Source organism: Protopterus annectens, chromosome 8.part0 (genome assembly GCF_019279795.1).
Source record: "Protopterus annectens isolate FY-2018-M chromosome 8.part0, PAN1.0, whole genome shotgun sequence".
Taxonomy (NCBI): Eukaryota; Metazoa; Chordata; order Ceratodontiformes; family Protopteridae; genus Protopterus; species Protopterus annectens.
The window spans coordinates 1,277,576,644-1,277,648,732 of record NC_056741.1 but is presented as its reverse complement, the minus strand read 5'-3'; positions in this window follow the sequence as shown (position 1 = coordinate 1,277,648,732).

Sequence of the window (72,089 nt, the reverse complement as noted above, 5' to 3'; positions counted from 1 at the left end):
CATTGCTCCATATTGCTTTCTGAAGAAACTTTGATATGAGAGGAGGAGGAGCATAATGGAGACAGAGGGCCAATTGTGGACAACACCTCCCTTTAAAGACTCCCCCTGTTGGGGGATCAGGACAGAGTAATTGCTGCATTAGGGGGAAGACAAATAGTTCACAGCAAGGTTAGTCCTGGCAGTTGAAGATCTGCTCTGCCATTGATGGGTTGAAAGTCAACTCATGAGGTAGAAAAATAGATCTGCTCAACTTGTCTGCCAACAGATGGGTTCCAATAACCTTTTATCAGCTTTGCCTTTGTGAGGTTGACAGTTATCCTCAACTAGGGACACAGGTGGAGCAAGGAGTCCTTTGCTTTTATAAGGTTATTCCTGGTAGGACTATTTATGAGCCAGTCATCCAAATATGGGAACACCTAGAACCCCTGCAGTATGAGATAAGCTGCAACCACTGCCATATATTTGAATACCCAGAGCTGTAGTGAGACCAATGGGCAAAGCACTGAACCAGAAGTGACCATCTCCTAGCCAAAAGTGAAGAAACCTCCTGGGGTGTCTGTCCATTTTTATATGGTATTGTGTGTCCTGGAAGTCTATCAAGCACATACAGTCACCCTTCCTCAACAATTTATTTTTATTTATTTGTTTGTTTGACATTTGTTAACCAGGTTAGTCCAACTGAGCCAGAGGCCCATTTTCAGTGAGACCCGAGGAGAAAAACTCCAATACAAATATTTATGAAGTCCAAAAGTAGAGGATGCAACCGGCTGTAAATAGATTTCCACCAGATATTCCAAAAAACTTTCATTTAATGAAGAAAACACGAACATACAAAAAATGCTAAAAGGTAAGCGCTTTCACGTCAATATAACGCTTCATCAGACCTTAAAAAACAAAATAGTGCATCTCATTATATACCATAATACATTGCTGCTTAATTGAAATTCATTATAGTATAATTAATACAATTGCTATAAAGGTATAGTTGAGAACACTTGTAGTGTTGATGCGCTGTCTATTTGGGAACGCTTCAAACCAAAATAATCATGAAAAAACATTTTTTATAAGAACACGATGTAAATAAAAATACTAAAAATATAAAATGTATATATATATATATATATATATATATATATATATATATGAAAATCAATGTATACTGATAAAATTTAAAAATATCTACACACGTAAGAAGTACATAAAGACCGGCATGACCCCCCTCTGAGACCTATTGTCTCAAGCAAGGGGTGGCTCACTGAACCCCTTTCAATCTACTTGGACAAGATGTTCAAACCAATTGTGGCTAATGTTAAGCAAATTCTAAGGGATACCCAACAGTTTTTGGAAAAATTATCTAGTCTAAATAAATCTTTGTTGATTTCTAATGATTATGTCTTTGTGACGCTTGATGTGACATCACTGTTTACTTCTATACCGAACCATATCGGTATTGATTATGTGCGCCAGTTTTTACTAGCACATGGTGTAACTAATGTAGATACCATGAAATGGATGGGATTATTAGAACTAATTCTTGAGAATAATGTTTTGCTCTATGGTGATAATTACTACTTGCAAGAAAAGGGGGTAGCTATGGGGACCCCCTGTGCCAACACCTACGCTAATTTGGTGTTGGTTCAATGGGAGCAAACTTATGTACTTATGTACTTAACAATGCTGTTTTTTTCCAAATATCTTAAACACTATAGTAGGTTTGTTGACGATGTGTTTATTGTGTGGTGGGGATCAGAAACAGAATTGACAGATTTTGTCAGTTATCTTAATGCTACTACTGATTTTCTAACTTTTGACTGTACTTACTCTCTATTTGAGATTGTATTTTTAGATGTTAAATTAAGCAAAGGACTTAATGGTATAGACACAGAGTTACACAGGAAGTCATGTTGGAGAAACAACTTATTACACCGTAGCAGCATGCACCCCAAACACATACACACCAACATTGTCAAAAATCAAACGTTACGGGCCTCGAGATTAACTACACAGGAGAAAACATATAAGCAGCAAAAAAACACGTTAAAAAAGAATTTTTTAGCAAGGGGATATAAGGAGACAGAAATACGGGATGCCCTTGTTCACGGGGATATACATAGAACAGGTAAAGGAACTCCATTTATAATTAGAGACGTTGTGAACGAAGGTTTGAATACTGATACTATACATTCGACAGTAAATAGACTTATTATTCCATATACTAATAAAAACAATCACATTAGACGAGTTATAGGAGATAATTGGAAACTATTATTGATGGATGAAAAGATAAGAGATTTAGTTGATGATAGACCAAATATATCTTACAGAAATATGAAGTCTTTGGATAGAATGTTATGTTATGAAAATACAAGTAAGAACAAGATTCAGTCACAAAGGACAGGTACTTTTGCATGTTATGCATGTAAGCAATGCAAATACATAGCTGCCAATGACACATTCACACATCCATACACAGGACGTAAATACATCTTTAAGGGTTATGCCAGCTGTAAAACCAGAGACGTTATATATCTCGCCCAGTGTCAAAATTGTAATCTCTTCTATATTGGCAAAACAAATAGAACGCTACGTGAGCGTATAAGAGAACATGTATATGCGATAGAGAAACAGAACACGACCAATGCATTGGCACGACATGTGCTAGATAAAGGATCTTCACATAATTTCAAGTTTATGGTCCTTGAATTAGTAATAAGATCTAGTAGATTAGGGAACATCAAAAGTCATACGGAAGAGATAGAGAGTAAATGGATTTTAAGACTACAAGCCCATAAATATGGGCTTAATGACAAAATATCTCAAGCCCTTTTTGGCTAGTAGACCATTAAATCATTGATGAACACGCTTATATCCCTGTATGTGTATATATATTTACAGATAAATTCTTACGTGTGTAGATATTTTTAAATTTTATCAGTATACATTGATTTTCATATATATATATATATATATATATATATACATTTTATATTTTTAGTATATATTTTTTATTTTTTATTTACATCGTGTTCTTATAACAAATGTTTTTTCATGATTATTTTGGTTTGAAGCGTTCTCAAATAGACAGCGCATCAACACTACAAGTGTTCTCAACTATACCTTTATATCAATTGTATTAATTATACTATAATGAATTTCAATTAAGCAGCAATGTATTATGGTATATAATGAGATGCACTATTTTGTTTTTTAAGGTCTGATGAAGCGTTATATTGACGTGAAAGCGCTTACCTTTTAACATTTTTTTGTATGTTCGTGTTTTCTTCATTAAATGAAAGTTTTTTGGAATATCTGGTGGAAATCTATTTACAGCCGGTTGCATCCTCTACTTTTGGACTTCATATTTACTTGTTTTGGTACTGAGGGTGCTTTACTTGGCAGGCATCATTTTCAGTTTATACAAATATTTATGAAACTTATATTTGAGTTAAACATCAAGAATAAGTAATAGAAGGACAAATAAAAATGTTAACAAGTCTAGATCAAAAGTTAAATACAAGTGATGATTCCATTAGAATTGGATACAAAATTTATATACAAATAATGATACAGGCTATGTAAAAAAAATTTAAGATATTTATGTAAACTGTAGATTGAACAACAGATGATCTACATAAAGATACAATGTAGGGTCCTGGCAAGGACTGGACCATGAGTTGGAAAGGTAGGATGGACAAAATTTAGTCTTGCATACTGATTCAAGTGACTGAGGTCCCAGTTTTTCTTTTGGGCCAAAAAGAAACCAGAGTAGACTTCAGACCTGTGCTGGTCTCATGGGATCCCCTCAATGACTGTACAGTTTAGCAGCTTTTTTATTTCTTGTGCTGCTGCCTTCCTTTGAGTGGGTGGGACATTGGGAAGTTTTCTTGAGTGGAGGGATGGTCAAAAAGGGAATACTAGATCCTCTCTGGTTATGATTCACTGCACTCATACTTCTTGGGTGATGGACATCCAGGCCACATGAGGCAGAGAGACAAGCACCCTCTGACTGCCTCCAGAGTAAAACAGTTGGGAATCCATTCAGCAGTACTGAAAAAGCCTTTGGGAAAAGGGAGCCTTGATTCTGTGGTCAACCCCCCAGAGGCAGAGGGGTAAAACAGTTGCTAGAAGCATCCAAAGAAAAACCTTAGGACTTGCAGAACCACAGTTCTTACCTCGTTTTTGGTTTTGGTTTCTAGAGAAGTTTGGTTGAGGAGTTAAAAGCCTATTCCAGTGGCAGGTAAGGTCTTGCCCTCTTGCTCACTTTTAGACAGTCTCTTTCTCACTTTGGGCCCAAAGACTATGGACCCATCATAAGGGGTATTAATGAAGGACATCTTAAGTGTTATGTGAAGTTGCAAAGATGCATCCAAGCATGCCAGTGAACAGCTCTTCCAGTGCCTGCTGATCTCAATGTGCCACTGTCTGCATTACAAATAGGCATGTTTGACAGGGACTGGGGGGTGGCCAACTGCATGTTGACTGCTTTTCTATCTTCCACAGACAAGGAGCCAGAGAGGGATTTGGATAGCTCTTTCATCAAGTCCCTCTGAAAATGTGTAAAATCTGCCAAGTAGTTCAGTGCCGTAACGCCAAAGGTTCCTAAAGCATAAACCTGATCGCCAAGCCTGTCCAACACCCTGGACTCCCTGTTAGGATAATGGACAGTAGGACTCTCCCCAGAAAGTTCTTGGTGGCTGCCACTACCACCATCGAACCGACTGTGGGACCCTTGCTCCAGAATGGCCAGTCTTTAGGAGAAACTAAAATTTTGTCAGGTTTCTGGGGGATCAGTTCAGTCATGTCCAGTTTCTTCGATGCCTGCCTCAAAACCAGGTCAACCAGTTCACCAGTAGGGAGAACAACCCAAGAGGTAGCAATACCAGCTCCAAAACCCTCAAAGAATACTAATTGCTCCTAGGAGGGGGCATCAATGGACATCCCCTTCTGTCTGAGTAGTTCAGAGGATCTCACCAAAGGAAACATCTTCAAGGAGGAACCTGGAGGACCCCCCCCCACTTCATGAAAATCAGAAACTTTGATGAGGGACTCCTGAGGGGAGTCCATGAATGATTTTGGTGTCGGTCTCCTGTGGGATGCTGTGGGAAAGACTCTGAAGCAGATGGGGAGTTCTACAATGTGAAGTGCCTCAAGACTCCAAGGGCCTAACTGCCCCTACATGTCAGGAAGCAAGGATAAAGGATTCAAATAGTTCTATGGAGGCATATAGAAATCTGAGCAGGAAAGGGAACCCTGCTCCCTTGATTGCAAGTGCACTTTGATGAAGGCCTTGAAAGCAGATGCCAAGACAGATCCTGGCACCTCCCTTGTTGGATCCAAGAATCCTAACAAAGACAAGCTCTGCAAACCCATCAGGCTCACCTCCAGAATCAACATCGGGGCAGAGCTGTTGAGGATCAATGTGCAGAGAGGAAGGGATGGCTCCAAAAGTTTCAGAATCAGTCCTGACACACCAGCTCTAAACCCTTGGCACAGGGACCCATCGAGATCGGAGATGTTCGGAGTTGACAGGGTCAGAGAAATGGCCAACTACAAAGTCCCATCCTTCAGATCTAACACAGGCAATCCCCAGGTTTTGCTCAGATTCTGGTGCCCAAAGACTGAAGGTCAGATTGGAAAAGGAGTAATAAAAGCATGGGGAAGGAGGAGCAAGTCCCAAGCTTCTGACAGAGGTTGGAGCCAGGAGAATCCCCACTCCTCTGATCCCAGGGCCCAGATTCTCTCCAGAACCTGTTGTTCCTCAGCTCAGATCACCCTTTCTGCAGGAAAGGTCTTTCCACAGGGTGTCAAGACCCTCTTCTATCACATCATCCTGAGATCAGTGCGATTCTCCAGGAGTCTTTCTAAAGCAGACATTGACAGAATGATGAAGTTCTTGACAGTAAATCAGCTATATGACAGCCAAAGCCCTAACAACTATTCTAAGAGGAGTGAAAGGAGAGAACCTACCCTAAGTAATTGCTAAGAACAGAGAATTTCTTTCTTTTTTTTTGTTAGTAGGGGAAATAGAGTGGTAGAGTAAAGAAGTACATAAACTATCCCACAGGAATAGAAGAATTTTATTAAGGTCACTTGTATGACATAATTAGAAAAAGAAACGACACCTAAAGCAGTGAGCAAATAGATCTGGAGTTATTAACAATCAAGCAGTAAATGAGATCTGAGGTAATTTAGTGCAAGGAGATGATTATGGGTAAGCGACCGAGCCTTGGATCCAATGTCTGTGAATGTTAGAAGTTTGATTTGATCAGATCTGAAGCACCCACGCATTGAGAACAGATGTGCAATTTCATCCATAGGCAGAATCACTTAAGAGGTAGAACAGATTGAGCAAAAGGCCCCCTCCAGGATGCACTCCAAATTAGGAATGGGGTTATGACCAGTCTGTTTTAACCCTGATGAACTCAGCTCCTTGAATCTGGAGTTACTGGGGCAAGGTTGGGAATCAAGTTTCCTCTTGCATATAGCCTTCCAGCATTAACAAATGGGAACAGTCCACTAATGTGGAAGACTATGAACCTGACATGTGGAAGACATTCTTAACAGGTATTCTAGCCTGTCTGTTCGGGGGGGATGGATGCAAATGCTGACCCAGCAGCAGGTGGATCCGAAAGGGACATCAAGTGAATCACAGGGCATAGCCTCATGCAAGGATGCTTGCTCCCTTGACTGCAAGACCAGTTGACTGAAGTCAGCATTACTTTCAAGCTAAGGCTGCTGAGGACACCCATGACACTGAGGCTGAGAAAGATGAAGTCAAGGCCAAAGCCAACTCAACAGACCTGAACTCAAGGTCAAGATAGCCAGTGATACAGCAGTCAGGGTTGAAGGACCCACCTGGAATGCTGAAAGGCTGAGCTCAGGCACAAAGTACTTGCCCCTGGGCCTGAAGGGATCCTGGAGCATCACCCCATAACCAGGTGGAGATAAATCCTGAAAAGGTCGATGTCAAGGCTGCAGATCCTGACAGCTGAGTCAGCACTGAAGCCTTCAAATTTGAGGGCATGAACTCTTAAGATAGTCATCAATATTGATGCTGAGGCTGGGGGGGATCAAAGGGATGGGCTTGAACTAGGATCTGAAAATATTGATCTGCAGCCAAATCTAAAAAAAAATTCATCCACAATGGTGCTTGAAATGTCCCAAGTGCTAATTGTGGGGGGGGGGGGCTGCATGTGCTAGACTTAGAAAAAGGCCTGAAACACCTTCTTTCAATCTGCAAAGGAAGAATGGGGGGTGTTGAGTCTACCAGAGAAGGAAGGGCGGGAACGGGGGTGGGGGTCCTGAGCTCTGGTTCAGAGACCACTGAAATGATGCTCTCTTAATAGGTTAGCTGTGGAGGAAAAGGCTTAGGAATTTGTGATTTCTCAGCCATGTCAGATAGTGTATCCATAACCTGAAGAGAACTGGAGCTAAGCAAAATATTCTGATTTGCATACACCTCTCTAGCCTGTAATCTAGGTTCATAGGTTGGTACTAGGCTATCGGCCCTAGGGCCTATACAAGCCTAGCCATAACAATTCCCTGTCTATTTCTTCCCAGAATATTTACTTCCCTGGACCCCTGTCTAGCAGGGCGACTGACGTGATCCCCAGGGTGAATTTCCCATCTCCCATCCAATTGTCAAGGTTGTTTTGAACCACTTTTTAAGACATAGGTTCATAGGTAAGTACTAGGCTAGCTGTCCTTGAGGGCCAGTTTCCCTTTTTGTGCTCAAAATAACCTACCCATTTGGTTAGATATTGGTGTTAACCATCCCATGGTCGATAATTATATATTACCCCTAATGAGAATAACTAGGATCATACTCATACCATAGGTAATTTGAGGAGGCACAAGCATGGGGTAAAGCTGTTTGGGAGCTGCCTCTGTCTATTAGTAGTACAGGGGCAGTCCTGGGGTAAATTTTATATTTCCCATCCATTGATCCAAGTTGCGTTGGAATATGGACAAGGACGAACTTTGCTTTATGTGGATGGGGAGTCTGTCCCAGAGCAGCGGTATCCACTGCAATATATACCTGTCCATCCAAAGTGTTCTGTTGATGTTGCAGAAGAGGACTTCTTTGTCTTGCTGCTTTTTTCTGTTAGGGGATGATCTAGAGGTAGAGGAAGAAGCTCACAGATATGTCCCTGTGGCAGACTTGACTTTCTCAAGTTTTAACCTGTTTTTTCTTTCTTTCTTAGTGGCCATCTTGAAAGATGCAAATATACTGGTCTTGGAAGTGTGCTTCCCAGAGGCACTTTAAAACACTTACTTGCTTTTGATTTATTTATTTTGGGGGGAGGGGATTTTGGTCCCTCATGATCACTTTCTGAAAGAATTCTTAGATATCTCTGTACGATAAGTAGAACATTTGATTTTTAGACACAGTGGGCAGGATTCAGGAAGCCTCCGTGTAAGAGTTATAACTCTTACACGGAGGCTGCAGTTAAACGGTGTGATGTCAGCATGTCATGCATATGCATGAGGTGCATGAGGCATGCTGAATCACACTGTAACTCTTACACGGTCCGTGTAAGAGAGTAGGGGGCGTGTCCGTAGACACGCCCCCAGAAGTCTAGAATGGCTGAAAGTAAACAGCCACGAGGGAAGCCATGGAAATGTTAATAACCACACTACACAACACATGCCCCCACAGACCAGCAATGTAAAAAGTGAACAGATGTTGTAAAATGAAAATAAAAAATGTTTTATTTTTTTTAAACCCCGTAAATGTGTGCTACCTTGTGCGCGGGTGTGCTACTAGCGCAACTGCAGTTAGCAATCAGTGGAAAGGGATATAAGAACTAAATATGCAAAGTAAGCCAAGAAGTAATAGCATAGCGGTAGAGTTGTCGGCTTGAGAGCAGGTAGGCAAGGTTCGAGCCCACACAACAACCTTTTTTTTTTTTTTTAAATAAGCACTAAAAAGGCCCCTGACAGTATTGTACAAATGTAAAAGTATTCCCTTTTGTAAAATGGAATGAAATGGAGCATATGTTGTCAAGTAATACAATAATAAAAATATTTAGAAATGTACTGATAGCTAAACTGCAGTGAGACAGAGTGCCCGTAGCTAAGTAGTGTTTCACAAACTGCAAACTGCTTGCCCATAGCTAAGGACTGGTTTAACAGGCTCAAACTGTGTGCAACTAGCTGTGCTATGTTTAACATGTGTGTTACTAGCCAATTAAGGTGTAATCCAGCGCACACCGTTTGCACGACGCTCCCACAAGCTAACCGGCGGTGCGCATGCGTGAGCTCCGTGCAAACGAGCGCAGACCTGGTTTTAAAGTGTTTAAAAGTGCTTTTGGCATGAATGATTGACAGGTCCTGAAATCATTTCCAGACAGTCATAAAATTTAAAAGTCAGTGGTCAGATTCGAACCCAGGATACCATGCACTAGAGTCAAGGTACTAAACCACTAAGCCATGACAGCAGTACTTAGAAATGCAGAAATAGCATATAAATAGGATATAAGCCAAAATGGAGTATGATAAAGCAGTTTCTGTGAAGTAGATACAATTCCAAACTGGCCAATCATAGAAATGTGCGGGAAAATCGGCATATATAAGCCCCATAGGCAGGAATACACAGCATAAACGATTGTAGAATAGACCTGTAGGCAGAATGAGTGGAGTAGGGGAGGGACGTTGCTTTCGAGCACAGCGGTGGGGCGTTGAGGAATCCAGATACATGGTCTGGCTCCTAGTTCACCATCATGAGGCCCAACTCATGCAGGGCCAGGTCTCATGGGGAGCGTACAGGGCGGAGGCATGGGACCAGTTGGCTCATGATCTGACCAGTGCTACTGGCATTCCACGCACTGGTGAGCAGGTCCGTCACCGCCATGCGGACCTGAAGTGACGTAAGCAAGACCAGTTGACCCAATGGATCCAGGAGGCCCGGGATATGCCCAACGCCCCACTACTGAGTAAGTTACATTTTACTTATGTATGTAAGGAATTCAACTAGCTGATACCAAGGAGATGTGTATTCCAATATTACTTGTTTTGTATTACAGCTGCAGGTGTCCGCTCTGCGAATCGAATGGCACATGAGTGCAGGCTGGTGCTATGCCACCATGCAGGTTAGTAACCCCACCTAGTACTTGTAAATAAATATTATAGTGTAGCATGTAGCAGAACATTGCAGTGTATTGATTAAAAGTAATAGAATGCAAGCAGCAAGTAAAAGTCTGCAGGTATGGCTGCAACAAGTTCATCAGTATGCAAGTGAAACTGGGAATATAAGTGATAGAAATAAATAGTGCTGTAATACAGATGTCCCACCATCAATTAAATGTAGTATAACCTGCAGTAGTCTCAAGAGTACAGCTTCAGAAGCTGGGGTAATCACAGGTGAGATATATCCCCTGTTGAAATGCTGAATCATGACAGAAGTGAGGCTGCTGGAAAGTGTTGGAATCCCCACAGGTCTAATATGTGAACAAAGCCTAGAAGTACCAACCTGAACTGTGAAATTGCAGGATGTGTGAGAGTGACAGAAAGGGTCATGTATCAATGAATAACATAGTAATAGCACCTGAATATATAAGCTTCAGTGTGGTTCTACAGAAATAAATGCATGTGGGAATTAAAACTTAACATCCCAAACTTATTTCAGTGTGTCTGACTCTTGAATGTTCAGGCCAAACTCTGTATATGGTGATCACAGTCAGTGATTTGCAGATAGAATGAATGATTGCCTGACATACTAAACATCCATAGCTGTCCCCTGCCATCAAAGTGTAGCAGGATGATGTATCTGATCAAATTCAAAATAACCAGGATAGTGATGTATCTGTAACAGGTCTAGCATGACAGTCAAGTAAGAATCAGTGGGAAAGTATCACCCACAAGTTAATTGTGTTTCTATTACAAATGTATATGAATGTATAATTTATGAATGTGTCATCATTTTCTTTCTCCACCCCACCCTATAATTGCAAATAAAAAAAACACTAAATATTGGTATGTGAACATTTCATTAACCATGGACATTTGTCCTGTTTCAAAAATATATGCATGTCTGTTGTTGCATGTGCCCTGGTCATACCTGCAAACCGGCAAACCTGATGGCCTGTTGCCATTAATCAACCCTGCATGTTGTTCAATTGTGTATCTCTGTTCAAATAATGCATGTGATATTGATATGCCCGTTGTTCAATGGTGTTAATATCTGGGTGTTTGTTTAATGGGAATACCAATGCATGCTGTTACAACTAATTTGAATGGAATAATATGCCACTAACCCAAACTAACATAACATACACACAAACCTAGAACGCTTGGGAAGGCAGGTCCCAGTGGACCCACCTCTCCCACCTCAGCTGGCGAGTGCACCTGGCACTAGTGCCCAGGCTGGACCCTCCTCTGGTGGCCCTGTGCCACCTTCGGATGGAAGCGCTGCAGGGGATGGGGCCCGTCCCCCCTCTGCAAGCGTGGCTGGAGGAGCACGTCCACTCACCCTCCAAGGTGTCCGGTCTGTGGGGCGAAGGGAGATCCAAGACTCTGTCCTTGGGCCCCTACGCCAGCTTGAGACCCGGGTGGCACAGTTTACGGGCTTGCCCGTTGTCCCTCCCACACAGCCCCCAGCATAGCCCCGTCCTGGGCTGTGAAGGAACAGTGGCAACTGCCTATGGGTGGGGATATCAGTTCCACTGTTGCCATCTGTGGGCTCATGTGCCATGGATATCCCAACCTCCGTCCCCGTCAATTGTGTAACCCCCCCACGTGTCATACACTGCCCCTGTATGCGTCTTGTCTGTCTTGTCTGTTAACCTACCCAACCTACCTCCCCAGCTATACCGACTACCTCACCTGACATACCACTCTCACCTGATAAAAAAAAAAAGGGCACTCTGTACCCACAAAAAAATTACGCCCCATACATAGCTGTCCATGTTGCACACATGTCCGCTGGACATCGAAACTATTAATTACAATTGGCTATACAACAGGTATTAATGTTGTCCTGACACCTCTCTCAGGGGTGGAAGGTTCCAAATGTCACACCAAATTGCATACAAATGCACAGCTGTTGCTGAGAAAGACACGGGCAGCTATGGGCCTCACCTACATCCTTCCTGCAAATACCAAGCTTGTTTCCCTACTGTCTTACCCTCTTTGTGACCCCTTTTTCACCACTTTCCTGTCACCCCTTTTTCTTTTCTTTCAAAGAAAATAGCGCGGGTGTGCACTTGTGTGCGCGGAGCTCAATGCCAGTGAGCATGCATGAGCTCCGCGCAAACAAGCGCAGACCTGGTTTTAAGTGCTTAAAAGTGCCTTTGGCACTTTTGATTGACAGGTCCTGTACTCATTTCGAAAGAAAAATAAATTCCCACTGTCAGTCTCGAACCCAGGACCCTGGTAACACTAGACTGTATGACCTACCACTAAGCCATGACTCTCATACAAGATCATAGTGCTAAAATAAATATAACATGTAATAGTAGGAATCAATAGAAAGGTAATATAGGATGTGTACTACCCAAAGCATGTCAGGTAGATTTTAATGCCTGAATTACTGGATTCCCACACTAGTTTAGTGTTCACAGAAACAGCCCTGCTAATTGTTAGCTTGTACATAATAATGTGAGGTAATGTTCATATATGAAAGTATTATATGTACACACATATATATATATATATATATATATATATATATATATATATATATATATAAATATATTAATACATGTGAAATATAGTGGTAGGTGTCAGTATTCACACACACTCACTACAGGAAACAGTGAAAATAAATGCAGCAACCACAATCTACAACACAGCCTGACTCCTGTGAGACTTAATAACCCTTTTAACTGCGTAAAGGTGCCTTCAGCACTTTGATTGCCAGGTCCTAAACTCAGTTTGAAAGAAAAAAATTCCTACTGTCAGTTCCAAGCCCCTTGGTAACACTAGTCTGTATGACCTACCACTAAGCCATAACTCTCATACAAGAACATAGTGCTGAAATAAATATTACATGTAGTAGTAGGAATCAATATAAAGGTAATATAGGATGTGTACTACCCAAAGCATGTCAGGTAGATTTGTAATGCCTGAACGACTGTATTCCCATACTAGTTTAGTATTAACAGTAACAGCCCTGCTAATTGTTAGCTTGTACATAATAATGTAAGGTAATGTACATATATGAAAGTATGTATATGTACACATACATATATATATATATATATATATATATATATATATATATATATATATATATATTAATATATATGAAATATAGTGGTAGGTGTCAGTATCCATACACACTCACTACAGGAAACAGTGAAGATAAATGCAGCAACCAGAATCTGCAACACAGCCTGACTCCTGTGAGACCTACTAACCCCTTTAACTGCTTAAAGGTGTCCCCAGGACTCTGATTAATAGGCCCTATACTCAATTTGAAAGAAAAATATAAGCATACTAGTAGGCCCTACCACAAGACCATTGTAACACTAGTCTGTATGACCTACCAGTAAGCCATGACTCTCATACAGGACTATAGTGCTAAATAATGAAGATAAAGGCAATATAGTATGTGTACTACCCAAAGCATGTCAGGCAGACTTTTACTGTCCCAATTACTGGATTCCCATACTAGTGTAGTGTTAACAGAAACAGCCCTGCAAATTGTTAGCTTGTACCCAATATTGTCAGCTAATGTACATATATGAAAGTATGTATATGTACACATATGTATATATAGCAATACATATGAAATATAGTCGTAGGCGTTAGTATGCATACACACTCACTACAGGGAACAGGTGAGAGAAATGCAGCAACCTGAATTCACAACACAGCATGAAGCATGAGAGATGTACTAACCTTCACACTCACAGAACATTGTCAACAGCATACCAGCATGGTCCACGCCCTTACAATCTGAAAGGGCAACGCCTATCTCACATACCCTTTTATAGCACTGTCCTGAAATCACAGTGAGACATGCAATCAGTACACAACTGGCTGTATGCAATTAGCCAATGCTGCCTTACAATTGTTGCAGAGGCCATCACATGGACCTATGCAGATACCTACAAAAGCATCCAGTACCCACACTCCACACATGCAATACAGTCATTGCACAAACCTACTGAGAAAGAGAGAGAGAGACTGAGAGAGAAATAAAAATATATACAGACAGCCAGCAGCAAAACCAGCAGCAGCAAACAGCAAACAGCACCACTGACACAGCAACAGCTGCCACAAACACAGGTAATGCAAAGTAGCAGGTTAATACTGTGTTTACTGTGACACCTCCAAATGTATCATAGTTCACTATCTATAGGTATGTCCATGAGATAGGTTGTGTGTACATAGTCCTGAGATATATACATATGTAATATTGCTGTACATGTTGCCCATACTTAAAACTTCCATAGCTTAGAACACAAGGCCAGTTGTGCATATGATGCAGTAGTTACCAGGGTCAGTAGAGGTTACTCCTCATTGGTGTGGGACCACTGTGTATGTATGGCACTGTTCAGGTACATATCCTGTAGTATGGCCAGGGATTAATATCAGTCTGTCATGTGGTGCTATGTCCTCCAGGGGTGAACGTAGCACACATCCAGGGATACCATTTCGTAACAGTGATGCTATGTGTTCTGCAATGTTGAGGGTGGCCCTCACCTGGACATGTGAGAGGATAGGGAGGTTACAGTCATCTGTGATAACTAATTCCACATGTGTAGGAGAATGGGGGGGGTACCTGCACCTAAACTGTCTGCAACAATGTTGCCAATATCTGTGCATTTGGTGAATGTAAAGCATCTTAACACTGATGACCACAGATGCGTTGCCTTCATGTGAATCTGCCCTGTGCTGCAGTAGCCTCCTGCTATTGTTATACAATGTGCCTGTATCTGTAGTCCACTGGACAGGATAAATAAGTGGTGTGCATACGTTCTGGGTTAGATATATGTGTGCACAGTACATGCACTATGTGGGATGTCTGTGGTAAGCTTTTGCAAAGGGGCCAGCAGTGTGTGTTGTGGCTTCCACTGGCCCAATGGGCTGCATGGATAGCATCACAGTCCTAACTAGTGAATAACTATGTAATTACATGCATACATAGCAAGGTAGTGTACTGTGCTTGTGGTGGTGTTGGGATATGTATATCCAGGCTGAGTAATGTGTGTCCACATCACAGGGTTGGATGGCAACACACATCCAGTACATAGGGATGAACACCCAGAGTGTTTCAGATGTGTCACCTGTGCAGAAATATCTGGCCATTACCTGTGCATCCCCCACAACACACACACATGCAACATATGGCAGAAGTACTATAGCAGTACACATAGGTTCATAGGTTCATACTAGGCTATTTGCCCTAGGGCATTGATAAGCCTAGTAGAATGTGTTTGTCTTTCGCCACCCAATTACAATTTATGCTGCTATGCCCTTGTCCAACGTTAGTATACTGTGCCTCTGTCTAACAGTGACATAGAAGTGATACCCGGGGTACAACTATGATCTCCATCCACTCATCTAGATTCCTATGGAAGAGAGTCAATGAGGGACTCTGCCTAACCTGTAGTGTGAGTTCATTACAGAGTGAAGGGAGCCTCTTGGTTAGGAATATAGGCCTCCAGCATGTCCTATTTATGTCAGTGCTGAGGTTCAGGTCTCCTGAGCATGTGGCTGTATGGGACTCTGATTTCCTGAGGTGCAGCATGTTCATTACTTCTGGGTTGGACATGGCTGTATATGGCAGGCACAGATTGCCTCTGAACAGGCAGTATGCCACTGAGTCCAGCTGGATTTTCTTTAACTGGGCAGCATATGGCATCTGTTTGAGCCCTTTGATCCTCTTGATGAGGTACTGTTGGCCTTTACCAGTTGCTGTAGGTGTCTGGTTAGGTACATCCCAAAAGGTGCATTATGCGCAATTATAGGCCTGATGATGGATGAGTAAAGAGGCACAATGACCTCCCCTGCCGTACATGTGAATCCCTCATGATTAGCTGGGCTATATAACATGTCTTTCAATCCACGTTGGCCATGTGGTTGACAAATGACAGTTTGCTATCATGTTTGTTCCCCAGGTCCCCAATTACGTCTTCTGTACTCAATGGCCTAACACCTATGTGGTACTTTGCCACCAATGTGGAGGTGTGGGAATCTGCGTTGAATATTGATACTCCCCCTCCTTTGTTGTCTGGTCCAAGTGTTGGGGCCGACAAGAATGGTAACAGGTATAACTTGGTAGTGCTGGTGTGCTCCTGGGAAACCTGAAACAGGTTTATGTTACTGCACAGATATCGATGTCCATAATGCTAAGTAGGGTTTTGAGTGCGTATATCCTGAGGTCTAGACTTCTGGTGTTGAGTAGCATCACTCTTACTTCCTCATCCTTTGGGATACGAATGGATGTGGGTTTGCCTTATGAGCCTTGCCTAATACAGGCACTATGGGTGTAGCAAGAGCCTCTGCCAAAATCCAATAGGCCAGGGGTGACAGGTGCAAGCTGTCCCTAGCAAAGCATTGTGGCTTGTACAGCATACCACCCCAAGATGACAGGCATTGGCACACCTGTGAATGACACCAGTACGTCAGTCAATTGTTGGAAGGGATCATCGTGCCTTGATATTGTGGCATCATTCTTGGTGAGGGTAAGATGCTACTCAAGGTCAGGGTCATACTGTCTTGGGCTACATGCTCAGAGAGCTCCTTACTGTCTCATGTCATGTAGTCCAGGGAGGTATGTGTCAGGTCATTCACACCAGCATGGACATTGAGTGAGTCATACCTGTACTTGCCTTGGAGTTACTTGAGTGTTTGTGCTATGTGGTGGGTCGTAGTGCCCGACAGGCTGCACACTGTGACCCTCACCTCATTAAGCCTGGTAAACGTGATGTCAGTGTGCCTGATGATAGAGGCACCTAGTACAGGTGTATGAGGTGTGTTGTTTACTGTTAAGGGCTGTGAGTGTTCAGCACATTGGCTTTGTGAGATATGTGTTGCACGTGTTTGTTTCCGTGGTAGTGGTTGCTTGGGTGTCTGCTTTGGAGGTCTCTGCTGCATAGGCAGACCTGTAGTCTGAGCCTACGAGTATGTTCATGTGTGATCATGTGTTAGTTTTGCTGTCGTGGTAGGTCTATGTGAGACTGGAAGTGTAGTGAGTGTGGTTTCCTTCTCCACCTGACTGGTTATGGCAGTATTGAGTAGAGAGAGCCTAGCCCCCAGTTTGGTATATTGTTGCATCACTCACATGTGTTTGAGTTTGTTGTTAGGAGGAGGGGGTTGTCTGTGTACATGCAGCTGTTATAACATTGCCTCTGGATTACCACACTCACCAGCTGGACTGGGGGGAGACTGACAACTGACCTTTGGACATGCTAGAATACTATTGTGAATTCCGTAATAATTGAAAACAAGGTCCAGTGGGGAGTGAGGGTGTACTGATATTACCTACTACTGCTGACTGATATAATAGCTTCAGTGAGCAAGTGCCAGGTAACCTAAGTGCAATGTGTTACAATTAAGTAAATGCAACAATGACAAGCAGTCATTTGCTGTCATGTGTAACATGGAAATAGGTACAGTAAGCAATGCAGATATCAGTAGCGAGTCACAGAAGTGCTGAGAAGCTGTGTATTATGTGGAAGTAGCGTACCAGTGAAATAACAAGCTAACAAATAACAAGCATATAAACAAAGCTAGATTCAGGAGGCTTGGAAGTAGTGTTTGCTACAGCAAACAAGGTGTACCAATGTCAGTAAGATACAGCTCAAATATGCAGGCACTATAAACCTGAAACCAGAAGTTCCCAGCTATGAATGGCAGAGTACAGCCTATTGTCACACAAGAGTGCAGACCACAAACCTTGTTAATGTTAAATAACTGGCCTGAAGGCCAACTGCCTATACCAGAACTAATACACTTGGACACTGGGCTCTCAATCAGCAGTTCCCAACTTCAAAGGATGAAAGATATGTGTCCTGCCACCACAGTGCTTGCCACAAACCTCCCTAATGTAAAACAACTGGTCTGAAGGCCAAGTGCTTAGTCCAAATGACTTAGAATGATAGCTACACTTTAATCAAGTTACAACCAAGCAGTAATAAGTGCAATTTAATACTCCCTGTATAGAATGTGTACCATGTATTGCTGAGATACTATGCTGATAACCTGTTTGTGTACCTTTCCAGGGAACATGGCTCCGAAAGGAACCCCATATTCTGCTGCAGAGGATGAAGTGATCCACCAGAGCCTGGTGCGTGACTATGCCATCCTGTTCTCACGCACCACCCAGAATCAGCAGGAGAGGTCTGCACTGTGGCAAAATCTTGTTAGCAGGATAAATGATGTTGGCATGCATGATGGGACATATGAGCAGGTGAGACATCACTGCAGTGATTTGATTAGAAATGTCCGCCAGCGTGCTGCAGATATCCGCAGGCAACAGGTTGCCACAGGTGGGGGGGTGGCCACAAATCTCCCCCTCACCAGACAGGAGGGGCTACTGCTAAGTGTTGTGGATCCAGCCCCAGAACAACAACAGCATCAGTCGTGCATCATGATGGAGGTTGGATCCACACAGCAGCAAGACACCGAGCGTGCAGGTAAGATGCCATATTTATTTATTGTTATTAGTTTTACATTTGTTGACCAAGATAGTCTAGCTGGATATATGTCCATTTTCAGTAGAGGCCTGGGGAGAAAAGCTCCACACATAACATAATAAAGGCAGACAGACAAGTTGTTAATACAGACATCCAAAATAATAGAAATATAAACCAGCTTGTTCATTAAATCAACATACATTTAAGGAACTAAAACAGTTTAAAGTCATACACAATGTACTGTCGGTTTCAAAGCTATTCTACCTAAAACATAACGGATATGCAATAAGGCAAAAGCCATATAGATAATAGTTAAAGCTCAGAAGGGTAGAGAAGTAGGAGGAGTATGAAAGATAAAATAATAGGGAAGAGGCAGGAGTCAAGAAGGGAAGTGAGGAAAAGAAGGAAGACAGTCAAGAGGAGGTGGGAGGGATGGGAGAAGTAGGTCAGAGCATAGAAGGACATCAAGGGAAAAGAAACAGGGTAGAAGCTAGTTTTTATGCACAATGAGGGGTTAAAGGTAAAGAGAGGGTGGGGAGAGGGACGTTAGCCTGGAGTTCTACAAGAACAAAGCCAGTGGTTTTGGAAGTACAGTTTGAGTTGTTGTTTGAAGAGAGGTAAGGGTGAGATTAGAGTTAACTCCTTGTATGTACATATGACTGTTCTGTACACTGTTACTTCATGCACATAAGGTGTGCATGTGGTATGTATCTGTCATCATGATATGTAATTGTGCATGTGTGATACAGACATTATGAGCAGCTGATGTGTATAAGGGAACTAGTGTACTACTGTACTGTATCATGTGCAAAACAAATGGCACACTTGTGCCCACTGACATTACTCTCTTCATATTTCCAGGTCCCTCCCATCTAGCAACGAGGCAGGCCATACATGCTGGTGAGTGTGTTTAACATTACCTGAAAAACAATTTATAATACTAGTAAGAGTAGTGTAACTCTGTCGTATACATGCTGGTGAGTGTGTTTAATAATACCTGCAATACACAGTTTAACAATAGTAAGAGTAGTGTAACACAGTACTGATGTGTGTGTTTACTGTGGGGTGTGCATGTGTGTGAGTGTGCCTGTGCCCATGTGTGCATGTGTGTTTGTGTCCATGAGTGCATGTGTCCATTTCTGAATGTGTGCATTAGTATTGAAGTGCATCTCTGTCAAATATGTGTTGAGACTGTAATCTGTGTTCCCTGTTTTCCTCCTGTAGGTTCTGGTGCTGCTCTGGTGACCTGCAGCAGGGAACCTGAATCTTGTGCCCCAGGTACTGATGATGATGAAATGTCTGTAATGGTGCAGGAAGGTGTGTCTGGGTCCACCATTGGTCAGCCAATTGACAGTACACAGCTGTCAACCCCTTCAATGCGCACAGTCATCCTGCCGTTACATCCTTTGTCACCATTGTCCCTAGGTGATGGACAGTATGCAGTGGGCATAGATCAGGGTAATGTGGTACCTGTGGTACATGCATCCCCACAAAGCAGCCATGAGCAGGGTCCTCCAATGGTACCACGCAGACAGTCACCCATGGGTTCTCGTGGGGGCATCCGTGGCTGTACTGCCTCTGGCTGACGTGCCCAAGGAGGTATGTCAACCTCCACTATGTTTCAGACTGTTATGCAGGCACAGGCACGTATGGAAAGGTACACCAGACAGGGTCTGAGGGAGCTGAGAGCATGTCGCACAGCCATGACAGACGGCATGCGTGACATTGCGAATGCTATCCGTAACTTCACAGATGTCGTTGACAGACGTTGTGGGGACATACAACAGCTGCTCCACAACCAGATGTCCATGGGCCAGGGCGATGGTGTGCGTTTGCGGCGTCGACGTGGCCGTATGCCGGCCACCGCACCAGCTGGCAGTGGCAGCGGGCGACAACAGGCCCACTCACGCACCTCAAGTGCCAGCACCAGCCCCAGCAATGCTGGGTCTGTGCTGTCATCAGACGCCCAGGAGACCACGTCCACGTGGCCCTGGACAGTCCCAACAGGGAACTGTGTCCAGCCAACACCCCCCCCCCGCTTCCGATGACAGTACCCAGTCTGGGTTAGTACGGATACGACCCGTAGCACCCTGCCAGGCACAGGTACCGTGTCCGTGCCCACAGACACTGATCTGGATGACCTGACAGGTGCAGTCTGTGGCTGTCCACAAAACCCTGTACATGGCAGCCATTATGTGGGACTGTGTGCGTGCTTACACACATGCAGAAATCTAACACCTAGGGCAAACACATACACACACACACTGCACCAACACTCGTCCACCCTGTACTGCTGCCCCTCACAAACACACATACACACACATGTCAATTGGTGTTACCAGTGGCTGGCTTGGGCATACCTAACCCACACCCTGTGCATATGATGACACTGTGCCACCTCCTGCATACTACAACATTGGTGCAGGAAAAGGTAAACACGTTGCTGATGCACAGGGTGACTACATAGATGTGTATAAGTAGTAACATGTTGGTAACTGTTCACTGTTCCACTATGATTGTGTGTATATCCCAGCAGTCCTGCTGCAGTAACTGTATGAATGTCCTCAATTGTTATCTGCACCCATACTACTTACCAAAGTGTACCAGCTGCACACCATCACATGCTACCATTGACTATGGGAATGCGCATCATGTGCTGTTATGTAGATTCAGCTATATGTATCTGTTCTGTCACACATGCATTTACACACACCCTGCTACACCCACACATGCACACGCTCACCTGCCATTCCCATTATTTATTACCCTACATGAGTAGCTGTCAATACATGACAGGTACACATTTGAGAAGTGCACTATGTTGATTACTACCGATTTCCTCCTCTCTACCTGTACTCACAGGGTGCAGGCAACCTCATCAGTTCAAAGGTGTAATGTGCATCAGGTACTGTGGTACCCTGATTGCCACATCAAACATGTTTCCCATATGGAAATGCACACACAGACACATCCCACATCCACACACTTGCCACATTCAGGCTTCAAAACACTATCTAGGTATATTCTGGTACATGTGCGTGTTACAGTAGCATGTAACACTATACTGAGTACTGGCAGTTGTCTGTTGTCATGTTGTTTGTATAGAATAAAAGAATTGTTTGATTATCCTACTTCGTTTTGTGGACATTACTTGAAGAAGTGTTACCTTACATGTGTTATTGGTACCACCACCTTCTCTTTTGTAGTTTTGTTTGTATAGGGTGCTGTCAACATCACTGCTTGTTAAGGGAAATGTGCACCCTGCAGTGCATAGCCCCATTTGGCAAAAGCCACATCCCACCCCCACCATTGTGCACACACACTAACCCCACCCACAGTAAAACACATACTTTCCATTTGCAAGATTCAAACCCCTACCTAACTGTGTTATGACAGTAGAGGCAGACACATTAGCAGAGTGTGCTATTTGCATTAGTGGGAGAAATCCTTTCTAATGCTGTACTTAGAGGGTGCTGACATCATCTGTGTGTAGGAGGAGGGATGTGCACCCTGTAGTGTGTTCTCCCAGTTGGCAAAAGGCACTTATCCCTCCCAGCATTATGCACACACACAAACCCCACTCATACATTCCCTTTGCAGGATTCAAACCCCTACCTAACTATGTTATGACACCGGAGAAAGACGCATTAGCAGAGCGCGCTATACAAATTACTGGAGGACTTTAATTCAGGTAATATAGTTATAGAGTCCTGACATCATCAGTGTTTCAAAAGGGGAATCTGCATCCTGTAGTGTACTGTCACAGTTGCTAATAGGGGCATTTCTCACACACACATCGATGTGTTCAAGGTTTGCATATGTGGGGGATCCAGTACTCCAGTGTGATTAGTATATGGTTCGATTGCAACAATGAGGGATATACTTCCAGTGGTGAGCATTTTGTACTCATGTTTGTGATGATCAGGTCTAGTATATCTGCCCCTCTTGTGGGAAGGTTGATTACCTGTTCCATAGCTAAAGAGTGTCTGATCTATGGGAACCCTAGAGCTTGGGTATTGTGGCTTGTGTAATGTTCACAGTCTATGTTTGGGTAGCTGCCGTCACCCAGTATGATGGTGTTTGCAGAGAAATCTATACTCTCCTGTGTGAGCATGAAGGCTGTGTGGGAGTCCTGAGTTTGAGAGGGTGCTGTAAGAGCTCCTCTGTGTCTCTTTCCATGTGGTCCAGGGAGGTGCGTCTCAGGTTGTTTGCACCAGCATGGACAATGACTGCCTCATACTTGTACTTGCTGTGGAGTGACCTGTGTGCCTGTGTTATGTGGCACATTCTATCACCCGACAGGTAGCTAAATGTGACCCTCACCTTGCTCAGTCTGGAGGGTGGGACGTCAGTCAACAGCTCATGTCAAGCATGTTCACACCCCTCATAAATGATGTGGAAACCTTCAAAGGCCCCAGGCCTGTTGAAAATATGGACCAGACTGCAGATACCTGTATAAAGGCATTCTATGGACACATTCAGGAATGCATGGATCATGCAACCACATATGAAAGCATGACCCAATCCTCCAAAGGCAGTCGTCCTGTGTGCGGACACCAGCCATAAACAAACTATACAATAGAAGGATGAAGCCACTACATGATACAACTAACTCCCAAAATGTGAAGGCATCACTGATGAGTATTAGAAGACAACTACAGGCACTCATACGATTGTCTAAGGCCATCTTTGAGAGAAGATTCCACAAGCCACTGAGGATAATCACAAGGCTTTCTGTAGTTATGTTAGGAACCTGGGTGGTAATACCCAGATATGCTCAGAGGTAATCCAAGATGTCACACGAAATACAAAACACACAGACATTGCCATCATCCTAGTGGACAGGTTCACTGCTACCTTCTCCCCCCCACCACACCAAAAGGGCAAATATGTCTCCCAGCAGAGTGCTGCCCCTGACATCACAGATGCTCAGGTAAGAGCTGCCCTCTCCAAAGCAATAAACACTGCATCAATGGGACCAGACAGTGTCCCAGGCTGTGTCCTACATGAACCACAAGAAGAGCTACACCCAGACATAACACTACTGTTCAATCCCAGCCTTACTACACGATATGTGGCCAAAGAGTGGCGTACAGCAACAGTGGTCCCTCTACATTCAGGTGGTGCCTTAACGGATCCTGGACACTATTCGCCCCATATGTCTGAATAGCTTGGTCTGCAAAGCTATGGCAAGGATCATCATGAACCTCACATATATAGATATTGGGGACCTACAGACATGTCACCATACACAGTTTGGCTTTGTTAATGGCAGATCCTGCCTCTCAAACCTGTTTGATTTCTTTGAAACAGTCACCAAGGCCACTGTCAAGGGGAAGGAGGTCTACACAGCCTACCTGGACCTTGCATAAGCCTTTGATACAATACCCCACTTGTGCATTCTAGGGAAGCTCACCAGTGTACATATTAACCCCTATGTCACTATGGATATTGCACAGTGGCTCAAGGGCAGAACACACATGGTTAGAATTGCTGGAGCCATGTCAGCCTCAAACCAGTTACAAGTGGTGTCCCACAAGGCTCAGCCCTGGGAGCTGTCATGTTCATTATATATTTATCATAGGTACAGGCCAACATGGAAGTACTGTGGCTGAGCAAGTCGCAGATGACTGCAAACCGGACGCCATAATCAACTCTCCAGCTAACACATGCATCCTCCAAAAGGGCCTCTTGCAAACACACGACTTGTGCCACAGCCATGGCCTCAAGGTGAATGACAAAAAGCGTATAGTCATCCCCTTTGTCAAACACAAAGTGACCACAAAGTACCACATATGTGTTAATCCATTAAGTGCAGACGAAGGAATTATGGACCTTGGGGTACACAGGTTGATAGCATTCTACCATTTGACAACAACATGGACAAAGTGGTTAGGAAAACATTTTATATGGGCCACATCATCATGATGGGATCCACATGTAGATCGGGGAGGACATTGTGCCCCTTTACTCATCCCTCATCATGCCCATAATTGACTATAATGACCCTGTCGGCATGCACCTTACCAGACACCTGCAGCAACTGGAAAGACCACATGCGTGACACGACAAGAGGATCAAAGGGCTCAAACAGATGCCACATACTGACTGGTTAAAGAAACAGCAGCTCTACTCAGTGGCATACTGCCTCTTCATAGGCAATCTGTGCCTGACATATAAAGCCATGTCAAACCCTCACTTAATGGCCATGCTGCACCTCAGAATATCCAGATCCCATCAGGATACACGCTGGAAAGACTTGAACCTCAGGAGTGATATACATAGGACATGCTGGAGGGGCACATTCATAACTCAGAGGCTCCCTTCATTCTGGAATATTATCCCAATAGAGGTTAGGCAGAGTCACTCAGTGACTATCTTCAAGAGTGATATTAATGACTGGATGTGACATTGTAGGGTTACCCTGGGTATCACTTATGTGTCACTGTTAGACAGAGGCACAGTATACTAACCTTGGAAAAGGGCATAGCAAGATAGATTTACAATGCATGGTGAAAGCCACACACATTCTGGCTAGGTGGATACATGCCCTGGGCAGACATCCCTGTATGAACCTATGGACCTATGTATCTTGTTCACCATTGGCCCTATGTGCTGTTAATCACCAATGCAATCTCAATACTATGGTAGCATGTGCAAAGGTCAGTTGTCAGTCACCTCTATGGTACAGTTGTGGAATATGTGAGTCATGTAGTAATGTCACAGCTGCCACATGTACACAGTCAACCCTATCCCCTACCCATGGATGTACAACACATGTATGAGATGGAAACACATGGCCAAACTGTGGACTAAGCACTCTGAACCCAGTACTGGCATAACCTGTCAGGTGGCATGAAATACTACAGTGACAGCAATACCAGTCTGATGTGGACCTACACTGACAGCAATACAAGCATGGAAACACACCGGGCCATTCGTGGAGCCTAAGGATAGCATCCTGCATGACTGGCAGACACCTCTGCAGCTGGCACACAGGCATACGTTAGGCCTGCACACAGCACGCATAACACATAGCACACAAATCCTGTGTGCCAAACAAGCACAGTCTGTACAGCTATACAACACTACTGCTGCAGTTGTGTTAGGTACTTTTATTGTCCAGTACAGTGAGGACATGCTCACCAGGCTGGACAAGGTGTAGGTCACAGTGATATGCTCATGGGGCACTATGGTCCACCACATAACACAAGCATACAGGTCAGTCAGATGCATGGACACATATGACTCAGTCATTGTCCATGCCACCACAGCTGATGTGGGATGTCCCTCACTGGGATACATGATAGGGAACATGGAAGGGATCACTGAGCAAGTGACACAGGCTGGTAGAACCCTGACCTTGGTTGGCATCAGACCCTCACCAGGGATTCTGACATATTACTGAATGCTAATGAATTACTGTAGCTACAACACCCTAGCTGAATGGTTCTTAGCATGCGGTCACTGCATTGCTATGGAATAACGTCTTACCACTCCCACAACAGGTGAAAACATGCAGCACCTGTTCATCAACAACAGGTAGACTATATGCCCCAGACCAGGTGTGTATCCCTCACTACTAGGCTGATAGCATCTACATCTCACACTGTATATACACATCCCACATGCAGCACCTGCACAGAAGACCACAGTCATAATGTTACCCTGTGCAAATACCATGTATTCACATGTGGCAGGCATCACACATGGTAACTATTGAAGGTCACAGGTACATATGTGTATTTGGCACACACATACATCATGTGTGCATTGCCATAACTGGTTTAATCAATGTCATGCATTATTGTGAGAGACAACCCGCACACATGGGCATTCTGTGTGGGCAAAACACACGTGGCATGTCTGTAATCAAAAGCCATAAATAATTGTGATATCATTTAGAAAGGGGTATGTGCATCCTGTAGTGTGTTTTCCCAGTTGCCAAAAGGGATATTTCTGTCATACACACTTACCCCCCCTTCACACACACTTGCCAGTTGCTGGATTCAAACCCCTACCTAACTATGTTATGACACTAGAGACAGACACATTAGCAGAGCGCTATTCACATTACTGGGAGATTTCCTTTCTCCTGATATACTTATAGGGTGCTGACATCATCAGAGTTTAGAAAGGGGAATGAGCATCCTGTGGTGTGTTTTCACAGTTGCCAAAAGGGATATTCTTTTCATACACACACGCTAACCCCCTTCATAGACCCTTGCCACTTACTGGATTCAAACCCCTATCTAACTATGTTAAAACACTAGAGACAGACACATTAGCAGAGCGCTATTTGCATTACTGGGAGATTTCCTTTCCCCTGATATACTTATAGGGTGCTGACATCATCAGAGTTTAGAAAGTGGAATGAGCATCCTGTGGTGTGTTTACACAGTTGCCAAAAGGGATGTTCCTTTCATACACACATATACCCCTTCACACACACTTGCCACTTGCTGGATTCAAACCCCTACCTAACTATGTTATGACACTAGAGACAGACGCATTAGCAGAGCGCTATTCGCATTACTGGGAGATTTCCTTTCCCCTGATATACTTATAGGGTGCTGACATCATCAGAGTTTAGAAAGTGGAATGAGCATCCTGTGGTGTGTTTACACAGTTGCCAAAAGGGATGTTCCTTTCATACACACACACTTACCCCCTTCACACACACTTGCCACTTGCTGGATTCAAACCCCTACCTAACTATGTTATGACACTAGAGATGGATGCATTAGCAGAGCGCTATTCGGATTACTGGGAGATTCCTTTTCTCCTGATATACTTATAGGGTGCTGACATGATCAGTGTCTAGAAAGGGGAATGAGCATCCTCTGGTGTGTTTTCACAGTTGCTAAGAGTAACATTTGGACTAAGTGTGTGAGCATGCCCAGTTCAGCCTTCCCATGGCATGTTGTGTGAAAGATGTCTCATTTATCTAAGTGTGTGAGCATGCCCAGTGTGAGCTTTCCATATGTTGAACTCTGCAGCCCATCACATTTGTGGATGAGTGTGACCTTCAACAAATACCTCCAGTTTATGGTTGTGTGTTCTGTGCCATGTTGTGTAGTTACTGTCCAAATGCTTTTGTGTGAACACAACAGGGAGTATACTGTGCCTGCAGGTTTTGCATGGGATACTTTGCACACAATTGTCAACATCCGTTCATACTGACCTAACACTGTAGTACTGTATAGTGTAGTGGTTCAGTACTTTCACTGTGGTGGTCAGTATCCTGGGCTTTAGTCCTATCACTGCTTTACATTTCCATAGTGTGCACAACAGCCTGGTTAGGGTCCAGTTGTGCACATCTGCACAAAGCGCTGCCTCTACGGACCCTGGTAATTACCACCCCATAAGCTTAACAAGTCTAGTCTGCAAAGCTATGGAGAGGATCATAATGGAGCTCATAAACAAAGATATAGGGGACATGCGGACATTGGACCCGTCCCAGTTTGGCTTGGTCAAGGGCAGATCATGCCTTTTGAACTTGGTCGACTTCTTCAAAACAGTCACTAAGGCCATTGCTGAGGGAAGGGCAGTCCATACAGCCTACCTTGACCTTGCAAAGGCTTTCGACACAATACCCCACTCGGGTATTGTAGAAGGACCTACCAACCTAAATGTAAACCCATATGTCACAAGATGGGTTGCAAACTGGCTTAAGGACAGGACCCACAGGGTTAGAGTTGCTGGCGCTATGTCAGACTCCAAGCTGGTCACAAGTGGTGTCCCACAGGGCTCAGTCCTTGGCCCCTATTGTTCGTCATCTACTTCTCAGAGGTACAGGCCAACATGGGAGGACTTTGGCTGACAAGGTTTGCAGATGACTGCAAACTGGGCGCCATAGTGGACAGTGCATCAGACACGGATATCCTTCAGAAGGGACTCACGGACACTGATAGCTGGTGCCAGAGCCATGGCCTGACGTTAAATGCCAAAACATGTATAGTCATACCCTGCGGGAAAAGCAAGGTAACCCCAAGCTACCATATAGGTGGCAATCCTGTAAGCACAGAGGAGGTTATCATGGACCTGGGGACCCAGGTTGACAGTGGCCTTTCTCCTGACACTCACGTTGCTAACGTGGCTAGAAAGACCTTCTACATTGCCCACCTGATCAGGAAGGGATTCACATCCAGATCTAGTGGGGTCATTGTTCCCCTGTACTCTTCACTTATCAGACCAATGATCGAGTACAATGCCCCATTCTGGATGTATCTCACCTGACATCTGCAGCAATCAGAGAGACCCCAAAAGTCCCCCACCAAAAGGATAAAGGGTCTCCAACATCTGTCATATGCTGCCAGATTGAAGACACTCCAGAGGTGACATGTGCCTGACATGCAAGGCCATGTCCAACCAGGAAGTAATGGACATGCTCCACCTCAAAATCGCCAAATCCACCAGAACCACTAGGGCAAGTGACTTAAACCTTAGCAGGGATATAAGTAGGACATATTGGAGGGATAGATTTATCACTCAGAGACTCCCTATGCTGTGGAATACAATCCTGGTCCATGTGAGGCAGAGCACCTCACTGGCTCTGTTCAAGGGAATCTTTACCTGTGGATGGGAGATCATAGGTTTACCCCGGGGACCGTCTCTGTGCCACTGCTGGACAGAGGCACGACAAACTAATGGGCACAGTATTGTTTCCATATAAGGGGTGGCGCCACAAAACTCTGGGCTGGGCTTATACCTGCCTTAGGGCAGATAGCCTAGTATAAACCTATGAACCTATCTGACCATGTTGCATTATGTTCGGATATGAACTACTTACAACAGCCTCATCCAACATCAGTAGTGTATTCCACAACATAGGTGTACATTGGCAAACACTACCGATGTGCCCTAGGCCATTTCTAATGCTAGTCTGAGAGTGTGTTTGTCCTGTGACACATTGTAAGTGTAGTTTGCCATGACATATGTCTTGTGTAGTATACTGTGCCTCTGTCTACCTGTGACATAACATTGATACCCAGGGTAAACCTACCGTCTCCCATCCACTCATTAAGATTCCTGTTGAGGAGAATCAATGAGTGACTCTATGGATAACCTGTACTGGTAGTTTACTCATGCGTGGGGTGGCTTCTGTGTTATGGATAATGCAGTACAGCTTGTCCTATGTATGTCAGTGCTGGGGTTCAGGTCCCTCATGTGCATAGCTCACTGCCATTCAGATTGTACAAGGTGCAGCATGTTCATTGATTCCAGCTTGGACATGGCTTTCTACATCAGGCACAGCTTGCGTCTGGGTGGCCAGCATGGCAGTGTGTGGAGTTGCACTCTGTTTAATCAGGCAACACATTACATGTGTTCAAGCTCTTTGATACTCCTGGTGAGGTACTGTTGTGGACTTTACAGTTGATGGAGGTGTCTGCTGAGGTACACCCACAGGGGCTGTTGTGGTCATTTGTAATGCTGATGAAGGATAACTGCAGAACCACAATGACCTCCCCTTATCTAGATGTCATAACCTTCATGATTAGGTTGGTATATGGATTGTTTCTGTTAACACTACAGCCACATGTTTGTCCTATGCAGGATATCTATCCCCTTGTGTACCCAGGTCCGTCATTACATGTGATGTATGTAATGGGTTAACACCTATGTGGTAATTGGTGGTCACTTACTGTATATCCACAGAGGTTGACTATACAGTTGTCTCCATTTCACATGCTGACATGGCTATGGCACGGTTGTCTGTTTCTATGTGGCCCTTTTGTGGGACGCTTGTGTCAGCTGGAGTGTCAGATATGTTAGGCGGTTTGTAGTCCTCTGCAAACATGTTCAGGCACAGTCCTTACATGTTGGCCTGTACCTATGGGGCATATATACCAGACGGGAAAGGTCCCAGGACCAAGCTTTGTGGGATGCCTGTTATATGTGGTTTGTAGTCTGACATGGCTACAGCATGTCTGGCCATGTCAGTTCTGTCGTTGGTCTGGTTTGCAACCCCTCTAGTGACATTGGGGTGTATATTTAAGCTGGTGAGCATATCTATATTGAACACGTAGGGTATTGTATGGAAGGCTTTGCAAGGTCCAGCTACACTGTGTGGGCCACATTGCCCTCATCAGTGACCTCAATCACTGTTTCAACTGAGTCACACATGTTTAGGGGGGGCTGCACTTCATAAACCCACACTGGCTAGGGTCGGGTGTCAATAGATCCCCAATATCGTTATGTCTGCGGTACATGCTGATCCTTACCATAGCTGTGCAGACCAAGCTTCTCAGGAATCTGTGGCGGTTGTTTTAGTATCCATTCAGGCGACACCTTTCTTGAGAACACCCACTGTTGTTGTACACTGCTCTTTGGGTACATATCCTGTGGTAAGGCTGACATAATGTCAGGGAGGCAGCGATCTGCTGGGAAAGATATTTGGCATTATGAGGGGGGTTGCACTGCACCTGTCAGGATGTATGTTGGCAATACGTGTGTGTGTTTGGTATGTTGTTTGTAATATTTGTGTGATCCAGAGCATATCCAGGAATTCACAACACGCTTACTACCATCAGTTGCAGCAGCCTTGGAGTTATCCTTAGTGTTCCGTACAATTTGTATCATAGTATGTTCATGGGTTCATACTAGGCTATCCACCCTAGGGCATTTGTAAGCATAGCCACAGTGCGTGTGGCTTTTGCCACCCTGCTATGTGAATATTATGGCCACTTATGATTTACTTAGCTGTGCCTCTGTCTGGACATGACACAGTAAAGACCCCAGTGTACATCTACAATTATCCATCCATTTTGCTAACTTCCTGTTGAAGAGTGTCAGTGAGGGGCTCTGCCTAACATGTAGTGGTATTCTGTTCCAGGGTGTGGAGAGACTCAGGGTTAGGTATCTGTCCCTCCAGCACATCCTATTTGATTATGTGTTAAGGTTGACATCTCTGACTCACACAGCTCCGATGGCTTTGGGTTTTCTGGGGTGGAGCATGTCCATTACTTCTGTGTTGGACATGGACTTGTACAACAGACATACAATGCATCTGTGTTGGCAGTATGTGACTGCATTCGGCTGTGGTGTCTACAGCCAGGTGGCATATGAGATATAGTTGAGACCCTTTCTGACTCTTGCTGAGGTACCTTTGAGGTCTTTCTAACTGCTGCAGGTGCCAGGTAATGTACATCCCAAATGAGGCATTGTATTACAATATGGTCTGATAGGGGAACAGTATAGGGGCACAATGACCTTTGTTGACGTAGATGTGACTCCTTTCATGATACAGTGTCCAATATAGACAGTCTTCCTAGACAAATTGGTGATGTGGCTGTCACATGACAGGTGACTGTCCACTTGTGTCACTAGGTCCCTGATTACTCCTTCCACACATAATGGTTTACCACCTATGTGGTAATTTGTGTGTACCTTGTTTTGTATTTGGTGGTACATTCATCCTGTCCACTGTCTTCAGGACAGTGGGGTGGGGTTCCTGTGTGTGAGAGTGTGGTCTGTAGCATGCTACAGACTGTACAGCAGTCTTGCGTACAGGTAGTTGCACATGGGTGGACTGCAATGACATAGGCATTGTCAGTTAACTGGACGTATGGCTGTCTGTGCTGAATATGGATACTCACCCTCCTTTTATGTTTTGTTACAGGTTTTGTGGCCATAACACATGATATGTGGTATTACCTGGTAGTGCTGGTGTGCTGTCACGAGGCTTGCAGCAGGTGTGTATCACTGGACTGACATCAATGTTCTCCATACTGGGAGGGCCTCAGGAGCATGCATATTGAGGTTTACACATCTGGCATTGATCAGCATTACCCTTCTGTTTCTTTCCAGTTTTGTTTTCTATGGTGGTGGGTTGCTCTTTTCGGCCTTGCCTACGGGAGGATCTCTGTAGTTTGCAAAAGCCTTAGGCAATATCCAGATGCTCATGGGTAACAGGTGCAAGCCATCCCTGGGACAGCAGCATGTCTCACTATGGAGTCACCTATTACAACTGTATCAGGCATGTTGTTTCTCCTTCTGTCCTGTGACTGTTTGGCACACCAGCTTTGTGTACTATGTGTTACATGTGCTATGTCTGGAGTTTGTTTTATTGGGTGTCTGCTTTGGAGGCTTGTGTTGGTGTTGTGTGTTTGTAATTAGGGCCTCTGGGAATGTTTTTGTGTTTATGTGTTTGGTTTACAGTCGTTGTAGGTCTATGTGGGACTGGGTTTGTGGTGTATGTGGTTACCTTGTCCTCCTGACTAGTTTTGACAGTACTGATTTGGGGTGCTCAGGCCCGGTTTGGCTACCTGGTTGCGTCTATCACATACATTTGTATTTATTGGGGTGAGTTGTTGTTGTGTGTGTACTTGGGACAGGTGTCACATTGCCACTGGATTCACAGATTCTACTTGTTTTGCCTGGCCTTAGTGGATTGTATGTGTGGACACATTTTATTGCCATACTAGTGATCACTGATTACTTCACTTTTCATGTTAGATCTATCATGTGGTAGCTTCCTCATTCTCTTCAATGGTTTAGTAATTTATGGTGTCCAGCATGCCAGATGCCTGGGTGTATGGCATTGTGTCTTGTTGTTTGTGATTGCAGACTCCAAGCACTCTTGGCTGTGTTCCTGGTATGCCTGTATAACATGTTCTGCAGTGTGTCCCATATTCTGGACCTGCACAGGGCTTTTCATGGATTCCACATTGGTTTGTAGGGGTGCAAGCTATGCTTTATACATGTGTTTCACTGTGGTAGTCTGGCCAGGGACTGGTGTCGTGATGTGTAACTACAGTGTGCTTACTCTATGGTCTGGTCTTACCAGTGAGGGATACACTTCTCATCTTGGCATCCAGTACACATATTTCTGATTATCACATCCAGTATGCTTACCCCTCTTGTGGAAGTGTTACATTTTGCATGTCCATTTTGTTTGATGGATTCTGGGAAATTGTCTACACTTGTGTCAGTGCTAGTATAATACAAAGAGTATAGTGACATACACCTCAAAAGCTGACTTCACACTTCTTTGGACTGAGATGGTATCCGTTAAGCCCACTGGGCCAGTGGAAACCACAACACACAATGGTGACTCCTTCACAGACACTTTCTACGGACATCTCTGAGATAGCATGGACCATGCAATCACTAATAGAAACATGACCCTCTCCACCAAGGGAATGTGGCCTGTCTGGTGGACCCCAGCCATAAACAGACTGTATAACAGATGAAGGATACTAATGCAAGACAGAGCTACATCTCCTAAAGGGAAGGCGGCTGTGAGCAGCACTAGTAAAAGCTACATTCTCTCATAAAGACATCCAAGGTCAACTTTGAGACATAAACACCAAAGACGATAGAGATAACCACACTGCCTTCTTCAGTTATGTCAGACACCTGGGTGGGAACCCTCAGATATGCTCTGAGTTGGTACACAACAACATATATTTCAGTGACCTGACAGATATTGGCAACATTCTGGCAGACAGGTTCAGTGCAATTTTCCCCTCCCTCACCCCCAACAGAAGATAGTTATCACAGATGAATGTAACCTCACTGTCATCTCAGATGTCCATGTGAGAGCCGCACTCAGCAAAGACAAGAACACAGCATCATTGGGACCTGATGGTATCCCCAGTTGCGTGCTATGTGAACTCCAGAAGGAGCTAAACCCGTATATACAAATGCTATTTAACCTTAGCCTTGCTACAGGATATGTACCTGAACACTGGCGTACAGCAACAGTGGTCCCACTCCGCAAAGGAGATGCCTCCACAGACCCTGGGGACTACCACCACACAAGCTTAACCAGCCTTGTCTGCAAAGCTATGGAAAGAGTCATTATGGAGCTCTTAAACAGAGACATTGGTGACCTACAGACCCTTGATCCCACCCAGTTCAGCTTTGTACAGGGCAGATCCTGCATTTTGCACATGTTTGACTATTTTGATACTGTCAGTAGGGCCATTGATGAGGGCTACGCGGTCCACACAGCCTACCTGCACTTGGCTAGGGCCTTTGACACAATACCCCACTCAGGCATCATAGACAAGCTCAACAGCTGAAATATCAAATCATATGTCACAGGATAGTTTGCAAAATGGCTAGGAAACAGAACCCATGACGTCGACATTGCAGGTGCCTTGTCAGATTCAAAGCCAGTCACACGTGGTGTCCCACAAAGATCTGTCCTGGGACCCGTCTTATTTGGCATTTACTTTTCAGATGTGAAAGCAAACATAGGAGGGTTGTGGCTGACAAAGTTTGCAGATGACTGCAACCTAGGCACCATATGTGAATACATCAGCCAGCACACACATCCTACAGAATGCCATCACAAAGACAGATAGCTGGTGCCGGAATCATGGCCTGAAACTGACTGCAACTGATGTGTGGTCATCCCCTTTGGGAGGAACAAAGTACACACAAATCAATACATAGACAGCAACCCACTGAGCACAGAATACAAATCAGACACCTGCGGACACATGTAGATAGTGACATCTCATTTGACACCCATGTTGCCAAAGTGGTTTGAAAGACTTTCTATCTTGCCCACCTTATCATGAAGGGTTTTCCATCCAGATCACAGGAGGTCATTGTACCACTATACTTCTCCCTTATCAGGCCCATGATTGAATACAAAGCCCCATTTGGTATGTACCTCACCCAGCACTTGCAACAGCTGGAGAGACCCCAAAAGTACCTTACCAAGGAGATCAGGGTGTACAACACATGTCATATGCTTCCAGACTAAAGGAAATCCAGCTTTATTCAGTGGCATACCGCATACTTACAGGTGACCTATGCCTGACATACAAGACCATGTCCAATCAGGATGTGGTGGACATGCTCCACTGCAAGCAATCCAAATCCACCAGAACCATGGGAGCTGAAGATTTGAACCTCAGCACATACATGTATAGGACATGCTGGGGGACAGAGTCATAACTCACAGGCATCTCACACTCTAGCAGAGTATCCCAGTTCATGTTAGACAGAGTCCCTCACTGACTCTCTTCAAGAGAAGTCTGGACAACTGGATGTCGGATTGTAGTTTTACCCCAGGGGTCCTCCTGTGTCACTACTCGACAGAGGCACAGTCAAGGTATTCAATTATGTACGGGGGTCATAATGTGTAAATACTAAGTGAGAGGCACAATCATGTGTATCTATTCTGTACACGTATTACCACTATAAGGGGTGGCAATAGCCACATCACTATGGCTAGGCTTATAAATGCACTAGGGCAGATAGCCTAGTAGTAAACTATGCAACTATGACACTATGGTGTATGTGTAGGTATTGTCAGTCAAGCGATATAATGTGGTTTGGGGGGCTTGATATCTTCCTGTCTTCCAACAGTTTGTTGTCTATTCCTTCTGGCATGTCAAGGGATCAGTTGCTAGTGTCCTCTCCTGCTCAGCTGGTGAACCTGGGAATATTGAGGCAATGTTACAATTGACGCATGTACACAGACAACCCTCTCCTTCTCCCACAAAACACAAATGCATGCAAGAGATGCAACTATATAGCCAACCTGGAGGCTGAGCTCTCTCAACATAGGACTGGCAGGACCAGAGAGGAGGAGAAGGTGACCACACACACACCACAAACCCAGTCTCACATAGCACTATCACAACTTCAAATCATACACATAAACACACAAAGACATACTCAGAGGCTCTGATCACAGATCTACCATACCAGCAGAGGCCACCACAGCAGACACCCAAACAACTGCCTCCACAGGGCACAGCACATGCAACACATAGACCACAGAGTCAGTGTGCCAAACATTCACAGCCCTTAAGGCCAAACACAATGCCAGACACACTCGTCATAGGTGACTCCATAGTCAGACACACTGACGTCCCGCTCACCAGATTGAGTAAGGAGAAGGTCACAGTAAGCTGCCTATCGGGTGCTGGGATCCACCACATAATGCAAGCACTCAGGTCACTCAACTGCAAGTACAAGTATGACTCAGTCATTGTCCATGCTGGTGTGAATGACCTGAGATGTACCTCCCTGGACTACATGAAAAGAGACATAGAGGAGCTCTCTGCTTATGTAGCCCAGGCAGGTATGACCCTGACCTTGAGCAGTATCCTACCTTCACCAAGAATGATGCCACAATACAGAGACAAGATGATCAGCTGTAATAGTTGGCTTAATCTATGGTGTCATTCAAAGGGGATCCAATGTCCGTCTGCCTGGGATGACATGCTGGACAAGCCACGCTGATTCGCAGGGGGCGGCTTGCACCTGTCACCCCTGGGCTTCCAGAATTTGGCTCAGGCTCTTGCAACCCCCATTGTGCCTTTTTTAGGCAAGGCTCAGATTCTAATCCTACCACCCTAGAACACAAAAAGGAAGTAAACTAAGGGTGATGCTGCTCAATGCCAGACGTCTCAACCTCAAGATGCACGCACTCAAAGCCCTTCTCAGTATGGGGAACATCGATGTCTGTGCTGTGACTGTAACCTGGTTCAAGGCTCCTGACAGCACCCCAGCAGTATCAGGTGTTACCTCATATCATGCGTTCCGGCCCCAAAATCCGGACGACACCAAGAAAGGAGAGTGGGTGTCCATATTCATCAAGGACACCCTCACCTCAAGGTTGGTGGCAACACACGATGCATCGGAGACCATCCAGGTGCAATTAACCGTAGGCAAGACTGCTCGGCAGTTTGTAGCAGGTTACAGGCCACCCTCTCAAACTCAGGAACCTCACACAGCTTTCCTGGAAACACTGGAGGGGATAAATGTATCTCCAAACACCATCATACTGGGTGATTTCAACTATCCCAATATAGACTGGGATCACTAATCAAGCCCTAATCAAGCCCCAACACTCTAGGCCAAAGGTTCCTAGAGTTCATAACCTCAAATGCCATGGAACAACTAGTCACCATCCCCACAAGAGGAGACAACATACTAGATCACATCATCACGAACATGGGGTCACAATGTTCAACACCAGAAGTATACCCATCATTGGTGAGATCAAATCATAAACTAATCTCACTGGAAGTCCACATCCCACCCCACCCCAGATAAAGAACACCACAGTGAAGAACTTCTCAGAAGCCAACTTCACACTTCTAAAGACTGGTGTGGTCTCTTTCAAGGCCCCCAAGCCAGCGGAAACCATTACCCAAGCCGCTGAATCACTTACAAATGCCTTCTACCAGCACCTCCAGGACTGCATGGTTCAGGCAATCCCACACAAAACAAAGACTCTTTGTACCAAAGGCATGCATGCAGTCTGGTGGACCCCAGCCATAAACATGTTCTACATCAGAAGGAAGGTGCTACTACAAGGTAGAGCAAATTCCGTAGAAGGGAAGACACCCCTGCTCATTATGCGTAAAGAACTGAGATCTCCCATAAAATCATCCAGGGCACATTTTGAGAGAAAACTCGCTAAGGACTCAGAAAACAATCATGAGGCCTTTTTTAGCTATGTTGGAAACCTGGGAGGTGACTCCCAGATATGCTCAGGATTAGTTCATAATGATGTAAAGATCACTGAACCTACAGACATTGGCAACATACTGGCTGACAGGTTCAGTGCATATTTCTCCCCCCCCCAAAGGGAGGGATATCTATACCAGGGGATTGTAGCCCCCCAAACATCTCAAATGCTCAGGTGAGAACTGCTCTATCCAAGGCGTGAAACACAGCATCCATGGGACCAGATGGTGTCCCCGGTTGTGGGCTCCACGAACTCAATGAGGAATTGAACCCGCAGTTAGGGCAGCTGTTTAATCTTGGCCTCACCTCAGGATACGTACCCAAGGAGTGGCGTATGGCAACGGTGGTCCCACTTCACAAAGGTGGTGCCTCCACCGACCCCGGACACTACCGTCCCATCAGCTTGACAAGCCTGGTCTGCAAAGCTATGGAGAGGATCATAATGGAACTCATGAATGAAGACATAGGGGACTTGCAGACTTTGGATCCAACCCAGTTTGGCTTTGTCAAGGGCGATCATGCCTTTTAAACTTGGTTGACTATTTCAGAACGGTCACCAAGGCCATTGACGAGGGCAAAGCAGTCCACACAGCCTACCTTGACCTGGCAAAGGCTTTCGATACAATACCCCACTCGGGTATCATTGACAAACTCACCAGCTTAAATGTAGACCCATACGTCACAAGATGGGTTACAAACTGGTAAGTGACAGCACCCACAGGGTCAAGGTTGATGTCGCCATGTCACACTCAAAGCCTGTCACACGTGGTGTCCCACAGACCTCAGTCCTGGGCCCACTTTTGTTCAGCATCTACTTTTCAGACGTACAAGCAAACACAGGAGGATTATGGCTGACAAGGTTTGCAGATGACTGCTAACTGGGAACCATAGTTGACAACCCATCTGACACAGACATCCTTCAGACGGGTCTCATAGAAACGGATAACTGGTGCCAGAGCCATGGCCTACAGTTAAACGCTAAACAATGCATAGTCATACCCTTTGGGAAGAACAAGGTTACCCCTAGTTCCCATATAGGTGTTACTCCTCTAAGCACAGGAGAGGTTATCAGGGATCTGGCCACCCAGGTTGACAGTAACCTTCGTTTGACACTCACGTTGCCAAAGTAGTTAGGAAGACCTTCTACATTGCCCACCTCATCATGCAGGGATTCACATCTAGATCAAGGGAGGTCATTGTTCCCCTGTACTCATCACTCATCAGACCAATGATTGAGTACAATGCCCCATTCGAATGTTTCTGACCCAACACCTGCAGCAATTGGACAGGCCCCACACATTGCTCACCAGACAGATAAAAGGTCTCAAATGTATGTCTTATGCTGCCTGACTGCAGGAACCCCAGCTCTATTCAGTCGCCTACCATCTGCTCAGAGGTGGCCTGTGCCTGTCATACTAGGCCATGTCCAACCCGGAATTAATGAACATGCTTCACCTCAAAACCTCTAACTCCATCAGATCTACATGGGCAGGAGACTTAAACCTCAACACGGCTATTCAGAGGGCATGCTGGAGGGACAGATTCATCACCGAGAGACTCCCTATGCTGTGGAACATCATCCTGGTACATGTGAGGCTGGGCACCTCGCTGGCTTTGTTCGAGAGAAATCATGACCAATGGATGGGTGATCGCAGGTATACCCCAGGGATAACCTCAGTGTCACTGCTTGACAGAGGCACAGCAACATAATGGGCATATTATCCTTAGAACTGAAGGGGTGGCGGAAGCCACAAAACTCTGGGCAAGGCTTATATATGCCCTAGGGCAGATAGCCTAGTATGAACCTATGCACCTATGAACATAGGCCTGGTGCAGTTCCTGCTATTAGGACAGTGGTCTGCAGCAAGCTATTTAGTAGTAGGCAGTTTTAGCAATTGGTATTTGACCATGGCTAATCCATGTTGCTTCTTGTTGTGGTACCAACATGGGTGTGGTTATCCATGACATTTATTGCTAGTCACCCTCGTTTTGTAGCTTGTTCCATGTTTTTGCACATGTACATCCCTGTATGAGGTGTGACCTGGTAGTGTTAGGGTGCTGGTGTGGGCTTTGTCCCAGTTGTCTATTACAGCACTGATATCTACATCCTCTATACTGTGTGCGGTTACACTGCACACATCTTGCTGTTTATACTTCTGGCATTGGGTAGCATTACATCTAGGTTCCTATCCCTTGTGGTACCTATGAATGTGGGTTTGTGTTTTTGTGGTTTGTGATGGGTGAGGGTGGATGTTAGTCAGGGTCCTCAGGTGTGCATATGGTACATGGTGTTACATTACTTGACACATGGCATTCATGCCTCGGGTGGTGCTGCAGGGCTGCCTCTGTCGGATGCACATACTACACTCCCTGTACATGTTTGGAAGCAGGTTGTGTCATGTTAGGCATCCCTGTTACTATATGAGTGAGTCAGAGCGGGTATCAGTCCCAGTGTTCCTACTGACCAAGTGTATGTGCTATGCGTTGCCTCTTTGCCAAGGCCAGGGCATACTGGGCATGCCTCCTTCTGCCTACTGGGGCAAGGTCAGGTTGTTCCTCCTCCGAGTCACCCTCTGCCTGTGGTGGCCTTGGCAATGGTGGGGGTATGTTTGGCCCAGCCCTATGCTGGTCCTGCTGCAGCTGTTTCCGCAGGATCATATTATGTAGCATAGCACATATCATGATCATTTGGGTACATGTAGTTGGTGTGTACTGCAAGGCTCCATCAGATGTGTCCAGACACCGGAACCGTGACTTGAGCAGCCCAGACACATGCTCTATGACGTTACGTGTTTGTGTGTGTGCCTCATTATGGCGTTCCTGTTCAGGTGTGTGTGCATTTCTGATGGGTGTCATCAGCCACGGCTCAAGTGCGTAACCTGCATCCCCCACTAGGTGTCCGTGTGGGAAGTCCCCACTGGCAAATGATTGGTACAGCTGCGTCAGATGCCAGATGTGGGAATCGTGGTAGCTCCCAGGGCAGCCAGCACACACATTCATTATTATGCCCTGGGCATCACACATGACCTGGCAGTTGATGGAGGGGAATCCCTTGCGGTTCATGTAGGCTCTACCCCGCTCACCGGCTGGTGCTTTGATGCGTATGTGCGTGCAGTCTATTGCACCCAATACCTCAGGGTATCCCGCTATTTGCTGGAAGAGACGCATATTGCTGGCCACAACCTCACGGGCATTGGGGAAATATACATGATCACCAACATGTGCTGACATGGCATCCAGGAACTGGTGCAGTACCCTGGAGGCTGATGCCTGTGATATCCCCATCATATCACCAGTTGGTCTCTGGAAGGTACCTGTTGCTAGTATTCTTAGGCCAACACATACCTTGGTTTCCACTGGGATGGGTTCCCCTCTGTTGGTTCTGTGTGTGAGGCGTGGCCTGCACAGCTCAACAATTTGCTGCAGAAGGTCTCTGTCCACTCTGTAGCGCTCTACTATCTCCAGCTCATGTAACCCATGGTAGGTGACCCTGGGCCTGTATACTCTTCTCCTTCTCCTCACTCTGGGTTGTCTGTCAGCATCTGCATTGTCACCACCCTCAGCAATTTGCCTATGCCTGATTATAACAGCTATGGCAGCCCCTAGCATTTCTGCTCTGAGTTCAGCTTTTTCAGTTTTCAATTCTGATAGCTTACTTTCTTGCAGTATCTCTTGTGAGAAACACCCTGCACTGCTCTTTGCAGTGTTTTAAGTGCTGGGTTGGGCTTCTAGTCTGCCTGTGTAATTGCCTGCTTCCAATTGTTTCCACCAATTAACTCCAGCAGTATCCTCTGGCAGTTTCCCTGTATTTTGGTTGTTTCCTGTTTCCTCTCTGTTTTCTCAGGGGGAGCAATGTGCACACCAGCTTAAGCACGCTCACAGTCACTTAAACGCACGCACACATTCTTACACGGTGTTACACGCGCGCACACATCCTTACACGGAGTGAACTTGGCTGATTCATGTTAAAATGCGCGCACACTGCCTTCCACACGTGCACGCCCGCGCAAACCGTTGTAAACAGTTTGCAACATGCTCCCACATGTTGAACCTGCCTTACACGCGTGCACACGCGTGCATGCACGTATTTCAAGAAAATTTGAGTGTAGGGATAGTGTGCACCCTCTATTTCTTGACTTTCCTAGTGTTCTGTTGGGACACACCTCTCTCCCTGATGTCTGTCTGTCATCTGTCACGTTACATTGCCCTCCAATCTGATACATTTATTTCTATCATTCCCCCCGTGATGTCACCTACCTCTTAACTCTGTTCCTCCCCCTTCTATAACTCTTACACTACTCAGAAAGTGCTCATTACCTATGTGGCAGTGTGATTCAGTATTGTAACCCTCATTTACATAGGATTGCCTAGTAATGCTTAGTTACATGTCTTACACGGAGCTTCACCCCCTTGACAACCACTAAACGGAGGCCATATTGTTTTTGGTCTGCAAGTCCCTCCATTGACATTCCATGTAATACATAAATCCCACAATTGTGGGCTTATAAGCTTCGGTTTTCAGTTTTAGGTAGCGCACCCCGTTTGCGCTGCAGTTAAACATCATAATCCCACGAAAAAAAAAAAGTTATTTATAATATTTTTGCAACACTTTTTCATGCCAATGGCCACATATTTGGCCATTGGCATGCTTAATGAAACATATGCACCCTTTATTTGGAGCTGACATAGCTCCGTTTTCATTTTTGCAGAAATGTACTCAGTTGTCAGCTGAGTACATTTCTGCAGCTAACACGTCCGTTACACGGACTGGTTTGGGCTTCTTGGATCGCTCAGATACCTCATTTGCATATCTTTCAGCTGCAAATGAGGTATTGAGCATTTCCACGCCCAGTCCGTGTAAGAGACGTGTTAGCTGTCTCTTACACGGAGGTTTGGGCTGTTCCTGAATCGGGAGGCTTACACGGAGGCTTACACTACTCTTGAACTCCGTGTAAGCCTTCCTGAATCCTGCCCAGTAACTTCTAAACTAAAACAAAGTTTAAGTTTTAAATATATACACCTGCAGCAAAACTATCAATAGAAAAGTTGCCATGGAGTGGGCAAGGGGAGAATATCACAACTCTGATGGGAGATTAGAAAAAAAAGGTAAAACATACTTCAGGAAGGAAAAACAGGATCTAACCTTAAGGGAGAAAAGTAGGAGACACTGGCAAGAAAATTTGCTGCCATACTTTCCAAATTGGAAAGGACAAGTTTCAACAGGTGCAAAAATATCTAGTGGCTGGCACAGAGGATCATAGAAAGGGAGGGGTTTCAGTAGCTTGAAAAAGTTTAAGTGGCCAAACTGACTTTGTACCATTGGTCAAAGTCCCGAAACTAAAGTTGTTCCAACTCTTTATGTCATATTTCACTTAACTCTTGTTAATGCTTTCTTTAACAAATTACATCTAAAGGTAGGATGAAAGGTACAGATACAATCAAAGTCTACAAACACAAGAATTAAGTACTCACCATAACACTAGATCTGTGTTGTCTGCTTCTGTATTTCCTCAGTAGAAGGGTCTTCAGATCAGTGACAGGTCTGACCTCGGCCACTCTCAAGCTTTGAATCTGGTGCTCAGGCTCCCCTCTTTACCCATAATCCCCTTATGACAAGCAAGTTACCTCAGATTGTTTGCCAGTAACACCAGAAAAAGATAGACTACCCCCAAAGACAATAGGAGACTTGAGAACAGTCATGTAACAGAGTAGAAGAGAAGAAAGCAGCTATGTGTACACCTGAAAAAGACCCTATGGTAACCAAGGTTAGGTCAGCCAGATCACCCCAGAAGTAATAAAAGAAGTCAGGAAAATACCTTGTGTGGAGGAGGGAGGGTGTGCAGTTGAAGAAGGATGGAAACAGGCAACAAGATCTGTCATAGCAAGTACAGTGACTACAAACTTTTCATATCTGATGTTGTCTATTCCACGTGTTCCTCAACATATGGGGCAGAGTCCTAAGCTACTGATACATATGGGAGGTCTCATGGAAGGATATAGCAGAGCCAAAAAAGGCTCCTGACCTTGACTGTATGTCCAAATTATAGTGTGAAATGAATGCATGTACCTTAGAACAAGTAGCTGCAGCACATATGTCATCTAGATGTACTCTGGAAAAGAAGGCTATAGAAGCTGCCACAGACCTACCTAAATGAGCATTTGGAGATTTGTAGAATGACAAGCCCCTTTCTTTGAACACATGAGAGAAACAGTCCAAAAGCTAATGGGAGAGTGTTGCTTTAGACACCCCCTTTCCCATCTTGACAGAAGAAAAAGAAATAACTGGTCAGTCTTTCTAATTGTCTTGGTATGAAGCAAACTAAAACATAGTTAGATGTGCACATACAGCAAATGTAATTTGCATTTGTCCTTGTTTGAAAAATTTGGGAAGAATATTGGAAGTTGACTGAGTTGTTGACTGATGATTCAGAAACACCTAATGAAGGAAAAATGGATTAGTTCTCAGGGATACTTTGATACCCTGTCTTGGTGAAAAATCAGGTAAGGGAGTTTAGAAGATAAGGTGTGGAAGTTCAGAAATCCTCCTGGCAAAGGTGTTAGGCACTACAAATAGAGTTTTCCACAACAATAACATCAGATCAACGTTAGCCGCAGGCTCAAAGGGAGGGCCTGGTAATGCCTGCAATAAAATAATATCATGTCAAGGAGGTACTGAATCCCTGAGTGGTGTGTGAAAGAGAAAGGTTCCCCTGAAAAAAGCTTTAGATTGTCTGAGGGATGCAATGGGCTGTGATCTTCTCCAATATGGAAAGAGGATATAGTGGCTAAGTGTACCTTAATAGTGGATTAACTGGCTCCATTCTGAAAAAGAAATGCAACAAAATCCAAAATGGACATAAGAGGGTCTGAAAATCGATTCAAGTTATTACTAGAAGCTCAGACAGAGAATCTTTTCCATTTACTTTTGTATGTCTTTCTTCTAGATTTCTTCTGAGAAGAGATTAGAATATGAGTGACTGGGGATGAAAACCTGGACTGCCTAGTGAAACTAGAGAAACCATGTGGCAAGCTTGAGGGACTAAATGTCCAGGTGAGGTGATCCCAACATTATTTGGTATGGTGCTGAGGCCAGCACCCAGGAAGGGTGCAGCAGATGAGGCCAGAAGAATGGAAACCACACTTGTTGAGGCCAGTAAGGGCTTGTCAGGATGACAGTGACCTCACCAAGGCTTTTCTGATGAAATTTCGGAATTAGAGAGGTAGGAAGAAAAGTGTAAAGAAGTCCAGGAGCTAATCATGGATCAGAGCATACCTTAGTGACTCTCCCTCCCAGTGGATTAGAGCAAAAAACTTGCTGCATTTGGTGTTGTGGAGAGATGCAGAGTGATTGCAGCAAGGATGACCCCAGTGGCTGATTATGCTATTACTACACAGAGGGACCACTTATGAGGAAGGAGGACAGATCTGGTCAACCTGCCTGCTAGAACATGTGGCTTCCCTGGAATGTGTGTGGCTATCAGAAGGTGGTTGGAAGACATCGCCCATTGCCATACCCTCATGGCCTGTCAACACAAATTATAAGATTGGGTTCCTTCCTTTTTGCTGTTGTACTAAACTACTAACATGTATGTCAGGATAGATATCACACCCAAGAGAAGAGAGTTCTAGAGTGATTGCAATGCTAGGAGGACTGATCTCTTCCCCAATATGTTGACTTGCAGACTGGCCTCTTCCGGAGCCCATGTACCTTGGACCATCTTTCCCAAGAAATGCTTCTCACCTCAAATAAGATGTGTCTGTGGTCACTATTGCTTGGGGTAAAGGAAGAACAAAGGGACATCCTTGAGATACAGCCAGTGATTTCCAACCACAACTGGATGTGTGATCTGAAAATGTTTGTTATCAATACCTGAAATGACATGGGATGTTGTCTGATAGACCATTGGATTGCTAAGGTCCACTGAAGAACTCATGGCATTTGACCAGAGGAACAATAACTCTTCTTGGGAAGGTGTTTCTGTGGACCAGTCCCAGTTTCTGTCTGAGCAAATCTGTAATCTCTCTGAATGTGAAATCCTCCACGGGGAATCTATGGGAACCCTCCCCTTCACTGACATCAGTGCATTCTGTCAGTGATTCCTGTGGGAATCAACAGGTCTCCTTTTACACTTGTTCATCCTATGCACCTTCTCAGTGGGGGGTTCTAAAGAGGACTCCAAAGCTGATGGGGATACCTCAATGAAGAACAGCTCAAGGTTTATGGAAACTGGCTGTCCTGACAGGACAAAATCTGCAGGCTCAGAACCCAGGGCAATCCTGAGGGTGAAGGATGGATCAGAACTCAAGAGGGAAGCCTGATCTCTAGACTTTAAGACCACTCTTTTGAAAGCCTTAAAGGTCAAAGCAGGTACAGTTCCAGGGAGCTTCACCACAGCAGCCAAATCCCCTAACTGAGGCTCAACCCAAGAAACCACTCAGCTCAGCTCTGAAACTGATGTTGGAGCTGAACTGACCAACATAAAAGTCCTGAGAGGGAGGAATGAATCCAAAGGTCTTGGGTCAGAACCAACCTCCCAAGAATCAATGCAGACTTCCCTACTTTGAGATACAGATAGCTACAAAGAGGTCAGAGCCAAGTGAATCAAAGAAGCCATCAAAGATGTCAAAGCCTTCAGCTCCTAGGAAGACATACCCTAAAATGAACTTGGATCCAACTGCTCCACTACCAGTGGACAGATCAGGGGAGTTATCACTTGGTGATGGGAAGAAACCCATCCTCTGGATCAAGCAGAGACTGGGAGCTGGGAGAACCCTCATATGGATTTGGGTCCAGAGGAATTACCTCATCATGCCCATATCCGCTTTGGTAAGACTCCTGAAGGATCTGCCTGAAATGAGGGAAAAAGCAGAGAAAGGAGGCCTGGAGATAAATTTGAAGGATCTTTCTTGAAGAATTGGAGACTTTAAACTTGGTGGAACTGGCCCTGGAGAGAGATGGAGTACCAAATCCAATAAGGAAATCCAAAGGCAAATTCTGCTCCAAAGGCTTCATCAATTTTGGAGACAGGGCCAAGGAAGGAAAATGCTCTGGAGACCTCTTCTTGGCCCTTGATGTTTTTTTTTTCTTTTTCTCTCTCTTTGGACTTTTCAGGTCTGCAACAGTTAGTTGGTTTCTTAGCCAGTGAAGAAAACAGAAGGCCCAGATGAAAGAGAATGAGTACTTTCTCTACCAGAGTCAGGGAGAAGCTCTTTCAAAACCAGCTTATTACCACAGCCCACAGTTGATCTTTACCCAAAAGCTTCAGAGATGCTGCAATAAGAATCCAAGTGTGCAGCCCCAAGCAAAAGACACACTTCAAGTGAGCATCTGACCTATTTATTTTATTTATTTAACATTTGTTGACCAGGAAAGTCCGACTAGGACAGAGCGTATTTTAATTGGAAGCTCAGGGAGAAGTGCTCCAGGAGCATATCTTTGGAATGTGGAAGGAGACCAGAGTACCCAGAGGAAACCCAAGCAAATGCAGGGAGGACATGCAAACTCTGCACAGAAGGCACCCCAGGAGAATCAAACTGGAGAACCCTCTTGCTGTGAGGTGACAATTTTAACCATTGCACCACAACTTGTGAAACCTGATTTTTTTTTTTTTGCCATCTTTAAAAAAGGACATGCAATAGAAAGACCAACTTTTTAAACACCTTTATTGAATTATCACTCAAGACATAGGCAAACATACATTTATATAAAAGAAAACAAACCATATTAATGTGCTTCCAGTTAACATTATACTTCATATTTATTGTTTAGTGTAAACTATCATTGATCAAACAGTGCATACATTTTTCAATTTCTGCATTCCCTTAAACCTTACTCTTGTTCCAAAACATTATTCTGTGTGTATTGTTTCCACAATTTCTATGTAATTTTTCTAATGATTCCAGTTCCAATTCTTTTATCTCAGTTACAATATTCAGTATTCAAATATAGTTAGTTTAGAAGAAAAAACAACACTGTGGTGTAGGCAAACTTTTCCTCCAAAAAGACTAGTATCCAATGTAATAAAATATATAAAGGAGGCACCAGACCAAGGCAGGTACAGATAAAGTTTAGTCCACAAACAAGATACAAACAATGGTGAGCGCTTTCGTAGCCAGAGCTACTTCATCAGACAGTTGAAAATCATTGCTCATTCATATTTAAAAGTTACCAGCAACCAATCAGAATCAAATTTCAATTAAAACAATACAAAGCTGTTAAGCTATTAATTAAAACAATATAATAATCATGCTTAAAATAACAAATCAAATCTATAGTTCTAGAATAAACCTATAAAATGTACTTAAAATCACATTTAAAATTTTATCTGCGTAGTGGTTTATGAATAAGTACAAGTTTAATAGAAACATTGTCATTTAGGCCCCTGCCTATATTAGCCCGCATTCTAATGATCCATTCAAGTTCCTTATTCTCTACCATGTTCTTTATAGGACCACCTCTACATCCCATTTTGACTTTCTCTACTACCATAGATTTAAAGGTATGTGTCATATCTGATGCCATCACGTGTCTTGCTAGGGCATTAGTCTCTGCCCTCCTGTAAATATCATAGACATGCTCCCTGATCCTATCACGAAACCTTCGTGTAGTCATACCTATATAAAATGAATAACATACATTGCAGTGAGCTAAATAAACAATATTTGTAGTATTACAGTTAGCTGCTAGTTTAAAATAAACAGTCTTCCTTGTTATCTGGATGTTCCAAGTATCCTCTCTCATCAATATATGTACAATAGTTGCAATAATTACATGGAAAGGTTCCATGATTGTGTATTGTGGGTTCAATATTCAACTCGTGACCATATCTTGGTCCACATAAAAGCCTCTTAATGGATTTCTTGTTTTTATATGCATATCTGGGGCTATCTTCTACTAACGTTTTAACCCTGTCATCTGATCGAAGTATATTCCAATTTCTGGAATAAATCTCCTGTAACATCCTAATGTTACTTGCATACATAACTGAAATCCTCATGGGATTTGTTCATCTAGCTTTTTGTTCAAGTACCTGATTTGGACTGGAGAAATAAGGTTTCCCTGTACTATTCCTAATGGATTGTGTATTGGATGTAATGGATTTAATTTCCTTGTTCCTATATCCTCTCTCATGAAATCTCCCTTCTAGTTGGTGCAATTCACTTACAAATTTCTCATCTTTAGCTGTTAACCTAGATGCCCTTAGTACTTGCCCTTTTATCACATTCCTAAACACATGCTGGGGGTGCATACTCTGTGTACATAAGTGTTTCTATAACATTCTTTACGAAAAATCTCAGTATAGAATTCACCTGTATTAGCTCTAGTAATACTGACATCTAAAAATTCAACACATTTATTTGAATTATGTGCTGTAAACCTCAGAAAATGTGTGCTATCATTTATATCCCTCAGGAAGTGTTGTAGTGCCGATGCTCCTCCTTCCCATAATAGGAAGAGGTCATCTACAAACCTTCGATAAAAAAATATTTTCTTAGACCATATTCCAGCGAGAATATTTAGTGATTCCCATTTAGCCATAACAAGGTTGGCGTAGCTGTTGGCACAAGAAGTGCCCATAGCTACGCCACCTTTTTGTCTGTAAGTGTTATGTTCAAACATAAACACATTATTCTCCAATATGGTTTCCACCAAAAACAGAGGAGATCTACCATTCTAGAGTCATACATTCCATCTTCCTTTAAATATTGATTTAAAATCTCCAGTCCCACCATATTAGTTATTACAGTAAAAAGGGATTGCACATCCAAAGTAACCATTAAGCAGTCCATTGTTGGTGTAAAACTGTTAGTAAATGCATGCAGCTCTACTAAAAATTGTTTAGTGTCTCTAAGGATAGAGTTGTTCCTTGCCAGTACAGGTTTCAGGTGGTGTTCTACATATATAGATAGTGGCTCTGTACACCACCCTTGTTCTGCCACTATTTGTCTCATGGGTGGATTGAGAGGATGCTTATGTAGCTTGGGTAGTCCCTGTATCACTGGTATGATAGGATCATCCACAATGAAATAGTTGTATAGGTCCATGGTGATCTGACCACATTGCATACATTCAAACAGGTCATTGCGCATCCTACAAATGTATTTCCCAACCTTCACATGGTCTGTCTTTTCATACACTCCTTCATCATTTAACATACTATACATCACATCCTTATAGAAAACACAGACCATAACTAACAATGGTCCCCCTTTGTCAGCTGGTCTAAAACAAATACTCTTATCCTTATGTAAAGCCTCATGTGCTTCCCTTTCATTTTTCCCCATATTAACAAAGCATTTAGTGCATTCTCTGTTATCATACATAGAATAAATATCATTCATACATACTTTTTCAAAGGTTTCAATTGCACCCATAGTAATGGGCATATAACCACTAGGCTTCTTAAACAAATTAAAGTCCTTGTCACTTACATTAGCATTCTGAAACTGCATTTTCAGCATTAAATTTCTAGTGAATGTTTTTAGTTCAATTATATTTTCTGTTAGCGTCATATGACTGGCCGGTATAAAACTCATACCTTTACTAAGAACATTCTCTTCCACTTCATTCAGTTTGCGGCTATAAATGTTCCATATCAAAGTCCGTTTTTGGTCTGCCACATTTTCTTTATTGTTAAAGCATTTTCTTCTTCCATGGAGGCCTTCCTCTTCAGGCGTCCTCTCCCCTGGTTTCGCTGGTAAAAATTTGGTGTGCGTATAGGTTACAGTAGGGTTATTTGTTCTGAATCCTCACTGGGTTGGTTGATAACTCCATTACTGTTTACAGACTGAGCAGTTTCTTTTCTGCGTGCACCGGTCCCAGCAGGGGGTGTGGTTTCAGTACATGAGTCAGTTAACCTGGGACGGCCAATCTGACTGGTAAAAGTAACCTCCTGACTCCCCATCTCTAGTGCTGCATTATTATTTAAGGTGGTATTACTAGTACTAACAGATGAGTCAGTTATTACATTCTTCATAGAACGCCCATTCATATGTGAATACAAATTATTATTGTGTTCTTCTCTTGGCCAGGAGAAGACCCGACCAGTAGCAAAATCATTAGTATCCCTCTGAATTTTCTTTTTCTTATAATACAGCAGTTGGGTCTCATAGGTATTAACTATTTCAATTACATGTTCAACCTTAATATCCACTAAAGCTGAGAGGTATTTCTCATAGAGTTCCATTTGCTGCTTCTCTATGCTGTCTGCCAGTTGATCTTCCTCTGGTTTAAAAAAACGGATAAGTAACTTCATGTAATTATAACTGGTATCTAAATTAATTTGTTGCCACTGTGTAAGCAAGTCCTTGTATACATTGCCATATGTTGGCATGTTTAAAACTCTTAAACCACGAGGCACAATGCGTTGATTTAGACATGCCTCAAAATGAAATCTCTGTAGCCGTAGTCTCACTAGCTTACGTGTGTCATTTTCCAGTTTATGCAGGTCTTTCCTCAGTAAGTGTAAGTCCTGTACACTATTGGATTCTGCTGTTGAAGGTGCTGCTGTAGGAATAAAAGTTAAAAGTGGATTCTCCTCCTTAAATAAGGAGCACACATTTCTTTTTCCCCATCTTGTCATAGCTATTCAGCTCCGGTAGTTGATCCAATATAGGTACCTCAGTTGTACCTTCTGCTGTGACCCAGCACCACACTGAAAAATATCAATATAAAGAAGAAAAAACAACACTGTGGTGCAGGCAAACTGGTCCTCCAAAAGACTAGTATCCAATGTAAAAAATATATAAAGGAGGCACCAGACCAAGGCAGGTGCAGATAGTTTAATCCACAAACAAGATACAGACAATGGTGAGCGCTTTCGTAGCCAGAGTTACTTCATCAGACAGTTGAAAATAATTGCTCATTCATATTTAAAAGTTACCAGCAACCAATCAGAATCAAATTTCAATTAAAACAATACAAAGCTGTTAAGCTATTAATTAAAACAATATAATAATCATACTTAAAATAACAAATCTAATCTATAGTTCTAGAATAAACCTATAAAATGTACTTAAAATCACATTTAAAATTTTATCTGGGTAGTAGTTTATGAATAAGTACAGGTTTAATAGAAACTTTGTCATTTAGGCCCCTGCCTATATTAGGCTGCATTTTAATGATCCATTCAAGTTCCTTATTCTCTACCATGTTCTTTATAGGACCACCTCTACATCCCATTTTGACTTTCTCTACTACCATAAATTTAAAGGTGTGTGTCATATCTGATGCCATCACGTGTCTTGCTAGGGCATTAGTCTATGCCCTCCTGTAAATATAATAGACATGCTCCCTGATCCTATCACGAAACCTTTGTGTAGTCATACCTATATAAAATGAGCAACATACATTGCAGTGAGTTAAATATATGATATTTGTGGTGTTACAGTTAGCTGCTAGTTTAAAATAAACAATCTTCCTACATATTCATAAACCACTATGCAGATAAAATTTTAAATGTGATTTTAAGTACATTTTATAGGTTTATTCTGGAACTATAGATTAGATTTGTTATTTTAAACATGATTATTATATTGTTTTCATTAATAGCTTAACAGCTTTGTATTGTTTTAATTGAAATTTGATTCTGATTGGTTGCTGGTAACTTTTAAATATGAATGAGCAATGATTTTCAACTGTCTGATGAAGTAGCTCTGGCTACGAAAGCGCTCACCATTGTCTGTATTTTTTCTGTGGATTAAACTTTATCTGTACCTGCCTTGGTCTGTTGCCTCCTTTATATAGTTAGTTTAGACTTTGATTTCCATTTTCTAGTAATTGTTTTTTAGGGAGCCACCAGAATTAAACTTAACAAGGCTTTAGTATGTCTAGGCAGTTGGGATTCTGTATGCCAGCTCAAAAAAAAATCATTTTATTGACACTTCCAAGATGGCTGCACACACAGTAACAGCTTAATTTCAGTTCTTCCACTGTGAGAACAGAAAACTTAGAAAATATAGTCAGTTAATGTGTCTTTTTGTGTAAATTTCAGTTACAGGCTACTAAGTGCACTTGCATGGATACCAGCAAAGAAGAAATTTACAGAAAGAAAACCTTCAAGAAAATCAACCACAAAGGGTGATGAGAAAGCACTGGTCTGGCTGGGAAGAATCCTACAGCTGTTCAGCAAAAAGCAGTTTGAGGTCCAACTTTGGTGCAAGACATGACTTCTAGTAATCTAGAGGGAAAAATAAGTAAAATGTCCTCAAATCTGAGGAAAATAAACAAAACACTGAAGGTGTATATCAACTCAAATAACAAAAGGCTGGAGAAAATGAAAAAAGCTTTAAACAGATATTCAGATGTAGAAAAACAGCAAAAACACTGCAATGTCCAACACACAGCAGAGGTCTAAAACCATAAAAGTAGGTGTTATTAAAAAGTGGTAAGCACTTTCACAAGGTTAACACTCGCTTCTTCAGACCATTAAAACATACAATACTGCCAAATACATTTAAAAACACTACATCCAATCAGAATGCTTTTCCTGATTGCATCAACTACTTTCTTAAAGAAACCATATACAATCAAACATGTCCGAGCTAAAAATGCACAAGGTGCTCACCTAATACAAGGTAAATCGAGCAATATATACCCTCTTAAACTCTCCAAAATTAAAATATCTAATACAAATATTATTTCAGAAAAGGTACTGGTATTCTTGTTGCTGTTTATAGATATTCAGATGTGCTGATAAAACTCCAACAACTGGGTAAGTGTGATGCTGCTCTAGAAGTGATGTTTCAAAAACGTGGTAGAAGTAGAAGACTGAGAACATAAGAAAAAACTGAGATTTTTTTCTGTACCTGAAAAGCTGGAAGGACAGGCTGTATTAATTTTATGAAAGCACAAATAAGCAACTAGACTGGTATTCCACAGAAAGAGTTGTTAATTGATTGGGCACATTGTGTGTATGCTCCAAACCTGGCCATAAATAAGCATCCATGACCTGTATGAGTAAAGATGCAATCCTGCCAACAGAAAGAGCTGATTCTGACAAAGCTATGGCAGAAGGGCAAAGTACTAAGTGGAGGCAGCAGTGTATTTCTGGAAAATGATTACTCATTGTACACCAGACAGAAGAAAAGGAAATATATCCCAACAATCAGGGAATGATGAGAAGTAGGTGTGAGATTCAAGCTGCTGTATCCAGCTATCTTCAGCATATTTTTTCCTGATGGATCAAAGTAATGTTTTGAAGCAGAACAGGCTAAGGAAATACAAAAAGATGTGGTATCAGACAGGAGGGGACTCTGCTTCTTATACTCATGATAATAAAGCTCAGAGAGAAACTTTGGTATTGACATTTTTTCCAGTGTTCCAAAGGAAAATGCTTGAGAGAGAGAGAAAAACACGAATTGACTAGAAGATGCTTGAGAGAGAGAAAAACATGAATTGACTAGAAGAACTGGGGCTATGTTGGAAATTAACCAGAAATGGGGAGATGGAGATCAACAGGAACAAAACCAGAAACTCTGAAATTAATGAATAAATGTGGGATTACAAAGAATAATAATCCATCCACAACCCCTTTTTCCCAGTCACATTTGTGAAATATAGCTTAACAACAAAACCTGGAAATATTGGACTTTGACTTTGTTAAACTTGTAGGGACTCCATAGCATCTTTTTACTTCATTAAAGAAAGAGAAGAGGAGAAGAAGAGGTAACCATAAGTAAAACAAATTTTCTTAACAATATTTATATGAAACATTTCATAGCATAAATTGCATGTTATATAGTAAACCATTTTCAATTACTTTTTTGTTTACAAGGATACTAAAGTAAAAAGGTGCCCCTATTCTTTCTTCTTTAGTTTTGAGAAATGTAGGCATTGCATTGTAAAAAGAGAAAAAAGTCTGGACAAAAGCATGTTTAGGATACAATCTCGGGTTGCTGAGGTGTGGAATGGGGTGTAAAAGCATACAGATCATGATATAAGTAGAGTTAAAATATTTTTCTTACTTTTGCATAGGGAATGACTGGATTAAGGCCTGAATTCAATGTAATAAAATGTTTCCTTTAGCAAATAAATGCTCACAGTGTAACATGAGAAACATGTAGTTGAAGGCAACTATGTTTCTGGTTCTTATGTTTCTATGGAGACAAGCTGATAAGAAAGAAATATTTTTTAAGGCTAAAAGTTAATGTTTTCTGTAAGCATTCAAGTTATTTTCTACATCTGGGAGAGGAATAAAGATAAGACAAAAATAGCACTTAAAGTAGAAGCACAGGCTGTACCATGCATCTTAGCATAGATAATATTCAATAAAGGTCAATTACAGCCTGAGAGTTTAGCTATCAATCCAGGAGAAATGCTCCTATTAAGGGTTAAGATTCATTATTTGAAAATGTAAATAATTTAATACAAACACACAAAACTAATGCACTATGGGAGTATTCTGTGGGTGTTTTTGTTTTTGGGCTTTTCACTAAAACAAAAATTCTTATAAGATGTGTCAGATTCAAATGGACATAAGAAACAACTGTATAAAAGATCAACCTCCCAAACATTGGTGCATGCATGTAACAAAAAAGCTGAAAATAGACATTTAAAAATCTGTTGTACTTAACAGGTGGAAACAGTCACTTCCTAACGTAATGGCAACACTTTCCATATTATCTTGGAACATGAATGGTCTCATAGGTATATACAAAAAAAGAAACAATAGCGAACTGTATTAAGAAATGCAGAGTGCAAATAGCTATGCTGCAGGAGACATAGGAAAGAACTGAGCATGTGAATTTGATAAATGATTTCAAGCTGGCTATTCAGCAGAATATCTGGGACAAAGGAAAAGGGGATAGTTATATTAATTGCTAGAGGAGCCCCAATAGTGAGAAGAGGAAAAAAATTCCTGACATATATTTATATTCCATCTAAAACTGCTAAAATGGAGCTTAAGGAAATTCTGCTTTCAGGAAGGAATATTACTTATTTATTTTATTTTATTTTATTTTACATTTGTTGACTGGGATAGTCCAACTGGATGCATGTCCATTTTCAGCGGAGGCCCGGGGAGAAAAGCTCCAAGGGTAAGCAGATACAGCATTACATAATACCAGAATTACATATTACAAACAGACTATTTACAGAGATTACATAAGTAAGCAAGTTAAACAAGTTCCACAGGTTACAGTTAATCCTGAGCACAAGTCAGGATTAAATTAAATTACACAGTAAACTGGTTAACAGATTTTTCACATTCTAGAGAGAGTTAGCCAGGCTTGATACATTGACATAGCCAGTTAAATGACAAATGTTGTTTGAGTCTAGTTTTAAATTGACCTAAGGTGAAAGTAAGGTAATATCAGCTGGAAGAGAGTTCCAAGATCTACTTACAGAGTTTGCAAAGAGAGAATCACCGGCTGTGTTATTAATTTTGCTAGTCTGAATTAGTAGTTTGTTAGAGGATCGAAGCGGTCTAAGATTGTTATAGGGGGTGATAATATTTTTAAGTGCAGGAGTATTGTCCAGATTATAGAGGATTTTATAGGCCATAATCAGTTGGTTATACTGGATTAGGCTGGGTAGTTCAAGCCACCCACGCTGATTTAGATTGATGCAATGATGTGTCCTAAAAGGCAGCCCAGTGGCAAACCTGGCAATGTGGTCATAGCAAATTGAGAATTTGTTAAGGACAGTCTTGTTAAATTCGAGAGTAGAGGGGATGCATACAGACGGGTTGAAAGAAGGTGAGAGCGAGCTATGGCAATTTTAGCTGGAGGGGTTAGGAAGGCTTTTATTCTGTAAAGTGACCCTAGTTTTTTTATTGATGGTTTTGATAGTTTGGTTAACATCTAGGTCAAATTTTAGATTATTGTCTATGATGACACCTAATAGTTTTGTAGATGGGTCAGGGGAGATTATTGTGCCATCATTTGATTTTATGGTAAAGGTGAAAGCGGTAGACCTATGTGTTGGTGAAAATAACAGCATTTTAGTTTTTTTGGCATTTAGGATCAGACGATGTTCAGAAAGCCAGTTCTCTATTGTATTAAAGGTGGTCTGGGTAGCTGACCATAACTCTACTGGAGATGTGGCTGAGCAAATCAGAGTAGAGTCATCAGTATATTGGATACAGCTGACTTTTGGGATGACAGTATAAAGGTCGTTAATGAAGATGGAGAACAGCAAGGGCCCTAGTATAAAGCCTTGTGGTACTCCAAGGGTGTTAGGTAGAAGGTTAGAGAGTTTTTTCTGCCAGAGGACAGCCTGCTGTCGACCTTTCAGGTAGGATTGAAACCATTGGAGGGCTCCAGTATCTAGACAGAATGTTTGCAGGGTGTGGATTAAAAGTTGGTGATCAACCATATCGAATGCCTTGGAAAGATCCAAAAAGAGGGCTGAGGATATATAATTATTGTTGCGATTATGGTTTATGGTGTTGGTAAAGGCTAAGAGGGCTGAAGTAGTGCTGTGATGAGGACGGGAGCCATGCTGAGTGTCTGCCATAAGGCGATTCTGGATTAGGTGGTGCATGAGTTGTCTATGAATACATTTTTCCATAATCTTTGCAAGTGGAGAGAGTATAGCTATTGGCCTATCATTGGAGAATTCAGTAGAGCTGCCTCCTTTGTGAAGTGGGATTACATAGGATATTTTCTAGATGGTGGAAATTTTAGCTTCTACTATGGTTCGATTGATTAGTATTGAGACGGGGTAAGCAATAGCATCAACTGATTTTTGTAGGTACTCGGCAGGAAGTTGATCAGCAGAAAGTGTAGTGGGTTTTAATTTTTTGATCAAGGTACGGATAAGTGAAGTGGCAACTGGTTGGAAGCTGAACGCAAGTAGGTTTCTAAGGGTGCTACTTTCAGGACCAGGGGAGCTAGGAGGTAGTTGGCTAGCTAGGGCTTGAATTGTCTCAGTAAAGAATTGGTTAAAACTATCAGAAACATCTTCAGGGGTTTTATTAATAGTAGCAGCAGGGATTGGGGTTGAAGTTTGTCCAGGATGTAGTAGATTATTTAAACCTGCCCAAAACTTCTGAGGGTTATTTTGATCTACTGTCTGAAAAATTACAGTAGTATTGTTTTTGTCTTGTAAAATTTATTTTTTGGTTTCATTCCTGGATTGCCTGTATTTAATGTGATCTTGAGGGTCTTTAGAAGAATGCCATAAAGCCTGTGCTTTGTTTCTAAGGGTAATTTTGAGTTTAGACTCTATAGAAAGCCATGGCACAGTTTTTGCCTTGGTTCTCTTTGAATGAACAGGTGCATGCAAATCAAGGATCTCAAGGAATTTGTTGTTAAAGTATGCTACTGCTTCCTCTAAGGGGAGGTGTTTTAGAATAGACCAATTACATGAGTTTAGTTCTTATTGGAATTTGGCAGGGTCAAAGTTTTTATTGTTTCTAACCTTTCTGAGTAAGGGTTGTTGGGAATTAATGGTTTTGTGCTTAATTACATATGTGAGAAGGTGATCGCCTAGGCCATTAAGGAGGGTACCAGAGGTGTACAGTTGGGGGGTGACTATTTATGAGTACCCAGTCAAGTATACTTTCTTTTTGGTTGGGTTTACCTATCCTGGTAGGGGTGGATATGATTTGTGTAAATGCATGCAGGTTAATATGGGTGGTTGGGGATTCTGAGGAACAGGTGCCCCAGTCTATGTTAAAGTCTCCAAGTAGTAGGGTTTTTTGGGGGTAGTGACATGATAGCCAGTGCAGGATATCTTCAAATGTAGATATATTGTTACCTGGGGGGAATGTACATACAGATGATATTAATGCATTTATTTTTATTAAGTTGCAATTTGGTGGCAAGAATCTCTGAGTTATTAATCTGAGGTGGTTGTATTACATCTATGATGACATTCAACTCAGATTTATTGAGTAAGGAGGTATGGTATGAACAAGAGGGGTAGTAAATAGGAGTATATCATTATCTGTGATTCAGCTAGTGAGTTAAGGAACTGTTTTACCTGGTGATGCAACACCAGAAGATAGAGTGGTGAGGTAAAGGTACTGGAAGGGGGATGGGAGAATGCCATATGAAAGCTAATAGGTGCTATTAAAATGTAGGTAGTAGAATGGGGGTGGGTGGAATTATCCCTGATGAAAGGAGATAGGATCTAGAAAGTGGGGGAGTGGCTATAGTACTATAACTTTAGAGGTACTGGGGGTGGGAGGGAATTGGGGGCAGGGAGGGGAGCAAAGAGAGCCCGAGCATAGTGAGGACGAACGTAGCTGGGCTATTACAGTTTACAAGGTTTCCTAAGGTGTCCTAAAGCTATAAGGTAGGTATTACAGCTCTTAATGTAAGAGTCAATTTACTTCAGTTAGAGGGGAAGGAAGCAGCCACTCAAGTAGAAACAAAGAGCCCTATGGCTGACCAATATGGTGACCTGTTTAATTACAAAGCACTATAAGTGAAAGCTTAACAAATGCTTTTTGTGTGTGCAACCTACTCTGTTTAAATGTTGAGAGAAACTGATTGCAGTCCTGTAGACACCATGTTGTAGGGAACTGTAATGTTCAACTAGGAAAAGAGAAAAGCAGAGATTCTAGGGTAAGCATGAAGGCAACAACAGGCAGTTGTATAATAATGCATTCAAAAAGGTTTGGTGGGGGGGGGTAAAGTAGCATACTTCAGAATGAACTAAGATTTATAGCTAAGAAACCTAAGCAAGAGAGAAATGCAGTAAATAAACACTTGCCAGATTTTAAAAATATACCAGAAAAACTAAATCAATTGTTCACAATTGTACAACTGGAAAATTGCCAGTAAAAGCACTTCAGGTATAGCTAGCCCAAATTATTCAAGTCATAAAAATCACTTCTTCAATGTGTGTGCAATTTAAACATTAAAAACACCTGCAGCAAGGAGGAGCTCTGATTATACACTTTCTCTAGGTACAGGTTCAGTTTAAACACAAATATTACCACAGAAATTCAGTAAAGTCACTAGCTACTTATAGAGCCTCTGAAAAAAAATAGAGCAGTCTGTGCAGAATCAGAATTTAGCAGCAGGTCATTCGGTTACACAAAAAACAGTAAAAGATCCATACAATGAAGAAACTTACACTGTCACACCAGGTCAGCCAAGGGGGGAAGAGAGAGGGAAATCCTAAGCACCTAGATTTGAGAATGATGCCTGTACTGAATTGTAGCAGTTTAACCTGTTTGAGGAAAGAGGGGGTGGGGGAAAAGAGAAGGCAGTAGGAGTGGTTACAGGGAATACCCTGAATGACTCAAGACACCACACCAGATATAAGTTGAATGTAAGGGCCTAAAATCTGCACTCAGCACTGTGTTATTTGCACTCAGTACTTTAATTTTAATGTTACTTGCACTCAGCACTGTAATTTCACTTATGATTAGCAGGAAAGAAAGACCAACAGTATACAATTTTGGGAATTTTTACAAGGGTTACTTGTTCAAATGTCAGGCTGTTGCAGTTTACAAGGTTTCCTAAGGTGTCCTAAAGCTATAAGGTAAGTATTACAGCTCTTAATGTAAGAGTCAATTTACTTCAGTTACAGGGGAAGGAGGCAACCACTCAAGTAGATACAAAGAGCCCTATGGCTGACCAATATGGTGACCTGCTTAATTACAAAACACTGTAAGTGAAAGCTTAACAAATGCTTTTTGTGTGTGCAAACTACTCTGTTTAAATGTTGAGAGAAACTGATTGCAGTCCTGTAGACACCGCTTTGTAGGGAACTGTAGAGTTCAATCTGTTTAAATGTTGAGAGAAACTGATTGCAGTCCTGTAGACACTGTTTTGTAGGGAACTGTAGAGTTCAATCTGTTTAAATGTTGAGAGAAACTGATTGCAGTCCTGTAGACACCGTTTTGTAGGGAACTGTAGAGTTCAATCTGTTTAAATGTTGAGAGAAACTGATTGCAGTCCTGTAGACACTGTTTTGTAGGGAACTGTAGAGTTCAATCTGTTTAAATGTTGAGAGAAACTGATTGCAGTCCTGTAGACACCGTTTTGTAGGGGAACTGTAGAGTTCAATTTAAGTCACACCAGGTCAGCCAAGGGGGGAAAGAGAGAGGGAAATCCTAAGCACCTAGATTTGAAAAATCTTATAATCTTATAGGTGGGGAGTGGAATTTGATTTGCAACAGTGAGGATGTATCTGGGAAACATAGAAGGGAAAATATAACAAAAAGACTAGATTTTTGTAGAAATGTATGAAAATATTTGGTATGGAAGATATGAATTCAGTAGTAGGAACTCAGAGAGAACTTGCATATTATTTCTCAAGGTACAACTGAACTAGGCTAAGCAGTTATTATATTTCATGGTAAAATGAACATTTAATTGACTGTTTTGATACACATCCAACAGCCATTTCAGATCACGTGCCAATAATAACCAAGATAAAAATGCAAGGTAATAAAAATGTGACACTGGTGCTATCCCACCTATCTGTTAAAAAGAAAGGAATTTAAGAAATGGGTAGTGGAAATTATTTAAGAGTTATTAGGTGAAGATAGAAATTTCTTCAGAAGATATAGGGAGTGGGATAAAATGAAAGTAGAGTTTAAAAATAAGGTAGCAATAAAAGAAAGATATAGTTAAGAAGTAATACTTATTTGGAGGGACTGACAATGGTTAAAGTATTGTAGAGTAAGGAGTTATCTTACAGAATAAGAAGAGGTGCAAATGTAGATCTAAAGAGAAAACAAGAGACGGCCTAGATAATATGTATGAATTTAGAAAGATTGCTGTTAAGCAACTGTTTTTGATGATAATGCCAAAGCACAAAAAGTTTTAGCACAACTCAGGCAACATAAATAGAAATTGTTGTTGCCAGGCTTAGGGAGCGTAGAACAAGGAAAATAACCAGAGATCCTGTAGAGATATTAAAATTAAATGGAAATTTTATAAAAATATGTATAAAGCAGAGGAATGTGGAAATCAAGAAAAAGCACAATTGGAAATATTTATGAAATAATTAAATATGCAAAGGTTAAAGATAGATGAAGCTAAATTATTAACAGTTGGGATAGGAAGAGATGAAATCAAAATGGTGATGTATAACCAATCTACATGAAAGTCTCCAAGAATAGATGGTACTCCTGTGGAAGTTTGGAAACTAGGAAGGAACAAAAAGAGAAAGATTTTAAAAGGAGGGGAAGCACCAATATCCTGGAAGAAATATGTGGTGGCTTTAATGTTTAAAGATGGTAAAGACCCATCAGATCCAGCTTTATATAGAATCATTTGATTCTAAACTATGATTATAAAGTGTTTATGTCTATAATGGCTAAAAGAATGGCAAAGCTGATCCATATCTATTAATTTTGTCAATAGTGTGGTTTGTGGAGGGGAGACAAACATTTAACAACATTAATAGAACAATAATGATCCAGAGGGAAGCAAAATGTAAGAACATACCATACCTCTCAACCTTACCAAATTACTCTGTTTTTACTGAGTTTTGGGGTCCAAATGAAGGAGTGCTACGATTCCCAAGTGTCATCCCTTCATTTCTGATTTTTTTATTCTGATTTCTTTTATTTTTCGAATATCACAATGTCGAAGCTGACATCATCAGGTACGCGATGATGCCAGCTCCATCAGAGCTATCAGCCAGTCGGAATTGAGCTCATGTTATCATTTCCGGCTGCAAATGCGAGCGGGAAACAGGAGCACTCATTTTGGATTTATCAAGAGCAGGAAATCAGATTTATCAAGTGCATTTGGATTTAGCACTCAATGTAAATGCGAGTGGGTTTGGTGGAATCAAGTGAGGGAAATTGTTTTGTTTGGGGGAATGGATTAACAGCTTTGGACTCAAGTAAGGTGTGTGTGTGTGTGTGTGTGTGTGTGTGTGTGTGTGAAAATGCCCCCATGTAATACACCTGGTGGCTAGAGGTATTCAGGCTCAAACCCTGTACCTTTGGTACAAGGTAAAAAGAGCCTAAATTCCTTAGCCACCACCATTTCTGAGCTTTGCCCAGATTTTTTGTGCTAAAAGTTGAGACTTATGATGAGAAGTGAACTGGATTTGTATTCTACCATTACTGGCTTTGCTGTTTGTCCAGGTTTTTTTGTGCTAAGAGTTGAGAGCTATGGTGAGTGAGAAGTGAGAACTGAATTTGTATTCCCCCATTATTGGCACTGTTTGTCCAGGTTTTTTGTGCTAAGAGGTTGAGAGCTGTGGTGAGAAGTGAGAACTGAATTCACTAAATGATAGCCATTAAGTTTCAGTCTTCGTATTTTTTAGGGAACTTCTGGTTTGGCATAGTGGTATGTTGCTCTGACTGTAATGCATAGGGTCCTGGGTTCAAGACTTGCCAGTGAAATGCATGGTGGTAACACGACATTTTATTCTAGCAACTTTCCAAAATTATGCAAGCAATGTTTAAAATGTGTCCCTGGTAAGTCCCTAGCCACCACAACTTGTGAGTTTTGTCCAGGTTTTTTGTTCTAAGAGTTGAGAGCTATGGTGAGAAGTGAGAACTGAATTTGTATTCACCCATTATTGGCCTTGTTAGTCCAGGTTTTTTGTGCTAAGAGGTCGAGAGCTATGGTGAGAAGTGAGAACTGAATTCACTAAATGATAGCCATTAAGTTTCAGTCTTCCTTTTTTCAGGAAACTGCTGGTTTGGCATAGTGGTATGTTGCTCTGACTGTAGTTCATAGGGTCCTGGGTTCAGGACTTGCCAGTAACATGCATGATGGTAATACATTTTATTCTAGCAACTTTCCAAAATTATACAAGCAATGTTTAAAATGTGTCCCTGGTTTTTGACCTTTTGCCCCCCCCCAGAAAAAGTGAAATTGAAAATAAGTGCGAGAAGCTGTGCAAGATGCCTATGGCTTACACTACTGTCATTCTATTTATAGTTTGGGTGTGGAAGTAGACTTTTATGATGGAAATAATCTGAATTGGGCAGTTTTGTCATTATTGGTTCTTGCATTTTGTTTCATTGCCTACAGTACAGCCTACTGGAAAAATGTTCAAACAATAAATTTAAAATGCTCTCTGTCTAATAAGTGTGCTGTATTATACAAGGAGTGTAACTTAAAGTCAGGAAGGTGTATCAAAGAAAAGAACACATGTATGTTTCTTGTTTTGTGTGCAAGGGGCTAATGATTTGAAAACAGCCCAAAGGTAATCTTTATCTACCACTGGCCAGATGCATTTTCTTTGGATGTGGTGTGTGGGTTTCAATGCTATTTCAATGAATGAGTTTCAAGGGCAGAGAAGTTTTAATGCCAAGTCTATTTTCATTGTGAGACAGCATTGTTTTGTTTAGCAGATGTCGGTTAGTGTTTGTGCATTGTTGTGCTGACACATGTAAAAATAAAATTCAAATAATCATTGTAGAAGTAAAGCAGTATGCACATATTAGTGTTTATAGTAAATGGGGAGAAATCGCCAGGTAATGGGACATTGGAATGGCTGCAGGGGGACTCTGGTGCCATATTTTGGTTGTCTGTTCTTCAGTTTGCGTTTGAAAGTTGGTATCCCACAATTCCATTGGAGTGGATGGGGTTACATAATTATGTATCCAAATTAGATGTTAATCAGCATACAGATTTGTACCTATTTTTCATGGGACTTAAGATTTTTGATGTTTCCAGGTTGAGAGGTATGGAACATACCATTATTGTTGGCCGGACTTGATGCAGAGAAAGCATTCAACAGAGTAAGCTGATATTTTATGAATAGGGCAATGGGAGCATTTGCATTCCCTGACACAATAATAAGGTTAATTAGAAGGCTGTATGAGGGAATCAGAGGTAAAAATTGAAATGTGGGAAATTCTCTCTGATCTGCTTTGTCTAAGTAGAGGAACCAGGCAGGGGTATCCTCTTTCCTATTTATTTGTGTTATAATTAGAACCATTGGCAAAGAAAATAAGGGGACTCAGAAATTCAAGTTTATAATTGGTATGGTGATCAAGGAAAGTTGGCTTTATTTGCAGATATTATTTTGTACTTGATACAACTAGAAAAGGACATCTCAGTGTGGAACATACTGAGACAGTTAAGTCTTTTCAGAATATAAAATTAATGGACATTAAACAAAGACTATAGCTGTAAACTATGTACCCATGTGCAAATTGGTTCAGGAATAACCATATTTATAAGGATATGATAGAATGAAGTACTTGGGAGTGTGGGTTAAAAAGGATTCTGTTATGACAGCTAAGGATATGTGAAAATAGACTAAACAAAAGATAACAGATAATACAATAAATGAGGAACCAGAAACTTTTGCTTATGGATATTTATATCAAGATACAAGTAGTGAAAATGTTTTTAGTCCCTTTAGTTTTACACACAGGTCAGGCATATTTTTATCAACCAGACAAGAAGTTACAAATAGCAATTAAAGAATTGAAAGATTTTTTTTCTGGGAGGGGAAGAGGGCATGCGTCAAGTGGGATAACTTGATCCTTCCAGTAGAAAATGGAAGTTTGAGATTATTTGATTTGAAGGTTTATTTTAGAGCTACACAGTTAAGGCTGCTATACATAACACAAACAGAAAGTTATAGTTCATAATGGAGTGGAAAGGGATGAAGAAATAAGGCAAGAGTGGGATTTTGGATGTAGATTCTTAAGGAGAACAACAGCCATACAGAATATTATATTCATAAAGTAGCAGGAAGTATTCTAAGAACTGAGCCAACACAGGAATGGAGAAAGGAAATTCTGCTGGTAGGGATGACTCCAATTAGGGTTGTAGAAAACAGGCAAGAGTGGGCAGGAATTTACTGGAGAAAACTGGCAAATGAACCAAGGTATTGGAAGTGAATATTTAGAGAAAGAAAGTTAACAGAATGGGAAGAGGCAAAGAATACATTTGCACTGCAGGCTAGAGATTGCCTTCCATATTTAATGATTGATATCAGAGTATAGGCAAAGAGAAACGGATAGGGGAATCCTAGGTGAACGATCAGCACTGGTAGACTGTTTAGCTGAATCTAGAACAGAAGCTGCTGTCAAAAAAAGGATAACAAAATAAAAAAGGGAGTATAAAATATTGCATAATAACTATAGGAATCAGAAGAGGTTGGAAAAGATTGGGAACAGAGACTGGATATTCAATTAACAAAGAAACAATGGGAGGATATATATATATATATATATATATATAGAGAGAGAGAGAGAGCTCCTGAATATCCAATGAAGCCAAAGGATTTAGGAATTTGCTTGGAAGTGTTTGCATAGGTATTTTTATTCCCCAAGCAGACTCCAAAGAATTTTCCCTCGGGTAGATTGCAAATGTTGGTGGTATGAAGGGGAAGAAAGAGGTAATTGGGAACACATTTTTGTGGAGTTTAATGAATTGGTAGGCTCTAAAACTTCCTTAAAGACTACTCTGTCAGAAATACTGGTTGAGCAAATTGGTGTAACTAAGGAAAATATTTTTTTTAGCTGGTGAGCATTGTACTGCCTATCTAACACTAGAGGAGTGGTTTCCAGCACTGAAATTGTAATTTTATTAGCCATTTTGGGCTTTCTATCCCTTTCAACGTTCTGACTTAATAATGTGTGTGTTTGTGCATTTTTCACATTGTGCAGCACCGCGGGGCTACGGTTAAACTATTCCAGGTGCCAGAAAGTCTTGCTCTTCAAATTTTCCCTTAGAACTAGCTGGTTTCTCAGTAGTAGCACTAAAATCTGAACCCCTGTGACTAGCACTTGCTCTAGAACCTGCTGGAAAGCACTAGGAAGCCTTAAACTGATACAAGCACTCAACTCTCCTTGTTAATAAGGAGAAATTAATTGTATAATTGCAAAGTACCTTGCAAAGGTAAAGGAAAATAGCTCTTGTACTTTGTAAAAAAAGCACCTAAACAGGCATGTCCAAGGGTCAGCTTCCGGTGATTTCTCCTGTCCACCTGGTGAATCTGGGCATACTGGGGCAATGCAGCAACTGCCTCATGTATACAGACAACCCTCTCCTCCTACCACCCAACACTACAACCTGTGAGACATGTACTTACATAACCAAACTGGGAGCAAAGCTCTCTCCAGCCAAGATTGTGCTAGACAGTCAAGAGGAGAAGGTTAACACCTGCACTACATCTCAAGCAACACATAGCCCTTCAAAACCCACACCATCAACACCCACACATAGCAACACTTGGTGACCCTTAACATTAACCTACCCAAGCAACAAGGACCTCCGAAGCTGAAACGTAAACAAACACCAGTCACAACCAAAGTGACACATAGCTCACAACACCAGTGTGCCACCCAACAACAGCCCCTAAGGCAAGACAATGTACCCAACACTTTAGTCATAGGTGACTCTATAGTCAGGCACACTGATGTCCCACTCACAAGGCTGAGCAAGGAGAGAATTACAGTCAGCTGCCTGTCGGGTGCCAGGATCTGCCACATAACACATGCACTCAAGTCAATCCACAAGTACAAATACGGCTCTGTCATTGTCCATGTTGGAGTGAATGACTTGATGTACCTCCCTGGACTACATGAAGAGTGACATGGAAGAGCTCTCGGATCATGTGATCCAGGCAGGTATGACTAGCCCTGAGTAGCATCCTGCCTTCACCCAGAATGATACCACAGTATCAGGACAAAATGATTGACTTCAACAATTGGCTAAGCTTCTGGTGTCATTCAAAGGGGATCCAGTATCTGTCTGCCTGGGACGACATGATCGAAAAACCACAATGCTTTGCTAGAGATGGTCTGCACCTGTCACCCCTGGGATTCAGGTTACTGGCTAAAGCTCTTGCCACCCATATAGTGCCTTTCTTAGGCAAGGTTCAAAGGACAAAACCACCACCGTAACAGATAGACGCATGCAAAATCTGAAGGTAATGCTACTCAATGCTAGAAGTCTAAACCTCAAAATGCACTCTCTTGAGGCACTCCTAAAAATGGAGGACATCGATATATGTGCAGTAACTGAGACCTGGTTCAAGACTCCAGACAGCACCCCTGCAATACCAGGCTACAACTCTTACCACACTTTTCAGCCACCAGACCAAGACCGAAACACTAAAGGTGGAGGAGTGTCCATATTCACCAAGGATATTCACACCTCCAGACTAGCTGCCCAACACAATGTATCTGAAATTCTCCAGGTGCAACTAAAACTAGATAAGACTGCAGTCCAAATTGTAGCTTGCTACAGATCCCCCACCATGCCCCAAGATTCTCACTACACCTTTCTAAACATACTGGAAAATATTAAGATACAACCAAACACCCTAATACTGGGTGATTTCAACTATCCTGCCATTAACTGAGAAAACTACTCAGGTACCAACACCTTTTCCCAACGGTTCTTGAAATTCATAAATTTCAGTGCCCTGGATCAACTAATCCAGTGTCCCACCAGGGGCTCCAGTATCCTAGACCTGGTCATTACCAACATGGGAGATAGATGCCCCACACCAGTGGTCACCCCCTCATTGGTCAGGTCTGACCATAAGCAAATCACCGTTGACATTTACATCCCACCCCCACCCCCCAATAAGGAAACATCTGAAAAACTTCTCCAAAGCCAACTTCATGCTACTTAAGTCAGAAGTGACAAACTTCATGGTACCCATGCAGACGGGAGCTGAAAGTTCGACTGCTGAATACTACACTAAGGCACTGTAGGAGCACATCCACTCATGCATGAATCATACCATCCCAAATAGAACCAAAATGCTCTCCTCCAAAAAAAGGAAGCCAATCTGGAGGTCCCCTGCCATAAACAAACTATAGAACAGAAGGAAGAAACTGTTGCAGAATAGAGGAAATCCCAGGATGCAAAAAACTCCCTTACCAGCCTCAGTAAGAAGCTGAGATCCCTCATAAAATCCTCCAAAGCTAGTTACGAAAATAAAATTGCCAAAAAATTTAAAAGACAACCACAAGGCATTCTATAGTTATGTCAAGAATCTAAATGGCATTGCTCAGATCTGCTATGAGCTAAAACAGAATGGCATTAAATATACTGACCCCAAGGATATTGCCAATATCCTGGCAGATCGATTTAGTGCCAACTTTACCCCCGTCTCACCCCCTAAAGGGCCCATCTCAATACCAAAAGATTGACAAATTCAGGAATCACAGCCACACAGGTAGAAACCACTCTCTACAAAGCTAAGAATACAGCATCCATGGGAACAGATGACATCCCAGACTGTGTAATACATTAACTACAAAATGAACTGGCACCTCACCTAAGTGTCATGTTTAATCATAGCCTCATCTCAGGCTTTATGCCCACTGAGTGGTGCACAGCTACAGTTATCCCACTCCACAAGGGGGGGATCCACCTTAGATCCCAGGAACTACCATCCCATCAATCTGACGAGCCTGATCTGCAAGGGCATGGAATGCATTATCATGGAACTTATAAACAAAGACATTGGCAACCTTCAAACACTGTACCCCACCCAGTTTGGGTTCATGAAGGGTCGATCTTGTCTCCTGACCCTGACTGAGTTCTTCGAATCAGTCTCCAGAGCAGTGGATGAGGGTAATGCAGTCCACACAGCCTATCTGGACCTCGCCAAGGCCTTTGACACCATCCCCCACTCTGGAATCATAGATAAACTTACTAAGCTGGGCATAAATCCCTACATCACTCGATGGGTTGCCAACTGGCTTACTGACAGAACCCAGACTGTAAAAGTAGCCGACTCCAAATCCAGCTCCAGACAAGTGACAAGTGGAGTACCTCAGGGTTCAGTCCTGGGACCGCTCTTGCTTGGCATCTACTTCTCTGAAGTACAGGCCAACACTAAGGGACTCTGGCTAACAAAGTTCGCAGATGACTGCAAACTGGGAGCTATTATTGAATCCCCAAATGATGTGGATATTCTACAAAAGGGCCATACAGAAACAGATGCTTGGTGCCAGAGCCATGGGCTCAAGCTTCTTCTTTCGACTTTTCCCGGTTAGGGGTTGCCACAGCGGAACAATGGTCCGCTAATGATTGGCAGTAGATTTTTACAGTGCCGAGGTGCCAGCCCGACACCCAACCTTCAACGAAGGCACCCCATTCACGCATGTCTTTCAAATGCCACTCGACCACAGGGAGGACATGCAGACTCCACACAGAAAGTGCTCCCGCCGAGAATCAAACGAGAGAACTTCTTGCTGTGAGGCATGGCTCAAGCTTAATGCCAAGTAATGTATCATTATCCCCTTTGGTAAAAACCATGTACCCATGAATTACCACATAGGTGGCAGTACACTAAACACTGAAAGTGTGATGAGAGACTTAGGGACACAGGTGGACTGTGGTCTAACCTTCGATAACTACATCACCACAACAGTCAGAAAATCCTTCTATGTGGCACACCTCATCACTAAGGGCTTTTCATCCAGAAAAAAGGAGGTCATTGTCCCACTGTACTCATCCCTCATTAGACCCATTATAGAGTACAACGCCCCATTTGGTATGTACCTCACAAGACATCTGTAACAGCTGGAAAGGCCACAGAAATTCCTCACTAAAAGAATCACAGGCCTAAAGCAGATGCCCTATGCTGACCATCTAAAAAACTACAGCTATACTCTGTGGCATATTGTCTACTCAGAGGCGATCTCTGCTTAACATTCAAGGCCATGTCAAACCCTGAGCTGTTGGACATGCTCCACTTAAAGAAATCCCAATCCCTCAGAGCCACACACAGGGATCTAAACCTTGTCATCACAATGAACAAAACATGCTGGAGGGATAGATTCCTGACCCAGAAACCCTCCATACTCTGGAATAGACTGCCCATACATGTCAAGCAGAGCACCTCCTTGGTCCTCTTCAAAAGAAACCTTGACGATTGGATGGGAGATAGGAAATTCACCCCGGGGATCATATCAGTTGCCCTGCTAAACAGGGGTCCAGGGAAGTAAATATTGTGGGAAGAAATATCCAGGGAATTGTTTGGCTATGCTTGTATAGGCCCTGGGGCAGATAGCCTAGTACCAACCTATGAACCTATACAGGATCTGAATTAAGAAAAGCCTTGCTAAATTTAATTCTGGTGATTGTCAAAAAAGCAATTAGTAGAAAATGGAAATCAAAGTCTAAACCAACCGTATTTGAGGTAGTGAATATAGTAACAGAGAAAACAACTGGAAGTGGGGTCTTTAGAAAAGGGTAGGAGCAAACTGCGTAGACAAATGGGAATTGTGGAAACAATACATGCAGAATAATGTTTTGGAATAGGAATGAGGTTTAAGGGAAGGCAGCAATTGAGTGAGCTATCTAATGTTGGATTGGCAATGACTGTACAGAAGACTTATGCGATATATAATGTCTGTAACTGAGAATGTCTCAATATAAGTTGTTTGCACTTGTACTATTGCCTATGCCATAAGTGATAATTAAAAAAAAACATTTGATTAATTACACACATTTGCTCACCTAATATGTCTGACAGAGTATTCTGTAGGGGATTTTTAAAGTCTGCCAACTCATTACACTCCCAAAACATACATTTCTCAGCTAACTCTCTGTTCCCCATCACACCTCTCATATTTGACAATCTACCTGAGGAAATATTCTTTGGAGTCCACTTGGGATATAAAAATACCTATGCAAGCACTTCCAAGTAAAAATCCTAAATTTTCTATACTTTGTTACATATTTTGGAGCCATAAATATGCTCTCTCATTGTTCCCTTGTGAATTGCTTATCTAATCTCTCTTTGCAAACATATATAACTACCACTGATTGGCTCATATAATTATTGTGCAATATTTTAAATGCCCAATTAATTATCCCTTTTCTAATAGTAGCTTATGTTCTAGATTCAACTAAAAACTCTACCAGAGCACATCTTTCACTTAGGATTCTCCTATCCCCTTCTTTTTGCCTAAGCTGGTATCAATTCCTGATAGGGAAGGCAGTCTCTAGCCTGCAGTCCAAGTTCCCTCTTGGCCTCTTCTCATTCTATTACCTTTCCCTCTCAAGTTATTTGTTCCCAATACCTTAGATCCTTTGCTAGCTTTCTCTAGTATATTCCAGCACCCTTTGCCTATTCTCTGTACCCTTAATTACAGTCAGTCCTAACAAAAAAAATCTCCTTTTTCGTTCTTGGGCTGGCTTAGTTCTTAAAATACTTTCTGCTACTTTATGAATATAATATTCTGTATTGCTGCTGTT